The following is a 72,089-nucleotide window of genomic DNA, read 5'->3' as shown; positions in this document are numbered from 1 at the left end:
CTCCTGCTACTCTTAGATTCTTTACTTCAATGTTTGCACCCTCTTACAATTGGTTTCCGTCGAAGGTTGGGGAGCGATGCCCCCCTGCTCCCCTTTGGTTGCGCCATTGGTGACAGGTGTAGGGAGAGAAATGATACGATAATTCCGGATATCGGTGGTTTTTGATAAGATGATCTGCTTTTTTGTAGGAGCTTTATTTGTAATGGTAATGCAATGAAACTTTATTTGGAATGCTGAATGTAAACATTTCGACGTTTCATCGTCTGTTGCACAACTACATGCAAGGGATGTAGGTATAGAATTTAGTTCGGTTTAGCTGAAGTGGATGACATATTTTCAGATTTTCAGATGAACTCCATCGCTGGTCTCTTTTTGTTTCTTCCTCCCTGTTTTTCTCTTTCCTTAATCATTATTTCTCTTGGTCTCCCTCACTTTCTCTCCTTCCCTATAGAGCCATTCCGTGTGAAATCAGCCAATGAATCACATATTTTGATTCGTTAGAAATTTGGCATACTGAAAGGGCCACCTGAGGTAGGAAAATATGCAAAGTTGCAGATCCATATCTTTTGTATTTCCGGAATTAAAGTGTTGCAAACTGTGCGATTTTGACAATTTTTTCCATCTTGTTAACTTTAAATTGCAATATTTTTTGGCAATCAGGGCAACTATAGAAGTTATTCGGACGGCGTTGGAAAGGTCTTGAAGGGCTCTTTCACACGAGATATAACATGCCCACATCAATTTGTTGCAAATTTGGACATTTTTTGGGGAATACTAACGCATCGCACTGTACATATCTGAGACAAGTTTATTTGTCCTTTTTTAAATTTTTTTTTTATAAAATATTTATTAGTTGTGGACAAAATCCATGCACCAGTTAACAATTTATCAATTGGTATTATATACATGTATGCACATAATATTTACTCACAATTATTCCTTTCATAATAAATAGTTTCCAAATTTCATTACACTTTTACAGAATTATATTAGACTTATTAAGATATTTTGTAAGAATATAGATTACCGAGGATGAAGGTGAAGTCAGTAAACAAGGCAGTGTCAGTGGCGCTTGATGTCCACTCCTGTACAATTCCTGTAAAATGGTTCTCTGTAAGTTTCATAAAGTTTGCATTGAAATATAATGTGGTTTGGAGTTGCAGTATATTCATTGCACAAACAAACTGGTGAAGTCACTAAATTCTTCTTATAAAGGTGAGCTGCGGCGATAGTGTGATTTAACCTGCAGCGCATTATAGTTGTGAGGGAACTCCGGGAGAGTTGAATCTGTTTAAACCAACATTCCTTTGGAATTCTTTCTTGTATAGAATAGTAGGCCTTACCGCATTGAGTGCCAGTATTTGTCCACAAGCTTTGCCAGTCAGTAAATAGTATTTTTCTAGTGTGTGATTCCAAAACTACGGACGGAATCTTTATTGAAAGCGGCCGTTGGATTGTTTGATTCGCTGCATATTTTGCCAAAGTATCTGCTATATTGTTCCCTTCTATTAAAGAATGTCCAGGTGTCCAAATAAAGTTGATATCATATCCCAATCTCGTTAATTTCCGTGTGAGTATTCTTATGTTAACAATGTACCATTCCGTATGACATGACCATGATGCAAATTGTAAAGAATTTAGCACAGAGGCTGAATCGGTTGCAATTAGAACTGAATTTAACTTCTTCTTTTGTACATAAAGCAATGCCTGACGTATTGCAAAAGCTTCTGCAGTGTAAATGGACAGATACGATGACAAAGGAAAAAAATTGAATTCTGCAGAATTATCACAGTAAAATGCTGCTCCTGTTTTTCCAGACGTTGATTTTGAAGCATCTGTATATATGTGATATTCACATTGTAATTTTGAATGTATGTAGTCTTGATATATATTATTTGAAATTGTAGGGATTGTCTTCCTGAAAACTCTACTTGGGTAGGCAGGAAAATGAATCCTCATGGGAGATATCATATTAAAGTAGTCTGTCATGAAGCATGGTGCATTAGGTAAACGAATAATATTAGCTTGAAATTTATTAATGTCCTTATAAGCATAATATAGTATAGGTAATCTGGATTTATATTTTGCTGTACGTCTGTTGAGCATCAAAGAGTCTAACAATTGAAGTTTTGGTATGATCGGAGATGTCGTGCTGGCAATTTTCTTAAGTAAAAATTTGCTCGCAAGATATTTAACTCTAAGTTTGTATGGTGGATCTCCCACTTCTACGAAAGTTGCTTGTTTTGGAGTTCCTTTCCAAAGGCCATAAATCCTGGATAAACTGCTATATTGGATAGAAGATAGCGTGTTAAAAGCCCAACTTAAATTATCATTGTACATATAGGAACCATACTCTAGTCTTGAGTTTAGCATCTGTTTATGGATCTGATGTAATAATTTAGGATCAGCACCCCACTTTTTCTTAACTGTCAACATTTTTATTATGTTAAACACTTGAGATCCCTTACATTGTGCCAGTTCTACTTGTGACTTCCATTTAAGTTTTTCATCTAATATAAGTCCCAAAAATTTATGACTTCTTTGTTGACTAATAGTTTTTCCGTTTATATTTATTGATATGCATGAATGAGATCTCTTCTTATTAAAAAGTACCACCGAAGACTTATCTGGATTTACTTCAATTCCATTGATATCACACCATGATGATAATTCATTCAGAGATTTTTGAATTTTTTGAGACCCTTCTTGAATATTTTTACTACTAGTGTATATAACAATATCATCTGCATATTGTAATAGACGAGTGTGTTGAAGAATTTTTGAGCCTAAATCTGCCGTGTACATATTAAATAGCATGGGACTCAGCACTGCGCTTTGTGGTAGACCTTTATGTGTATAACGTGCGGTGGATAACTGTCCTCCATATCGAATGTACAACTTACGTGCCAATAATAATCCAAGAATACTTTTTATAAAATTACGTGGAACGTTCATTTTCTCCAATTTTTGTAACAGTATATTTGGAAGGACAGAATCATAGGCGCTACTTAGATCGAGAAAAACTACGATACAAAATTCCCGCCGTATGAAAGATTGCCATATATCTAAAATTAGTGTGGCTAATTCATCTACTGTTGCAGTTCCTTTCCTAAATCCCATCTGATGTTTCGGTAATTTCTGATTATATTCGACCCATCATGTGAGTCTGTTCAGTATTAAATGTTCATATAATTTAGCAAGGCATGATGACATTGCAATAGGTCTATAGTTCGTATGTATTCCTGATTGTTTACCTGGTTTTAATATGGGTATTAGCACCACTTCTTTCCACTGTGATGGAATTTCTCCACTATTCCATATTGAATTGTATGTATTTAGTAAAATTTCATATCCATTCAAAGGCCAGTGTTGAATACATTCGTATGTAATACCATCTAAACCCGGAGACGTTTTCTTTCGTTTATGAACAACATATTCTAATTCATCCATAGTGAATAGCGATTCTAACGTGGATGTTTCTGGATATTTCATAGAGTTTAACAATTGACAAAGATTAGTTTCAACCGTATCTGGTGTCAACTTGCGGTGAAATTCTTTTATCCAGGCTGAATTGATATCTCCTCCAAAATAATGACAAGTATTATTATTGGACATACTTCTTATTATTTTCCAAGTCACTGAAAAAGAAGAATCTTTAGTTAATGTAGAGCAAAATGACTTCCAAAAGTATGATTTTGATTTCTTTAGGAACCTCTGAGTTTTTGCTGCAATTTCTTTATATCTAATAAAATGCTTGATGGTAGGATTCTCCTTATAATTTATGTATGCTTTTTGTCGTTCGTTTACCCATTTCTGGCAATCCGTTGTCCACCACGGAGTCACTTTTCTTCTAGATCCAAAATTAGATACTGTTGCATTTATTTGTTCTTGTCGAATGAGAGACACCAATGTGTCATACGATACTTCTTGTTTCAACAATACATTCTTTATTGCATTGTTTACATTTCCAGAGAATTTCTGCCATTCAACCCTTCTTGATATATATTGACTATTGTTTTGTTCAGAGCGCATAGTAAACCACGTTATATTTTTATTATGTTGAAAGCTTATCATAATTGGCATGTGATTACTGTTGTAACACTTCTCTAATACACTCCAATGGATTTTTGAAGCTATATCATTTGAGGTAATAGTTATGTCTGGAGCACTCGGCTGTTCATTAGGTCTTGAGATTATTGTAGGTGTTCCGTCGTTGAGTAATACAGCTGAGGAATCTTGCAAGTAATTATACAAATCTTTACCTGATCGATCAGTTAGAGAACAGCCCCACATAGGGTGGTGTGCATTAATGTCCCCTGCCAGCACAAATGAAGTGTTTGGTGGAAGCTGCCCAACGATATTCTGCCACACTGTAACAGGGAGGTGCACTGTTGGAGGGCAGTAAATTGATACATAAGACGTATCAGCAATCCGAACACATGTAATCTGAATTTGACTGTTTATATTTTGAAACAAAATAATGTCATACTGTATATTTCTTTTAACACCTATAGCTGAACCACCGTATCCATCTAAATGATCATCTCTTATCCAATTGTAACCTTTAAACTTCAATGTTGAGTCAGTTTTCAACCACGTTTCTTGTATAAGAAGGACATCTGCAGAAAAATAAGATAAAATATGTTGTAAATTATGTCTATTAGGAATTAAACTTCGTATATTCCATTGTAATATTTTCAAGACTTTGTCTGGCATGCTGGTTGTTGAAATAAGTATTGCAAAATACTTGTAGCAATGCAAGTCCAGTCCTGGTTAACGTTCAATGTCGAAGTCCCTGCTAGGCTACATAATTGTTCTATAAATAATGAAAAATTATTTAGGAATTTTGTAGAATTTTGTTCTTGTGCCCGATTTGGCTGGATAGCTTGAGCCGCCTCTGCAAGAACAAATAATTTATTTTGTTGGCATGTTGTCGACAAATCCGGAGCATTGTCTTTTCGAGATCCTGACAAAGAATAATCAGGGTTTGTCATTCTCTTTTTATATTCATTTTGTCCAAATGGTTTCAATGTTTGAGAATATTTCTGGCGTTTTCCTTGAGAAGACTCAGTCTCTTCCAAATATTTTCCAGCTTTCCTTGAACTGTACAATGGCCTTTTATTAGATACACTGTATTGATCTTGTATTATATTATTATGATATGAGATGCTACTCGAATTGTTAGATATCGAAGCATATGTAAATGGCATTACTGTCTTTTCTATTTCCTGAACATGGCCAGTAGATATCTGTTCATATCCATACATATAGTTAATTTTTGGGACTTTCTTCATAGCTTCGTTAAACGTAACATTCTGAACTGTCATAATTTTGATTATTTCCTTTTGGCGTTGTTTTTCAGGACAGTTTTTGTCAATTGCAGTGTGCTCCTGATTACAATGGAAACACTTGATCTTATTTGTGCAAGAGGACGATTCGTGATTCTCACCACAGCGTTTGCATTTTAATTTACTTTTGCAATTAGCCCTGAAGTGCCCATAATAAAAACAATTAGTGCACTGTTTAATCAAGGGAATGTACCTATCAATATCAAACTTTTTGTAAAACAGTGTGACATATTGTGGTAAGGATTGCGAGTCGAATGTTACAATTACCGTTCGAGTTGGAACAGCAACGCGAGTACCCTCCTCGTACTTATACTTCACAATGCGTTTTACCTTTATTACTTTGGCTGTTGATGAATTTATATTTTGCAAAATTTCATCTTCACTTATTGACTGATGTACATCTTTCATAATTCCCATTCTTCGTACTCGGTGTGATGGAACAAAACCTTCCCAATTATTCTGTAACAGTAATGGATGCGTAAGGAAATCATTTGCATAATTAGATGTCGTAAATATAAGTCTAGCTAGATTTTTCCCAAGGCTATCTATCTCTTTCAAACCTCTAATATTTTCTTTGCTGACTATTTGGTCTAATTTTAAAATGTGAAGTTGACCAATGTTTCCTTTGCCATTTCCACCTGAGGCATCCTGATGTTTAGATTTCACAAATATTTCATACGGACCTAAATGATTACTTCTGTACTTCAATACCTGTTGCTCTTAAACTTTTTTGGAACTTGATTTACTAATTTGTTCGGTGTAATCTATATTATTACACTGAGAATTCAACTTATTAACTTCTTCTACAGAAGTTATGATTTCCACGTTGCTGGAAAGTTCCATGGCACTAATGTCCGTGTCCATGTTGGATTCAGCTGGTTTTGTACCAGCAAATTTGGCTTTACGGCCTTTAGATTTTTTCATGAATTAATGTTCACATTGTCGCACATATATTTAGAACGACACTAATATTCAAACAGTAAACTATAAAGTCTCAAATTCTAACTTAGAACACAAAATTATCTTTGCAACAAATCACTTACACAATCACATCTGTAACCACAGACTCAATCCGGTAACACCTTTATTTGTCCTTCGCTTATATATCTGGTGACTTACGCCGTTAACCAATGTGTTTTGAAATTCCAAAGACATAAAACCAAGACTTGCGGATTATGCACTTGTTTATTCGAACCAGAAAAAAGAGGGCACTAGTATCGCACAAATCTCCGCAGCATTCAAAACTTTGAGTGAGGGCAAAGGAGGTTAACATCCTTTGTATTTTCACAGAATAGGAAGAATAACGAGAAAGAATAAAGACTTCCACAGAACACAGAACACTACGTGGGTGTGGGACTATCACGAAAGCGTGAGAAATGCTAAATTAAGTCGTTGGCATCTGCTGAAACCTTCTATTTATAATAACCGTGAGAGTTCAGCAATGTGTTTCTTAACTTGAACATAATTTACTTCTGTTAGTACAAATCAACTGTACTTTTCCCACATTTAAAAACACTACCACATTCTAAAATGTAAGATTCTATGCAAGATAGTTGACCATGTATCGTTGCAAATTGTTTACATGTATGATTCCAGGGTGACACGCACCTTCTGCCTTTAGGGCTTTATGTAAGTCGGTTACAACCCTTTTATCAGACTTCTCAAAGGCTTCTAAGGGTTAATAGGACCAAGCCCTTGCGAGGTCTGTGGTGCAGGATTTATTTTTAATTATCACCTATGTAGGTTTGAAATGAAAGATCATTAAGATCTTTTACTCGAAGATTTATTTAAACTTCCGATGATATACAAATACTTTTCAAACAGACAATTCACCCGATACAACTCGTAGGCCTAAACCTATTAGTGGTACCTAGGTTCATAACCTTGTTCTTTTTGATGATGCAGGAGAACGCCTTATTCAGAGTTGGGTTTGTGGAATATCTGCCAAATGGAGCACAAGTACACCAGCCAATCCAAAGATTGAAGCAAGATATTACCCAACGTCCCCTGAACCACCAGCCTTTCGGCAACCAGGAGAATGTCCCGCAGGCTTACAAAAGTCTAGCTCTTTTATATCATAATTTTGTTTACAATTTACCATGGTTACTACATAGTTGTTTTATATTTCCATAGTTTCAGCATTTTTTTAATTTAAGTTAAACAATTCATTACCTACTGTAACATTAACAATAACATTTTTATGGCAAGAAATCTAACAATCTTTAGAGAAAATATTCAACACTAATTCTTAACAACATAGATTTTTATAACATAGACAGAATAGTTTAGTGCTTAAAAGGCATGTGTTGACAGGGGCGACACATAGCGTTCCCCCAGAAGAAAATTAAATTAAATATAAGTAAACGTTGTTTAATTTTGTTTTGTAACTTTTTCTCCTTTTTTGTATATTTTCATTTTTCTTTCTCTTCTTCTTCTTCATCATGATGTGAGGCGATGTTTCATTTGGGATCGTCTTCTTGGACTTCATTCTTCATCTGCACGTAGCTTCTGGAGAAAACAGGAAATGGTTTTACATCTTGTTCAACACACTCCTTGGTAAAACGTCTTGACGTCCATTAGCCAGGTCTTCCATCCATTTAGGTGTTCTTCTAGATTCTCCTCTTTTGGAATGGGAGATGGATTTTGTAAAGGAAATACAGTTTGTTTTGCACTTATCTCGCAGATGGAATTATTTACAAGTCCCTGTTTGTCAGAAAATAATTGGCAGTGTAGTTCCTCCTCATCTTCTTGATTCGGCAACACTGGAGCGAAAACCTTCTTTCTTATATCTTCCTCGGCGGCGGACCTATTGTCTGAATGCTATTCCCTTTCAGCCATCGATAGTTTAACACGAAGTCTTACCATTAATTGCTTCAAAACTATCTTCTTGGTCATCTGGAATCAAACTTTCTTCAACCACTGTCCTTTCACCGTTAAATATAATTTGTTGGCACCTGTATCCAAATTGACTCTATATCTCTTGAAGAAGGGATATCCAAATAACAAATCTGCCTCTAAATTCTTCACTACGTAGACTTGATCTTCAAAAGTGTCTCCTGCAATTTCAAAAAGAATGGTTAAGCATCCTACAATACGGGACCTCTCGTGTCCAACAAAATCCTTTAATCTTATTCCTGGACATCTTTGCAGTTTCAAGCCTGGTAATCTCTGTCGGAGCTTTACCCAAACATTATAATTCATGGCGGTGCATTCACTTCCTGTATCCAAAGTACATCTTATTTTTAATCCTAAAACTTCTATTAGAATTTCTGGCTTCTTGCTGCAATTCTCAGAATGTCCCCCAACAATGTATTACAAAGGTCACCGGTGCAGGTCCGTAGTGAGGGGTAGGCTAGGGGGCTGAAGCCTAGTGCGCCAAGCACAGAAAGGCCATTCAAAGCTTTTCTTTTAAGACAACAAAGTCAGACTATGCGACGGAGAAATTTACACTTGGCAGAGGTAAGGGCAGAAGGAAAACATACAAGATATTACTAGACCCTTGTTACCGTTGAAGATTTTCAAGCGATTTAGTGACCCCTAGATCCTTCCTTTGGAGGAGCTACCACTTGAAAACAGATGCCACCATTCAACTCCATTCTTTATTTTATTTAGATTTTACTTGGGATAATCGCTAAGCAGTTTTCCCATATCTATATATGTACTGTACATAAACTTACATTTTTTACTACATTATTATTAAAAGACACTACCAATACAAGTTTTTATCTACTAAATAGTCAAGCCACATTTTCTAAAAAGAGATAATATATATTCAAATGTAAGGTTAGGTTCACAAATCAAAGATTCCAAACACTGAGGAAGAGGAATTACACAGTTTATGAAAGTTTTATAGAATGTCTCTCTTTCTTGTGTGTATCTATTACACTCAAATATGATATGGTGTATATCTTCCTTGTTGCCACATGTACAGTTTGGGTTTTGTACAATCTGGATCTTTTGTAAATGACTTTTAGTGGTTGTATGTCCTGACCTAATACGATTTAGAAATACTATCACATTCCTTGTACCTTGAACTTTTGTAAACCAAGGCCTGATTCTATTGAAATTAACTACCCTCAGATAAAAGCTGCCTGTATTATGAAATTCACCTTTGCACCTCTCTTTGGAGAGAGAGAGAGAGAGAGAGAGAGAGAGAGGGAGAGAGAGAGAGAGAGAGAGAGAGAGAGAGAGGTATGGGGGTAACAGTTGAATTTGTGAAATGGCTGCAGCTTCTGAAATTCACATTCAACCTGATTGGCAAGGTTCTAGCAACTTCAAAATATTTTCTTGGCGACTAAAATTTATTCTGGTTAGTTTATAATATGTATTATTGTATATTAACATTTATAACCGTGGTAATAATACTTATTATTTATCTGCTATTCAACTTTTATAATTTGTCCGACCCCCCTGAAAAAATGTCTGGGCCCTACCCCCACATCCCCTACATGTGCCTTCATGAGACGGTGCTATATGCACTGGGAACTTTACCTTGCCCACGCAGTCTACAGCCCGCACCAGAAGTCATCACCGCCATGGGCGTTGCCATAGTTTTGCAAGGGGGGGGGGGGGTTAGACCTAACATACGTGAATAGTAAAGTGTTCCCCTGTGCTTAGCACCACGCCATGAAGGCGTATAGGGGGTGTGGGGGTAACGCCCCACACTTTCTTGATCCGGTCGTGAGTGGGGGTGATGTGATCAGCACCACGCCCCTGACCACCTTTACCCCCCAGGGTTTCCCCCAGGTACCCATGTTATTCGACGCTGGGTGGGCGCCGGGGCCGCTTCCATCGTTAGAAAAGTTCCCGGATTTGAACCGGCCGGGGATCGAACCCGGGACCTTTAGCATGGTAGTCAGACGCGTCACCGACTGAGCCACCGCGGTGAATAGTAGAAATAATAATATTTTTTTATTATTATTATTACTATTAATATATCATTGGGGAGACTTTTGTACTTGATCCACCAGCTGAGCCAATACGCAGCCCAACTGTTTTTTTATCATTTTTTTAAAAAATTAATAATTTTTCTACTTTGTTATTAAGTTTTACATACTTCGTTCAAGAGAGAGCTCTAAAAGTTAGGGGAAAATTTAGTCATGAAGTGTTTTTTGACCCCTCACATAGAACTCTAAATTCTGGATTTTGAAAACCGTGGAACCATTTATTCTTTGGGTTAAACGGCAGAATCTGAAAACATGATGTGGTTCCTGTATTTTTCAATTATTTCGATGTAATGGAATTTTTACGTTGGTTATTTTGTTCGAATACCAACGAACCGAACTTTAACGAAGCTTTCTGGTTTTTTTGTAAATTGTAACGAATGATTTTTTCAGTGGGAGGGGGGTTCGAGCACAGACGCTATGTTCGCGGTCAATTTTGTTAGTCGTGTGCAAGGAAATGTTGTGAAATAACGTGAGCTTCTGGTTCATCAACCGAATTTTGCATAATGTACCATCGTAAACAAGGTTCAAATCTCCATCCCGCCCGCTTGAATTCCGTATATTTACAAGAACCAGCCTCAATCATGGCTGCTCGTAGCCACCATGGCCGTAGGCAGGAAAACATTTCGGGGGCGGGGGGGGGGGGGGGTCATTCATAATTGTTCCCATGGGCGTCGCCAGAAATTTGAATAATAGAAATAATAACAATAATTGTACAATAATAATTAAAATTTCATAATAATAAAACAATTTTATTCCATAATAATAATAATAATTATTGGTAACACTTTACTATACCGGAGACGGATTTCTTCAAATTTACAGGAGAAAGTACTAACGCAAATCATTTTCTGAAGCGTTGTTGATGTTCGGGAATGTAGTTTTGATCCATTTTAATGCGAATGCATGTGGTTTTCTACGAAAATCTATTTCCGACAAGCTATTGCTGCTGCTACAACATGATGATGTGTCGAGGATGCGTCGTGAAGTTGTTGCCGGGTGTGGAAGATGCCGTGGAATTTGTAATTCCGATGTCCGTATATGCTAAATTGAACGAAAGAAGTGCTAATGGAACCTAACCTAACAGGCCTAACCTAACCTAGTAGGCATACCTCGTCCCCGTGATGGTTCGTGGGGCTATCGTATGTAAGAAATAGACATTATTTTCGTTAGAAATCCATTATTTCACCTAAAGAAATGTTCTGCAACGCAGAATAGTACGTTATCAATGTAAAAAATTGCGAAATAAATCATTGATAGGTGTCTCCGGTATAATAAAGTAGTACCTAATTATTATTATATTATTGTTATATCCTTGAGGAGGCTTACTCAATCCAGCAGATGAGTGAATATCCAGCACAAGTTTCTTTTTTTTTTTTTTTTTTTTTTTTCACGTTTCATACAGTGTGTACTGAAATGCACAATTATTATACTTCGTCATTAAACTTTAGATAGCTTCAAGAGAAAAGCTTTAAAAGTTAGATGGAAATTTTAGTCATAAAGTTTTTGTTGTTTGACTTTAAAATTAAATTTTTGGAATTTTGAAAAATGTGGAACCAGTTATTCTTTTTAAAAACTTAGCCTGGTGATGGATTGTAACCTCAATCGCGAACGTAATGCGCTACAAAACTGGAGATCCTAGGTTTGAACTCCTATCAAAGGGGATTTTCGACTTTATCGGACAGGGAATTTAAAAGCTGGAATGGGAATTTTGGGACAATCATAAGGGAATCTATATTCCTTGTGACGCGGGAGCAACACTGGAAAAATGACAGCAGAAGTGAAAATGGTGGGGTCGCGGGTGGGCTACGATTCTGAGAATAAATCCTGTTTCACTCAAGTTTCAGAATTCCAAATGTATGAAAATTCTAGCTCGACCGTTTCAACATTGTCTCCATGTATTTTTGTAATGCTTCGAAAAAAAATTGAAAATTTGTTATAGATTTTGGTTTTTGAACTTCCATTAATACAACATGTCAGAAGTTTCGGGGGGGTTTGAACCCTAGAAACCCCCCCTCTAAATACGGCCATGGTAGCCACAATACAACAGTTTGTGACGTATGTGGAACACACCTATATTATTGGAATACTTATGAGAATTGAATGCATACAATAGGCTAAGCACTTATTAAAATTTGAATATATATCATAGACATGTGCTCGATTATATTTATTAATTACTGTATTTAGAATTGCTACCAGCTTCTATCCCTTTCAACTTTCCCCCCTCCTTAGGTCTTGCCCTCAAATTCTCTTCTGTCTCGTCGGTGCTTCCTATCTTCCTGTCTCTTTCCCAATGAATGTATAAAAATATAAATAATGACTAAAAACCTGTGGTTTGTCCGACTTTTGAAACGAATTTAGAATAGCCTACAGCAGTTTCATGTTATGTTTCGTCTTATTATCGTAAACACCCTGTTTGGATGTAAGACTCGATGAGTTGTGTAAACATTTATAACATTTCAAAGTCGAGTTTCAGTTTGGGATTTTTGTATGAATGATGCAACCTTAACATGAAGTGTTTGGCAACACTGTAATCCATCAGCACTGAGTTGTGGGATCTTTTAATCTCCCCTTTTCAAGGACAGTGAGAAGCTCTTGTTTCTTTCTTGTCACGTCCATTTATTTCCTGAAAGAGCCACCAAGTTGTCTGTGGTCATGTTCTGCCGTAGTTTGTCTTTCACGAACCATAAAAAGGGGAAAATATGTTCCTCTCTTTCCAATTCGGTTGTTTTGCGTTGTTTTTCTACCTCTTGTTTGTGCATTGGGATAATATGCAAAATACATGCTTCCAAGCAGTGGCGGCGATTAGATGGCATTAGCCCTCCCCCCCCCCCTTTTTGCCACTTTTGTCCTGCACCATGCTAAACTTTATGGAGTAAGGTAAAGTAAACTGTCCTGCCCCCCATTTTTGGCACCTTGCCCTCCTCCTAGTTTTGGAACCCAATCTCCGCCACTGCTTCCAATCGATTTAAACTTGCAACAGTAGCGCCACTACTCCCAGGCCAGAGAATCAAATATGGCGGTGAATCAGTAGCTCTCAACTCTTCTCATATGTTTTTGTGAGGAATGTGTGAAGGGAGAACCGGAGTCCATTTCCACGGCATGCATTTCTACTCCTAGGTGAGTATGGAGCAGACATTCGGATTGTGAGGTCATGGCAAAATAGGGCAGAAGCAACTGTGAATCCCGTACATTCCATTCTTGTTGGAAAGTGTCGACAAATGCACTAGATATGCACATGCGTATTTGAGACAAATGTGTATTTGTAATACCGCCAAATTGAAGAATAACGTTATGGTAGACATCGATAATGATAATATCGGTAGCTATCTTCAATATTTCCATATGACATGTTATGTACGCTTCGATATTTTTAAAATATCGACTCGCTATCGAAATATTACACAGCCCTATGTGTCCATTGTGGAGTAGTCATCGTAAAGTGTTACGAAACCAGATGTTCGGACACTGTCTCATCGCCCATCTCATAAACTCATCATTCATCACCGCCGCGATGAAGCCAAGAGGTAGAACAGTGGCGTAAAGTATCCAAAATAGAGAGAGAGAGAGAGAGAGAGAGAGAGAGAGAGTAACTGAGCAAAAATCAAAAAGGAAGAGGATTAGAGACTTTCAATTGAGATCATAAAGAGAAAAATTTAATTTCTGGCGAGAAAGAGGAAGAACATGTTTTTAGGATCTCCGTCGCTTTTAGAATCTGTGGCATAGCATGCTTCAAACACATATTTTTAAAGTGGAAACGAACTCTTTTGTATTATTATAGTATAAACGTTACCCGAAATTATTATATTCAGTCAGAGGGCCAACAGGAGTGTATTCTCCATGTATTAGTTTTTCATTTTCAAATTCTGTGTGAAACTCGGTTCATCGTTACTGTAAGATAATTTGGTTCTGTCTTTCCCAGTGACAAATGCCATATGCTTATTAAGCACTTTATAGTTGATTGATACATAATTAAAGTAAAATTTTGATTTCATGTGGAAAACTAAACAACTTTTGAGAATAAATTATTGAAACGGAGCGTTAACAAGAAGGTAGTTGTAAAATTTTCCCGAGTTTGATAGATGCACATTATAAAGAAAAGGTAACCAAGTTTATAGTCTGTGTGGGTTACCATGACTACACGATTTTGTTATATGGAGTCGAACATGGACTAAAGGTGTATATAGTATATGAATACGTTGTTATTATTGTGATCTGTTATGTGTAAGTTTTACACAATTAAACCGGTGTTGTCATCGTTTGGTGTTGTACCTAATGACTTATTTCCTATGCAATAAGTCTAAACAACGGGGAGGAATTGAGTCTGTGGTTACAGATGTGATTGTGTAAGTGATTTGTTGCAAAGATAATTTTGTGTTCTAAGTTAGAATTTGAGACTTTATAGTTTACTGTTTGAATATTAGTGTCGTTCTAAATATATGTGCGACAATGTGAACATTAATTCATGAAAAAATCTAAAGGCCGTAAAGCCAAATTTGCTGGTACAAAACCAGCTGAATCCAACATGGACACGGACATTAGTGCCATGGAACTTTCCAGCAACGTGGAAATCATAACTTCGGTAGAAGAAGTTAATAAGTTGAATTCTCAGTGTAATAATATAGATTACACCCAACAAATTACTAAATCAAGTTCCAAAAAAGTTTATGAGCAACAGGTATTGAAGTACAGAAGTAATCATTTAGGTCCGTATGAAATATTTGTGAAATCTAAACATCAGGATGCCTCAGGTTTAAATGGCAAAGGAAACATTGGTCAACTTCACATTTTAAAATTAGGCCAAATAGTCAGCAAAGAAAATATTAGAGGTTTGAAAGAGATAGATAGCCTTGGGAAAAATCTAGCTAGACTTACATTTAAGACATATAATTATGCAAATGATTTCCTTTCGAATCCATTACTGTTACAGAATAATTGGGAAGGTTTTGTTCCATCACACCGAGTACGAAGAATGGGAATTATGAAAGATGTACATCAGTCAATAAGTGAAGATGAAATTTTGCAAAATATAAATTCATCAACAGCCAAAGTAATAAAGGTAAAACGCATTGTGAAGTATAAGTACGAGGAGGGTACTCGCGTTGCTGTTCCAACTCGAACGGTAATTGTAACATTCGACTCGCAATCCTTACCACAATATGTCACACTGTTTTACAAAAAGTTTGATATTGATAGGTACATTCCCTTGATTAAACAGTGCACTAATTGTTTTTATTATGGGCACTTCAGGGCTAATTGCAAAAGTAAATTAAAATGCAAACGCTGTGGTGAGAATCACGAATCGTCCTCTTGCACAAATAAGATCAAGTGTTTCCATTGTAATCAGGAGCACACTGCAATTGACAAAAACTGTCCTGAAAAACAACGCCAAAAGGAAATAATCAAAATTATGACAGTTCAGAATGTTACGTTTAACGAAGCTATGAAGAAAGTCCCAAAAATTAATTATATGTATGGATATGAACAGATATCTACTGGCCATGTTCAGGAAATAGAAAAGACAGTAATGTCATTTACATATGCTTCGATATCTAACAATTCGAGTAGCACCTCATATCATAATAATATAATACAAGATCAATACAGTGTATCTAATAAAAGGCCATTGTACAGTTCAAAGAAAGCTGGAAAATATTTGGAAGAGACCGAGTCTTCTCAAGGAAAACGCCAGAAATATTCTCAAACATTGAAACCATTTGGACAAAATGAATATAAAAAGAGAATGAAAAGCCCTGATTATTCTTTGTCAGGATCTCGAAAAGACAATGCTCCGGATTTGTCGACAACATGCCAACAAAATAATTTATTTGTTCTTGCAGAGGCGGCTCAAGCTATCCAGCCAAATCGGGCACAAGAACAAAATTCTACAAAATTCCTAAATAATTTTTCATTATTTATAGAACAATTATGTAGCCTAGCAGGGACTTCGACATTGAACGTTAACCAGGACTGGACTTGCATTGCTACAAGTATTTTGCAATACTTATTTCAACAACCAGCATGCCAGACAAAGTCTTGAAAATATTACAATGGAATATACGAAGTTTAATTCATAATAGACAAAATTTACAACATATTTTATCTTATTTTTCTGCAGATGTCCTTCTTATACAAGAAACGTGGTTGAAAACTGACTCAACATTGAAGTTTAAAGGTTACAATTGGATAAGAGATGATCGTTTAGATGGATACGGTGGTTCAGCTATAGGTGTTAAAAGAAATATACAGTATGATATTATTTTGTTTCAAAATATAAACAGTCAAATTCAGATTACAGGTGTTCGGATTGCTGATACGTCTTATGTATCAATTTACTGCCCTCCAACAGTGCACCTCCCTGTTACAGTGTGGCAGAATATCGTTGGGCAGCTTCCACCAAACACTTCATTTGTGCTGGCAGGGGACATTAATGCACACCACCCTATGTGGGGCTGTTCTCTAACTGATCGATCAGGTAAAGATTTGTATAATTACTTGCAAGATTCCTCAGCTGTATTACTCAACGACGGAACACCTACAATAATCTCAAGACCTAATGAACAGCCGAGTGCTCCAGACATAACTATTACCTCAAATGATATAGCTTCAAAAATCCATTGGAGTGTATTAGAGAAGTGTTACAACAGTAATCACATGCCAATTATGATAAGCTTTCAACATAATAAAAATATAACGTGGTTTACTATGCGCTCTGAACAAAACAATAGTCAATATATATCAAGAAGGGTTGAATGGCAGAAATTCTCCGGAAATGTAAACAATGCAATAAAGAATGAATTGTTGAAACAAGAAGTATCGTATGACACATTGGTGTATCTCATTCGACAAGAACAAATAAATGCAACAGTATCTAATTTTGGATCTAGAAGAAAAGTGACTCCGTGGTGGACAACGGATTGCCAGAAATGGGTAAACGAACGACAAAAAGCATACATAAATTATAAGGAGAATCCTACCATCAAGCATTTTATTAGATATAAAGAAATTGCAGCAAAAACTCAGAGGTTCCTAAAGAAATCAAAATCATACTTTTGGAAGTCATTTTGCTCTACATTAACTAAAGATTCTTCTTTTTCAGTGACTTGGAAAATAATAAGAAGTATGTCCAATAATAATACTTGTCATTATTTTGGAGGAGATATCAATTCAGCCTGGATAAAAGAATTTCACCGCAAGTTGACACCAGATACGGTTGAAACTAATCTTTGTCAATTGTTAAACTCTATGAAATATCCAGAAACATCCACGTTAGAATCGCTATTCACTATGGATGAATTAGAATATGTTGTTCATAAACGAAAGAAAACGTCTCCGGGTTTAGATGGTATTACATACGAATGTATTCAACACTGGCCTTTGAATGGATATGAAATTTTACTAAATACTTACAATTCAATATGGAATAGTGGAGAAATTCCATCACAGTGGAAAGAAGTGGTGATAATACCCATATTAAAACCAGGTAAACAATCAGGAATACATACGAACTATAGACCTATTGCAATGTCATCATGCCTTGCTAAATTATATGAACATTTAATACTCAACAGACTCACATGGTGGGTCGAATATAATCAGAAATTACCGAAACATCAGATGGGATTTAGGAAAGGAACTGGAACAGTAGATGTATTAGCGACACTAATTTTAGATATATGGCTATCTTTCATACGGCGAGAATTTTGTATCGTAGTTTTTCTCGATCTAAGTAGCGCCTATGATTCTGTCCTTCCAAATATACTGTTACAAAAATTGGAGAAAATGAACGTTCCACGTAATTTTATAAAAAGTATTCTTGGATTATTATTGGCACGTAAGTTGTACATTCGATATGGAAGACAGTTATCCACCGCACGTTATACACATAAAGGTCTACCACAAGGCGCAGTGCTGAGTCCCATGCTATTTAATATGTACACGGCAGATTTAGGCTCAAAAATTCTTCAACACACTCGTCTATTACAATATGCAGATGATATTGTTATATACACTAGTAGTAAAAATATTCAAGAAGGGGTTCAAAAAATTCAAAAATCTCTGGATGAATTATCATCATGGTGTGATATCAATGGAATTGAAGTAAATCCAGATAAGTCTTCGGTGGTACTTTTTAATAAGAAGAGATCTCATTCATGCATATCAATAAATATAAACGGAAAAACTATTAGTCAACAAAGAAGTCATAAATTTTTGGGACTTATATTAGATGAAAAACTTAAATGGAAGTCACAAGTAGAACTGGCACAATGTAAGGGATCTCAAGTGTTTAACATAATAAAAATGTTGACAGTTAAGAAAAAGTGGGGTGCTGATCCTAAATTATTACATCAGATCCATAAACAGATGCTAAACTCAAGACTAGAGTATGGTTCCTTTATGTACAATGATAATTTAAGTTGGGCTTTTAACACGCTATCTTCTATCCAATATAGCAGTTTATCCAGGATTTATGGCCTTTGGAAAGGAACTCCAAAACAAGCAACTTTCGTAGAAGTGGGAGATCCACCATACAAACGTAGAGTTAAATATCTTGCGAGCAAATTTTTACTTAAGAAAATTGCCAACACAACATCTCCGATCATACCAAAACTTCAATTGTTAGACTCTTTGATGCTCAACAGACGTACAGCAAAATATAAATCCAGATTACCTATACTATATTATGCTTATAAGGACATTAATAAATTTCAAGCTAATATTATTCGTTTACCTAATGCACCATGCTTCATGACAGACTACTTTAATATGATATCTCCCATGAGGATTCATTTTCCTGCCTACCCAAGCAGAGTTTTCAGGAAGACAATCCCTACAATTTCAAATAATATATATCAAGACTACATACATTCAAAATTACAATGTGAATATCACATATATACAGATGCTTCAAAATCAACGTCTGGAAAAACAGGAGCAGCATTTTACTGTGATAATTCTGCAGAATTCAAAATTTTTCCTTTGCCATCGTATCTGTCAATATACACTGCAGAAGCTTTTGCAATACGACAGGCATTGCTTTATGTACAAAAGAAGAAGTTAAATTCAGTTCTAATTGCAACCGATTCAGCCTCTGTGCTAAATTCTTTACAGTTTGCATCATGGTCATGTCATACGGAATGGTACATTGTTAACATAAGAATACTCACACTGAAATTAACGAGATTGGGATATGATATCAACTTTATTTGGACACCTGGACATTCTTTAATAGAAGGGAATAATATAGCAGATACTTTGGCAAAATATGCAGCGAATCAAACAATCCAACGGCCGCTTTCAATAAAGATTCCGTCCGTAGTTTTGGAATCACACGCTAGAAAAATACTATTTACTGACTGGCAAAACTTGTGGACAAATACTGGCACTCAATGCGGTAAGGCCTACTATTCTATACAAGAAAGAATTCCAAAAGAATGTTGGTTTAAACAGATTCAACTCTCCCGGAGTTCCCTCACAACTATAATGCGCTGCAGGTTAAATCACACTATCGCCGCAGCTCATCTGTACAAGAAGAATTTAGTGACTTCACCAGTTTGTTTGTGCAATGAATATACTGCAACTCCAAACCACATTATATTTCAATGCAAACTTTATGAAACTTACAGAGAATCATTTTTACAGGAATTGTACAGGAGTGGACATCAAGCGCCACTGACACTGCCTTGTTTACTGACTTCACCTTCATCCTCGGTAATCTATATTCTTACAAAATATCTTAATAAGTCTAATATAATTCTGTAAAAGTGTAATGAAATTTGGAAACTATTTATTATGAAAGGAATAATTGTGAGTAAATATTATGTGCATACATGTATATAATACCAATTGATAAATTGTTAACTGGTGCATGGATTTTGTCCACAACCAATAAATATTTTATATATATATAAACAACGGGGAGCGAGGCGTCATCAGAGTTAATTGTTAAAGTAACGCAATCTTCGAAAGCATTACCATTCTAAATCAGAAAATTACAAATTAGTTACATATGCCGCTTTTATAAAGTCTTATTGATATTAAGAATCGATTACGGTAGAGTTGAAATACTGTATACATTTACAAATTAATAAATCACATAAAAATTAATACTAACAATTCTGCACACGGCCTCTAACCATTGAACAACTAGGATATAGATTAACATTCATATAAAAAAGCTAATTTAACCTTGATTCTGCTATAATTTTCTCTCATTATTACCTGGAATATTTTCGTACTGTACAGTTCCCTTCAAATTGTCGATTTAGTTGATCTTCCAGAGTTCTTTAGTCGATCCATTCTTCCTATTATCTCCAAATTGCCTTCATTATCTCTTCTCTCGCAATGTATTTGCCAGAATGATTTATTACGCCATATTATTGCAGATGACATTCACCTAATTGCTGAGCTCTAATGTCAGTTCCCACCTTGAAAACGAAAGTTTGCCTTCCGAGTTTTCGTCAAGTTTATTTGCCTCGAGATCTCCCTTCAAGAAACGTGGAAATGGCAAGAAGAAAGAGAGGATATTAAGTCAAGAAGTCGAACCCAAATCGTTCAGTTTCCCTTTGATTCGTTTTTTTTAACTGTTCAAGGTTTTGCAGATTCGTTTGATGTAGAATAATTGAGCAATTCATCTCACTTCGAAAAGGAGTTAAATCATTCCCCCTGACTTAACTTCTTTTAGAAGATGAGCAAATCACAATTCTTCATTCCAATGTGTGGTTGTCAAACTTCGAAAAGAATGAAGAAAAATACTTTTGAAGGTCAACCGTTGAATTCGTGCCGTGATGTACAGGTGGACCCATCAAGTTATTAGGTAAAGGGATGATGACATCTCGCTTGGCCATATATGATTTTTGGTGGGTGGGCAAATGTGACACTGTTGCTCATTCCAAATCGAGTGTGTGTATGTGTATGTGTGTAGAATAAAACTTTCGTTTATGGCACACACACCATGTCAACAGCCGCGATTTAGTTTAACATTTATTATAATCTGAACAATGTTATTTTTTTTACTTATTGAAGCAATATTTGTAAAAATTAGAAATGCACTTAAGAAAAGGAAACACTAATTTTAGATGAAGCAAATTTCAAAAGATGGGGAAATGGGAAGACGTACAAGAAAAGGCTAGAATGCTTTGTATGCTATACCACAAGACAATGACCATAACAGAAGAAAAACAATTGAATGTTTCGAGGTTACACATACCTATGTGCATAAATATGTAAAATAATGTGTATATTAAATTAATGCACAATATGTTATTTTTATTATTATTAAGACAAGCTGTAGGAGAAATATTGAGTATTGAATTGATATACAAGGTTGTCAACTTGGCAGGTTAGAGCACCAAGAAATAGAGACCTACTTACTGTGTCATATACGCGAGTCTAATAAATAAAAAGCCGAAAAAGAGCAATAATTTTAATTCAAGTCCCAAATAAATATTACCTCATTGCTTTTTTGTTGCTGGATATACAAAGAGGTTAGATCTTTTTTTATTTTAATAGTGCTACATGTCTAACTTTAGCTTCCGCTATTAGTAATTCTTAGACGGGTTGGGTTTGTTACCGTCAATTTCATCATATCACTTATCCTCATCGTTTCGATTAGCTAAAAGTTGCAGAAAACCGACGGTAAATAAAAAATCAAATGATTTGTTAAGTGTGCACTCTTAAATTTTATTAATTTTTTTACAACTCATGTTTTGTATTGTGGTTTTGTTATTCAACGTCGCTTTTCGCAACAATGAGGATGTGTTATGATTATATGAAATTGATGAAAGGACATTCGAAAAAATCATCAGCTCAGCCCAGGCCAGGACTCCAACCCAGGAATTCCGGTGGCGAGATGGAATGGAAAGCCCTTAACGGGCCAGACCACCCAGCCAGCCTTTTGAATATGGTGAGGTAGTTCACCTGCTATTATCTTGCAAGTTAATCAACGTGTATGATGACTTATTAATGTTTACCCTGGTACACTTCCCGCCACCGAGCGGTCTGCGGGCTGTTGTTGCAATATATCATCGATGTGGTATTCTGCTCGGTTGTCTTTCACTCCTCTCCGCCATGAATGCCCCCCACTGAAGGAGAGCTCTTGCTGCAAGAGAACAAGACACGTGTTGTCTGCAACACTTCTGCCAATGGATGGAAGCCCCAAAGTCTTCCAGCAAGACGACGGACCTCCCAGTGGCGGGAACCCTACCAGGGTAAAACTTTTGGCCTTCAGTACAGTGGGATGCACAAATATTACCAAGCATATTGTCCATCAGCACGTCTGTTCTCTTTGCTTTACGCAAGGAGAGCTTCAAGAATGGAAACAAAAGGTCAAACAAGCTGCTGACAATCCCTGCATCAGCACATATGAAACATACTTGTGCATCCCACTGTACCAGTTATATGTTCTCGTTACATAGCTAGTGATCACGAGAATGTAATAGGTACTATGCAAATTATAAATCAAGCTGATTGTAGTTCGTACAACAATCTATTTATTGTACAAAAACGTATTTAACAGTGAGAGCAATGTACTGTACATATATATAATTTAATACAAAGATGAAAATACTCTTGATCCGCACAATGAGAGAAAATGGAAGGCATTATGATACATTGTACAAATGGCTATTTACATCAGGTTTGTGACCACTTGGATAACAAGGAAGAACTTATGATGATGATCTATAACATTTTACTATAATACTGAAGTGAAACAACAAATACAATGATGAAATCTCAAAAACAGAAGAAAACAAATCAGACCTTCACATACGCCAATTAAAAGATTCATTTTCGATTGATTTCCATGAATACAATTTTATACAATCTTTTTCTGTAGTTTAATGTAATAACAGAATTACCTGAAGAAACTTGAACACCTGGAAAGTAGTAAAGAAGTTCTTAAAGAACTAATTTCAAGGTGAGAAACATGAGTATCATAGATTTTTTTACAACCTTCTCTGTATTGTACGTACATTCAAGCGACAATGGCACATAATGAATAGTTGATCATAATGAATGAGACAACACAATTCTTTCTACAATAAATATTTATAACATTAAAAAAAAGTGGCTCCACCTTTATTGATCAGTAAAAAAATCACCCAACTGAGTACTTTAATCAGAGAATTTTCGAACTTCCAGTCTTGAAATATCAACTACAACTAGAATCTAGGACTATTTGTTACACGCATGGTACATAAATGCAATTTGTATCTTCATTAGAATGTAACTGAAAATTGCATTGTTTCAATTGCCTTTGGTAACTTAAAGACTAATAATGTTAGGAAATATAAGAAATGAAATAAAATAAACATGAATATATTTATTTGGTGAAGTTATTGCACCTACGTAAATTGGTAAACTGTAAACTGTTTTGTTCTGATTTCACGAAAAATCAGAGAATTCGTAGTCAATAGAAAAACATTTTGATTAGAGATTTTTTTAGACGTGGTTATATTTGATATAAAGCAGTTACAGGGCATAGGAAGAAAGGGGAGCTATCACAGCTATTTGAATCTTTTGTCTTATTTTTGTTTCAATAATAATTTCATGGTTTAATATAGCAAAAACATTTTGTTTTGATGTTTGATTTGTAACTTCCATACAAATTAAAAAAATATGGGAATGTCAAAATATTCTTCGAAGAAAACAAAAAAAAACGCCATTATCATCTGTGGTTACATATCTATATCCTCCATTGATGGTAACAGATCGTTTGAGTATTGGCACTTTCACAAGTAAAGTACTTGCAAACCACGGATCTACCACTTCGAGCATTTTTTTCTCCATCAGTGACGCCAGCGCCACTGACGGCATAGGAACGAACCCTAAATCAGGCCTTTACACGTTCATTGCAGCAACAGCTTATTCTTATCGAACTTGAGCAGTTAAATGATCATTGGTAGTAATGTAAACGACATTTTCTTTTTACAACTATACCAATGTTACAACGACATAGATTACATTCTGCCAATCTCTTGTAGCAGAACTTTCAATGTCGATATACACAGGGAGCTTTCCTTTAAAAAAAAACATGTTGGTGAAGATGTATTATGCAAAGCGTCCCAGACGAGCGTGATTATTCTGTGACGTTGTTAAAGATCTTCAATACGGCAAGTTGTCCCTCAAGTATGCTTGCTTTCTGTATTCGTGTCTGGTGCATTTCCCCCACCACGATCGCTTCGTGCAAACCTTCTCTGGCTTCAAGACGAAACAATTCGTTTGTACGATGTTGAAAAACAGTTTTCCCACGAGGTTGGCTGCCGCAGTTCCTGTCATCTTGAGGCAAGTTCTAAACCTGTAAAGGACAAAGAAAAAAGTCCTGTGAGAAAATCTGCTCGCATCCTATTCTAGCACATTGATACTTGAATATATATAAAAGTAGCACAAACTTTCACACATACCATTACAAAACTTCACATTATAAATGTCAAGTTGGCAAAGAAAGACTATGTGCAGCATTACAGAAATAAACACTGCAACTAAAGGTCAACATTGTTAATGTACAATTGGCAGCAAAGATATTTTGTTATTTTACTTCTACAGTCGAATGTAAAGATAATACCAGGCAAACTGTCCATCTTTGTGTTTATTTATTTTTAAACTATGCAAGGTTCAAGAATTGAAACAAAAAGTCAAGTAGCAGTTGACAACATATGCACCAGCGTCCGTAGAATTCCATTCCGTGAAGAAACGTAGGAAAAATAATGGGCAATTTGCCTGATACTAGATACCAGACACTTTAGAAGATAGTATTGTGAATCGTTTTGCAGTTTGCATTTCAAGTTCAGTTCATGCATGGAAGAAAATAATCGGAAGTAAACGCCCAGTTCTGAGAGAAAGATCCAAACATTTGCAAACTAACACGGGGTCTGTAGCTTAAAATAGGCTTTGACGAGGGTTTGAACTAGGAGACTTCTGCCTTTTCCAAATATGTTGACTTATGGGTATGGCAAAGTTTTACTAATGAAAGTCATTGACATGACCCTCATGTGAGTGAAATACTTTCTAACGGGCGAAAAAAACGAAAACAAACTAATGAAATGAAGTTTTCATATTATGTTGCTCTTAAGGCATGCACATAATTACAAATAAGTAGACTATGTACGATTATCTTTCCACATTTGAAATGTGGGTTGATATCGAACATTACGTAATTTTTTTCACATTTTTGCCCTACTTCATGAAGCTAACTTTCCTTTATCAAATGGATCTATTAAAAAGTATGATCTAAAGAAATATAATGAGTAATTGTTACATCACTGCTTTTAATTGATATTTTTGTCGGAGTACTGTCATTTTAATTGCTACTACTTAGAGATTTATTTGAACTAATCAGTTAATATTATTTTTTTCTATGAGCCTAATTCTTACGCAATCATTTCCTTTCCGGGTGTAGTTGTTTGGGGATAATAAGTATTAAGTTATTCAATTCCACATTTCTATGAATAATTCAGTTGTAACATGTTGCTAAGCATCCAAGTTCTATTTCATTCTGTTAGAGTCACATTGCAATAATATTATTCTTAGCTGCATTTGCATTCATAAAATGCCTTCATGTCCAATATTCCACAAACTCTATATTTATCTCCAGATCTAGTAGCCACTTGCAACGAAATGGGAATATCTTAAAGTATACGAAATCAAATTGTAACTGACAATTTCTTCGAAATTAATCAAAGAAGTTCATATTTTGAATTGCGTCTGTAGCATAACATTGATATAACATTATAAAGGTATCGGCAGTAGCGTGTATCGGGTTTGATTTCGTAATGCTTCAAGACTATATATCCAGTGAAAACATTTCTAGAAATCGAGAAAATTGTCCATTGCAATGTTAATTTAATTTGTTTTACGAAAAGGAAAGGGTCAAGAATTGATTGATTGATTTAGTTGGTGTTTTAAGTCCATTTTATGCACAGCAAGGCGAATTGGGACTGGACCTACAGTTTAAAGTGGGATCCAAACCAATATGTGCCTCCACCAGGTTTTGAACCCGGGACCCCTTAATTACAAGGCGACGACGCTACCACTGCGCCATCGGGAAGGCGGGTCAAGAATTGAAACAAAACACTAACGAAGCAGGTAACAACTTCAGATGTAATACACTTCCATTCCTAGACCACCTAGGATGTAAAAAACAAATTAAAATAGTGATGGAAAATTTACCTGGTATTATTTATGTACCCGGCTGTACCTTGGAACAGTCATACTATGATATCAATACTCTTACAAAATAGGAATTTTAAATTTCATAAGTGATAAGCACAACATATTTTTCCGAGCATTTTGAAGAGGGGGTAAGTTCGATACTCCTCCTCGAATATCGTTATAAAAATATCTATGGTGATCGCGATATTGCAAAGAGCAAAAAACAGTGCAAGATTTTTCTTTCTGAAACTTCAGAATTTTGTTCGACTCAACTCATTTCGACCTGAAAGAAACATATTATAGGCCAGAAGAAATCGTCAATGCACTGAACTGACCACTAGGTGGCAGTAATATCAGGATTTCACGTACTAGTTCATATTTGTTTCAACAGATGGCGCAGAGGTCATTTTCCATTCGCAGACGACGTCAATTTTTTCCCTACACCTGATTAGCCAACCACAATGGGTCTGCATATTGGTGTCAGTGTTAAGTAACACATCGACACAAACGTCTTGTTTTCAGGAAGCAATAAAAACTATATAATTGGGTTTGCTATCAGGCGCCAGACAATGACGAAAGAATAACCAATCTCAAACACTTGACCACGATATCAAGAAGCTCCACGACTTGCAAAATGATATCAGGCAGTGATAAATCCCAACTCACGTGTGCTGATTACTTTTCTTAACAAGAAAGCAAGCAAGCTCGTGTTAATTTTTGCAATGCTTGGAGTTGAACGTTAGCCTACAAACAAGTGTCTTCTATTAGCAGAAGTAATTTCTACTTGTGCAGTTTTAAGCATACGAACACGACTGCAAAATGCTTGAAAACATAACAATTGCTGTGCTGTTCGAGATTTCACTTGTACTTTAATTCGGCTGGACAGATTGCTGACTTAAAAAATAAGATTGTGCTTCTTTAACCTTAGGTTAGCGTCTTGGACAAGAAAATGCTTCCTTTCTTGTTTAGCGTAAGCACTTTTAAAAGTGCTGGCATACATGTCGGGACACAACATCCTGTTGGTGCATTTAAGCTGGTTCTATTCAATCCGAAGTATTAACAAAAAAGAAATATAAATTACAATTATTTTAAAGTTCTAGCGACGAAGCGAACTTTATGAAAAACCGGTTGCACTGATTTTTCTCGGAAAGAAAGCGAAAAATCTTATCAAGAAGCTTTCCAATAATCACAGCAAATCTTACAGCAGACCGGATGTTACTTATACATAGCAGGAGGTGATAAAAAGATGGTTGATGAACATTGAGAATCAAGAAAGCATTGAAGGGTATATACTTTACTGGAGATGTGAATAGAGAGTATTGCGTGCTCGACACCATGTTAGGTTATCCTGCCAGGGGTCTTTTCGCCTTCAAGTAAAACAAATATGAAAGAATATAATTTTCTGGTCTTGTAGTAGATATCTGTGGCAGCGTATCATCGAAAAACTTAGGGTAACAAAATTACATCGATCTCTAGAGCGGAAGCAGGAAAACCAGAGTCGTCACAGGCTTGTGTTATGAAAGAATTCACGATTATCTTCATTTCCAGATTGAACAGAAAAAAATATTTTTCATTTTTGGTTATTTCATGTACACATTTTTACACTAACCTTAGATGCTACCATAAAATGTCAGATATATGAAAAAAGGTCAGATAAGAAACAATACCCCATACATAGGAATTTCCGTCGTTGCCTTGTAATCAAGAGGTCCCGGGTTCGATACCCGGTGGAGGCACATAGTGGTTCGGATCCCACTTTAAACTGTAGGTCCAGTCCCGATTAGCCATACTGTGCAAAAAAAATGGGACTTCAAATACCAACTCAACTCAAACATAGGAATTTCACAATGTGGTTATTCTATGCGTAGTCTGGCGAGACTCCCGAAGAAACACGGACAGTGTGTACCAAAGTTTAAAAAAATCCGCTGCTTCCTTCGGCCACTCCACGTCAATTGGAGTGAAAGCGAAGAGAGGTTTCCGCCTCTGGAATAATTTCGCCCCGCTTCGCCTTCACTGGGCGTCCAGACATATATTTCTACATTACTTTTAAGAATTCGTGGCACGTTTTCTGTCCACAGCACAGAAAGGCTAATCGGGTTGTGAGGTGCGTGGTATGATTCGACTACAGTTTACAGTAGTTCCGAATTACTGAAATGTGCGTGGGTAATCGCGTACGGGAGCTCGTGATTATAATGCGACAGCGTTATCACTAAGCTATTGAGAAGGCTCTATTAGACGATCGAACTAGAAGACACACGCAGACTGTACATTAATAAATTTTACAGACTCCCTCTGACCACTTATTTTCTATTTGCTCTTGCACAAATGGCGGTGAGATCGCCTGGAATACCAGTTCCCAAAGCGGTTGACCCTCTGTCAAACTCAAAACCTTTGATCGAATAACACAATTACTACTACAAGTCAGCTCCATCGATGCTTCGGAACCCAAAGCATTAAGCTATCGGAAACAACGATTTGATGAAGGCCCGTGTGGACTTCCGGCGACATTTCGTCGATTCTCTTTTGTTACGAGACAAAGGACTAACGGATGAAGATATCGCGCGCATCAAATGGTCTGGATCTCCCTTTCTTGTATCACAAAAAGCGTCGAGGGGGGGACCGCGGCGGGTCGTTTTTGCCCGCCAGAATTCGGGAGGGAATGAGGTTGCGCCGGACTCTGGATTAATCATCAAGCGTTCCGTCTCTCCCTTGCACACAGTTCTTACGACTAATCATGTGATGGATCAGAGACGAGAGCGATTTGACTGCTTAATTTTTCATCTCGGGATTTTCTACGAGCGGATCGCACAGTCAAGTTCCTCTGCATAATCCGACTTAAAACCGTCTGAAGTTTTGTTGTGCTCGTCAGTGCCATCTGTAATTGGAGTTGCAAAGTTGATCTATCAACGTTTTAACTGCGTTGATGTCTTTGCGTGGTACATTGCCTAGTGACTGGGGCCCTGTTAATAATCTGATCCTGTACGAACTGTGAACCTTATTGGAACGTACGAATTCCGAATGGAAAAAAAAAATTATAACCACGTAAATCGTAGACATATGCAAAAACCATTTTTATATTTCAGCATTACAACCCGTGGTATTTTCTTGTATAAAAGGCTCTCAGTCACTCTTTCTGTTTCACGCATGTGTCTATAATTTATCAAAGTGTTATACGATATGCCTTGCGTATACCAAATTTTAAAAGTGAAAGATTCAATGCTCTTGTACAATATGAGGCTCACTGAACGAGAGAAATTCCATTACCCCCACACTGAGCATATTATACAGCTACGCGTCATCACAACTCAATGCACTACTTATAATTTGTTTCTTTCGCAGCTTTTAGCCAGTGGGGTGCCAAGGAATTTTGTAAAGGGGGGGAGTACCTTTCTTTCTAGCAGTCAGTTCTCTATTTTGCTGTCGACGTTTTTAAAGAAATTTTGACATTAAAACAATTAACATTTGGTTATTGACTGACCGTGTCCGATTTACAGTAAAATCTTATTTTGTCTAATAACGAGAGAAAGTTCAAAGATAGCAAATTATGTTAACATTTGGTGAAAAAAAACAATAACTGGTAATCAGTAATAATTGGTATAAAATACACTGTGAAGTTTCTACAAAGACACGAAATTCCCTGCAATTTCGACATTTTCAAAAACAAAGTACTGAATCTTCCACTTTCATAGAAATATTTTTCCTTATATGGCAACGCTGCCAGGAGATTTTTTAGAAAGTGAGTTAGTTCGTTTAGAGCACAAAGAAAAGCTTGTTTCTTCCTCCTCTCAGACACAAACACATTCCTACACCTAGAGTTACAGGAGTGCGATTTCCTCCCTTCTCATCACCGCATAAACTTTTCCCCCTCGTAGCTGTCAGTCAAGTTCTAGAGAATCCAGGGGTAGCACGGGGACTTGTTCTCTCGCTCTGTCAGTGGAAGAGGAGACACATGTTCTGACTTCTTGGCATGTACAGAGACCGTAGCACCATTCCGAGACCATCTTGAATACTTTGCTGCTATCTTGAGGTCTTGAATATCTGCGGAAACAGTACAGGAAATATTTCGGAAGATTTCTAGGACTCAAAACAGACCGCTCGTGGTAATTGGCGCTGTTATCGCTCGAGATAAACACAACTTTCCCTTGCAGGAATCGGCTGTTTGAGAATATCTCTCCTCACTGTCATGGTTTATCATATAGTGTGAAGTGCCAAGTTTCCATCTTAAGTTTACGAAGTGTAGAGAAGAATTTTCGAATTAGAACTACATCTAGAAATGGTAGTTGATGATATCCTGATGTAAAATGGATCCACTCTGCATTTTTTATTCAAATCAATACATTTTATGAGACATTGGAACATGGCATGTGACAGAAACACGGATTTAACTACTTTAATTTCAAAATTAGCCTCTTGATGACCGAACAGAAATTGTCTTCGCAATAAACTACTTGCTAAACTTACTTCACGACATTTGTTCTGCTATATGTTATGTCAATGTTTCTTATCAACATGAAAAATTATATATTGTTCACAGAGCTTACGTTTGGCAATAATAATTTGCATTTTATCTTTAGATTATTAATCAGGTGTATACGAATGGAACGGTTTTCTTAAATCCATAATCTGCGACATACACACCAAGCTATCAAAATCTATTTTAAATCTACGTACACAATATCTAAATTATTGTTTGTTCGATAGTCCGACTCAACAAATTTTATTAATTTAGTAATACAAAGTGTTAATGAGTACAGTAGCTACATAAAAAATCATGCATAGTGTAGCGAGAGAATCTCGATTAGATGTTGTTTGGTTCTATGTGTAATTGTTAGTATCGAGTATTTAATTTCGTACATTTCCTTATAAAGAGTATTGCACCCTCCCCCAGAATATTTGGTTTCAATCTACAATAATTCAGCGTATATTAATATATAATATTAATGAATCTCACAAGCAAAGAGCTCGTTAGATCAATTCATGATCTCGCCTTCATGATCTGAAGTTTCCGGATTCGAGTCGCAGTCACAAATAATGTGTTCCACTGGTATTTAATCTATTCATCAAATGATCATCCATCTCCATCGTCACGATTAACTTAAAGAAGTAGAAGATAACTCAAGAATACATTTATTATTTGAGATGGTTGTGTATGTCAAAAGGTACAGAGAATATACGGTTTAGTGTCATGTTTTTTTTTAAATTTCTTGCTGCTGGTGAAGGAAAGTGGTTAACTAACGAATTAACACATTGGCAGATTCGTTATACGATGGACAGCGTTTCAAATCAACGATGGAACGTGGCCAATGTATCACAATAACTCACCTAAAATCTGCACGGCTGGCAGTCAAAAGCAAACATTCGTTTGACGCCTAGGGAGGTCCCCAGCCCCCCTCCCAATGTCGCCACTAAATCTACTTTCTTCTTTCAATTTGGCCAATAGCATCCCCTCCCTTACGAGCACCAACCGCGAATTGGCAGAAATCCCTCATCAGATGGAGTTTCCGCGCTCCGTTAAACTCGATGCTCACTTGTTCGGAGTGGAAGTGAAAAGAATCGACTCACAGTTCAACAGACTGCGTCCGGATCAAAAGCGAAGAAAGACTGTCATGTAGACAATGCGTCTGGTGCTGGGACCATTTTCCTAACCTTGTTGACATAGAAGCCTTCTCGAAAGACTCCGACAGCAGAGAATGTGTTGGGAACTATTCTGTGTGTACGTTAATTTTCTTGTTACTCATGCTGCAAGAATTTTTATACAAAGCACATTTCCATTTTGGGCTTACGTCGCTTCTCTACCTCTTGGTTAGTCGAGACTGATGAAATAAAATAGGATAAAAACATTCAAACTTAACAAGGGATTCGAACCTAGGACTACAGGCTTTGTTAGAATAAACGCATGCTGTCTCAATGAGCCATCTTCACATTTGATATCTTAGAAAGTGATGAAACACTTAACTCTAAGTTTAGCATTGAAATGAATCCCGCAGAACGTTCACTAGTGCCAAAGCGGGCAAATATTAAAGTTGCCAGTTCATGTGCAGAAGACACATAATACAATTGATGTTAGGCTGAGGTTTTCACTCGCAAAAATATACATATTTATAAATGTTCTTGCAATGCAATTTATTTAGTTAAAATCAGAGGATATGTTGTGAATCAACGTATTTTTCAACTGAGGCTCACTATTTGTACAGTGGGATACATGAGTATTACCGTGCAAATTGTCCATCACCATGTTCGTGCACTTTATTTGACCCAATAAGAGCTTCAAGAATTAAAAGAAAACTCAAAACAGGCTGTTGACAACTTCTGCACCAGCATGCATAAAAATCCATCGCAGGATGTAAGAGAAAAGTTAATGAAAATAGTCATGGAAAATTTCCACAGCAATACTCATTGATCCCAATGTACTATGCTCCGATTTTATGTCTATTCATATTTAGAACCGGTACGGTCACTTTTTCTTCTTCAAATCGAGTTACACATTTTTTCAGCTCGAATGATCTCCTTCCTCAACGATAGCAAGATTTGGGTCACATGGTTCTGCCTGGTTGAGCAAAACCAAGCCGTAATTTGATAAACCAAAATGCAATGTTTAACGAAGCACATCCTGAAGAAAGAAAGTAATTCTATTTTGAGTTGGGAGATCGCTTGTGTGTATGTGATTTATTCATTACTAGATTGCAGATAGATGGTATGATGATCCTAAGATCTGATTCGCTGAAAATGTGATTCCCCTCTCTCCTTCGCATATTTTCTTACGTCTTGGTCGAAAAATACGAGCTTACGCAGGAGGGGAGGTCAACCGCCAGACCACACATGACAAAAGGAGTATTATAAAGATTACGCACAAAAATTCCTGCTGTTCTAGCATTTTTCTCCCGTCTCCTCCTAACTTTATCAATTCTGCTTCCAGCTGAGGAAGCAAAGCTACGAATGTGAGGAAAAGGAGCTCAAGAAACACGATGTAGGAATAGGAGGGGGCGAGAAGGTTACCCCCTCCTGTTTCCCAAGCACCCCCCGCGACACAATTATCTGATTGAGAAGTATCTTCACACTCCACTGGATCCATTCTCCGCCCAACTACCTATAATCGGGGTGCAGGTTCTGGACTGCTCTGCCGCAGCGCAAAAATGATGAATAGAGCTCTGATTGTCTGGCTGTGCCACGGTCTCTTTTGAGGGACTCGTCAGTTCTGTCCATCCTATTCCGGGGTTTATTAAATGGTGAAACTTTTTTTTCTCATCTTTCCCCTCGCTTCTCAAAGAAACCGCATCTTATGGCACCACATTCTAGCTTCATGATTCTGAAGTGTTGCTAACCACATCTACAAATGTTACTACTTTCTCACTTTTGGCATCAAAGAATCATGGGTAAGTAACATTTGAAGTTGTTAGGTTGTACAAATATGTGCAACTATTCTCGAACACTATCACCTTGGAACTATTAGAGAAAAATTATGTAGTAGTTCCAGGTTCTTGCTTTTTTAGAGGGAACGTTATTCTTTTAGCAACTAATATTACTTTCTCGCTCGCTCACTCTTTTGGAGTGTCGCTATTATCGGGATTCACCTTCATTCTTTCTCGTATGGTTGGGGGGGGGACTCTTTGGACTTAATTTTCATGAGGGGGAAAAGGTATTTATAATTCTTTTGCTGCCCATAATGACATTCAAAAAACTTTATCAGCAATGCCTATGCGAGCGCACAAAGACAAATAAAATCGAACTTCGTGAACTGTGAATCACTAATTGCATTTATATTGATGGTTACATATTCATGTGTCTATTAGCACATCTAACTTCAAGCAATATGTCACTTGAAATATTTGCGTATAACAGGTCTAGAAGTAGGTCCGCGCGGAAGAGGCATTTCCTAACAGACACTCAAAGTATATTTCAATGCAGGATTTTCGTTTCGACAAAGTTCAAGGTCTTTGCTCTTCAGAGATGACATGACTAACTGAAGATTTATCAAGATATTTCAACTTACGAGTACCCTCTGATACTTTCACCACCTTCTTTATTCCCTCGTCTTCACCTTGTGCGAAGGAAACAATTGACTTCGCGGGAAGAAAGAGGCTTACCCGACAACAGATGGAACATTCTAGAGGGAATTTGATGAACTGTAAAGAATAGGTTCCCCCATTCCAGAAGTGTAGAATTTACGACGGGTTCGGAATGCAAAGAATAATGCCCCACGACTACATCCATTCAGCGCTTTCAGACGATAGGTGTACGGACCCCTTATAATAACTTGCTTTGATGGCGGTAGAACTACAAAGATTCTACCCAGCGTTGCCAACCTCACGATAAGAGAAAGAGCTGTTTAATCTGTGAAATTATGCTAAATGCTGATAAATTGTGCTAGGATCTGCATAATAATAATAATAAATTATTACTATTATTGATAATTAGTAATAGTAATTTAATATAATTATTTTTTGGATGATTGTAATTTTAAGTTATGCATCTACTTTCCGAGATGAGTTCAAAATTGGACTACAGAAAGTTTGAGATGATTCGTCGACTACAAATCGGAAAATTTGTTTCACTTCACAACTTTCTACAGATTTCTTGCCATGAAATGTTCCTCGCGAGGTAAACTTGGAAGAATAAAGAAAAGATGAAGAGAAGATGGCGTTGGAAAGCATGTCTTTGGACCGGAAATAAGATCTGGATATAATTTTATTTTTAATTTCTCAAATTATCATCTTTTGACATGAATTTCTCCCTCCCAGAGAAGCAATTGAAAATTATGCTAGATTTAGCATCATTATGCTAGGGTTGGCATCACTGATTCTACCTGTCCAAGAATCCTCTTGTTTGTACTGCGGTCTCCTCCCACGGCTACAACTTAACTACCTGTTTCGAGAAACGGTTTATTTTCACTCAATACAAATGCCAGGTACAAGATCTATGTTCCTTCCACTTCCATTGTTCAAAGGTATCCGACGCAAGACCGTTCCTTGTCTGTTATACCTGTAGATATTTTTCGGACCGAAAAGTGTGTGGTCCGATACCTCAAAAAGCCTGCGGGGAAACATTAAACCATTGTTTTGTAGACGCTACTTTGAAAAATTCGTACCATTTCCCAACCAATAACGCTGTAACAATCATTTCTGGACAAATCTCCGCAATTTGGTTTGGGCCACACTCTCATGGTTTTAAGAACAAACAAAACAGGAGCGAAATACACTGACATTTTAGTACAAAGACTGTTCGAAGTGGAAAAAGTGCAGAGAAAGGGAAACTTCAGAAATTTATTTTTTCACCTAGCAAGAAAATGTAAGTTATATTTCCTAAAGATCGAAGACGATTTTTAAAAAAAAAAAAAATAATAAGATTTTCTACAGCTGCCGGAGTTCAATTCGTTTGACAAAGGTTGGACATGCTTATAATGCAATAATAATCTCATCTCAAAATCAGGTTCAAATTCTAAATTTTTACTGAACTATGACAGTGAATATTCTCAGAGGGAGAAATTTTATTTTCTCCGGTTGGGAACGAATAAAGAAATGTAACTTCGCAGGAGGGGAGGGGGACGATTTCCCTCGCGCTTCCCTCTTGAATTCGAATACTAAAAACAAGGGCATTCTTAGGGGCTACAGTTCCGGCGCATCCACTGGAGGGGAAAGTACTTTCCAATCAGCCACAAAATACAAAAAGTTATGCATGAAGTATGGTAAAAGTATAAAAACTGAAATTGTGTACAGGAGGTGAGGGGGCTCACGATGTTAGCACCAGGCATGTGTAACGAGTTTCCCCTCCTCCAATTGTAAGATAATTTTCCTCTCCTGTCTATGCTAATTCCTGTAGAACTGGCGCAGCGTCGAAAACAAAATTACACACAGTCGCAAGATAGAAATCTTGACTAATTACTACAAGTTCATTTCCACTAAAACCCCCTCCCAAAGACGTAAAGACAAGGTTATAATTTCCGAAGTTAAAATTACAAGGCAACCCCTATTAACTCTTCAACATTTCAATCTCTCTGCCTGGTGCAATGGTATTTTAATAAACGGTATGCAATTCGTCGTCCTTTCTGTGCGTTTTATAATTATTGGGCATTAGCGTTTCAGACAATGGAGATATTGTGTTTGCCTTTCTGGAAATGAGATAACAATTTATGGTTTCCACAATAGGCGAGGCAAGAATGGGAGGAGATTCTGAGACACAAGGAACTTCTGGCACGTGACCCGGAGGTCAGAGCCATCTCTTGTCACGTGATTGAGATGCTGTTCTCAAACCCTTTTATTAGCAACCGTGACGATGCGCTATGTCTTTTTCTTTCGTTTCGTTGTCTTCAGATCAAGAGGCCTGGTTGAAGCAAATTCTCGCGACAAATGGCTTCCTCGGAATGCGGCTATTTCGCCCGGTCTCCCTTTTTGGACAACAGTACAGCAACCTTGCGTTCTGACGTCACCGGGGAATGCTTTTAGTGTTAGGCTAAATGCCTAAGTTGTCAGGTTAGGCTAGCTAGGTTTAGTTATCTTAGCATAAATAATAAATTTTCAGTGTATTTATGTTAACAGAACCAAACCTAACAACGTAGGCATTCCTCGACTGACGTCAGAACGCAAGGTTGTTCTAGTTTTGTGCGATAAGGGAGACTCCCTATTCGTTCTTGTCTCGCGGTGCAAGGTGCAAGGGCAATTACATTTTAACAGAAATCTATTCCATTTTTTGGATTTCCGCTAATCCCTGGTAATTTTGGCCATATACACGGCGACCAAAACACGTTGCTTCACAGAAAACTTCCCGGCACACTTATGTAGACAACAGCATTCTAATATGAGACAAAGTTTTAAGAAAACTACTTCCCTGTGCTATCTTGTTTATCTACTGTTACGCCGTTTTCTAAAACTGCACGAAATTTTTTCTTTCGAAACTCAATGTCTTATCTGCCCTTTCTCTCGTGAGGTGCTGACTTGTAGCATCAAACATTTAATTCATATTTCTGGAGTGCAATACATAGACAACTATAATACATGATCATTAAACAAGAAAAATAAGGTGTTCGGGAAAAGGGACGTAAGTCACAAACTGCGATTTTCTGATACTTTCACTAAAGTCACAGTGAACCAACTAAAGAAAATATTATAAGTATAATTTTACATTGGGCATGTGTAAAGATTCTAAACATTATATACAACATGTATATAATGTCTGTAATGTTTGCTGTTAAAAGAATAAACATTCAAAACTGTCTGCAGTAAAATTGCATTTATGACTTATGTACTTTTTTGCCGAACAGCCTAGAAACAAAAATCTTGACAACGCAACATTATCATTAGAGCCTCTGATAGTATAGTATTTACTATATTTTGATAGTATTCTAGTATTCTGATAGTAGTGTTTACTGTGACTAATACACCTTGCTTAAACTAATACCGTCCCCCATAGTCAAGGCAAGTATAGTTCACCTAATAAGGCAGGGCAGAAATAGAGGCGTCACCTTAGATCATTCGAGAAATTAAAAAAACGAGGACAAGGTTATAAATCTCGAACAACTTCAGCGACCTAAGATTGAGATCCCATGAATTATCGACTTTATCAAGGATGGGTAATTGTTAAGTGTCTCAAAAGTTTCGCTCAGGATTTGAGAAAGGAAACTGAATTAGAAAGAAATTAGATAATTACTTTACAGAAGTGAACACATTACAACTTGCACAAAACGAACAGCAATTTTCCTTGTCAAAACAAGTTTACCTACTACACATCACTTCCCATTTTACACTTAATTCAGTCTTAATGTATAACACCACAAGCACAACCCTTGCGTATCATTTTATGATACGTATATTTATGATTTCTAATGCGTACTTTCTTAGTTACATGCCTGATTTATCTAATGAGATAAATTACCACAAATCATTTTACAGGGAAATTGCTGTGAGCAATTGCTTGGAACCTAACTTTTGGGTAAGGGGCGAATCGAAAAATTACTCTTTATTATTTTGCTCCTCTGTTCCCAAGAGGCTAACAAAATTACTCTTGTAAATTTTAATAAACACGAAAATTGGGGATTGGGGTTAGTGTCCCCGCCCCTACGACCGGCAAATTACGCCTATGGCTGTGAGTGCGGTTATAACAAACGATAGCCTGAACACAGAATGCAAAGGCAACAGTTCTAATTTTAGGTGAAGTATGATACACTGAATGCTGACACTTTATGTCGTTACAAATTTGTGTTCAATGTTTAACATGACAGATATTATGCATCATGCTGGAGAAAAACAACACGAAAAGGTCTGTAGTTGCAGCCATCTGGTGATATTTGCTGACAATTAAGTTACGTAAACGAAAGTCAGGGACAAGGCCACTTTGGCGAAAGTTATTAATAAAATTCAAAATAACAGTTGTTGCATAATAACTGTTAACACTTCTAAGTGACAAGTCACGACAGTTAATGATATACTTCTATCTGCATGGATTCATTGTTCTTTGCCGCTGATTAAGTGATCTTATTGTTTCTACAAAACTATTGGACCTTGGCAGAATAAAACTGAACTTTTTGATTGAAAGAAATGTTGCCAGAACATAACTTTGAAGGCTACTGAAAGAGCATTACGTAAACATAATTTGACCGAAGCATATTTCCTGCATTTATATTCACATCCAAATAAGGAAGGTAACATGTGATCAGGAAACGGCTAAGCTTGAAGTTTCGTAGTTGAACGTTATTATGTAATTGCATGTGTTTTGCGCAATTCTGTTAGGTATAAGAAATATATTTTCACATGCAATGACAGTTCGCAGAAAAGGCATTCGACAGTGGCAAGAAAAGATTCACCTTCCGTGCCGTGATAGTATACGTCGTTCGGAAAGTAAGTTCCATCATGCAATAAAATGAAAAATATAAATAGTAATATCATGATCTTTATAGGGGTGAGAATATATACATGGTACAACATTCACACATAATCGCCATAAGAATTCAAGCACGCATCACAGCGAGATACCAAGTTCGTTATACCCCTATCATAGAACGTTTCCGCCTGAATGGATAACCATTAGGAAACTGCAAGTTTCAGTTCTTCGTCAGTACCATAATGTTTTTGGGATTTTCGGAGAGCTGGTGAGGGACCCAACGGTTACACAATTCAAATTTCAAATTTACTGTTACAATTTCATACAGCACAGTTCTGGAGATTTGTGGAAACTCTAATGACAGCTCAGACAAAGTGAATCGTCTGTTCTCCCTAATCTGCTCTTCCACTAAACGAACCAAATTGGGATTCACAACAGACGGTCGACCACTTCGTTCTTCATCATGAACACTAACCCGTCCACCTCGAAACCGTCTCACCCATCTTCTTACTATTGAAGCACTCATTATTCCTTCTCCATACACCTCACAAATCTGACGGTGGATATCCGTAACTGGAACATTACGTGCATCCAGAAAACGGATCACGGACCGTACCTCACGCTTGGCGGGAGTTTGGATTGTCCGAAACATAACAACAACGCACTACGCACTACTTTCCTGACCAACTTGCCTCAGACTGGCGTCTGGACTTCATCAAGGTTGTGGCTACACAAGGCGCATGCGCATTCACACTGCCCTGCTTCCAACACCACGGTATTCATCAGTGGAACTTACTTTCCGAACGACGTATATATGCGAAAATAAACTGGAACTGGCTATGGATAGGAGCCGGAAGTGATGAGTTTCGATTATCAGCATTTAAAATCGATACCCATGATGTAGGTTGACATCTCTGTTCTTCATAACTAATAACCACTGAACGCTTCTAATAATGTTTTCGTGAAGCGGGAAATTTGAAGTAAAGTGGAACTATTGTGAGTTTTGTAGTTGTTTTGGGGAACAGAGGGGCATGTATATTAGTCAACTGACAAGCAATTGAAACAAAACAAGTGCGTAAGAGTGTTTAGCAGAAACCGACTGTGTTCCGTTCATTCTCTTGATACAGTCTTCACACAACTGTAATTCTTTAGCATGAACATTACTTATTTGAACAATAATATTTACTTCTATTTAGAATCTGTAAGGCACTTTGAACATTGTAACGTATAATATAAAATATGTTACTGCAACATAACTTTTCACAATATTTCTCGAGATTGAACGTGTGCCGCTCGGTGGATAATCCCGAAAGACAATATTCTTATTAAACACGAACCGACTCTCACATTAACCGATACAAAGTCAAGACGAGAAAGAACGTTGACACCAGTGGCGGCGATTAGGAGGGAAACTTCGCAACTTTTGCCCCCATACTATGCTAAACCTTATATACAAAGGAAAATATACTGTCTTTGCCCCCCCCCCCCTTGGTTTTGGAACCCAATCGCCGCCACTGGCTGACACGATTTTGCGCTGTCAAATAAAATGAATGCTGAATTTATACTGAACCAAATACCAATCAAACGAACACGAATCCTTATGCCATAAACAGAATGCATTTACATCAGCAACATACTCTCAAGACGCAGTGTGAGGTAAGGACAACATGAAATAACAATATATATAATTCTGTTATGACCTTGACGGTAAATACTACATGAATACCTGATGATTGTCATCTGGGTGTTGTAATTATTCAAGAATCTGTCGGGGTTGTCGGTACGCAATGGGGGGGAGGGGTAGAAAAACGAGGTCCTTGGGCACAGGGCTGAAAAAAACCGGTTTCCGTGTGTCAAGTAAATTCCTTCAGCTGGATGGAAAACTGCCCTCGATTCTCTGTCTCGCTCTGCCTGCCTGACGGCCTTACTAGAAATCACGCCACCTTCCGTCGGCCAATCAGAACACGTCCTTCGTTGCACACCTCCAGATGCCTTCCATTCCAACTTGCTTACCTGCAACACTTCTGGCTAAAGTCGATGTAATGCCCACAGGCATAACAGGCCTATTTAATTTTGCTCAACGTTCCCTCTCCCCGCCATGCGATGTTGAGGCTGTAAATAGCCACACATGCAGTGTTGCCAGGTTATTCCGCTGTCAATGAAAATGTGTGTGCTTCACTTACGAAGCATTGCTTAATGCATTTATCACTTTTTCATTTGAGGACACGAATTGTGAAGCACAAAACTTTATAACAGGCTAAATGCTATGTTCTCATGTCCACAACAGCACCAACAAGGCGTAATTGAAAGTGAGGCATTATTTGCTTTACATTGGCAATATGTTGCAAAGTTAGTATTTTTTTCTTAATCCTTCGCGGCCGAGGGCTCACAACGTCGTCTCCGAAGGTTGCGGGTTCGAGTGTGAGTTTTCGTTTCAAGTCATCTTCATGCAGTGCTGGAAGTGAAAGTTGCTAGGTAAGGATATGCTTTGCGAAACTTTTGCTGCCTGGGGGATACCATCACCCCGCACCCGCTTACTTCCAACACTGACTTTATTTATGCACAGATAGGCTAATCGGGACAGGACTTGGAGATTGAAGTGACATTCGAACCACTGTGTGCCTCCACCGAGTACCTAAACAGGGACCTCTTGATCACAAGACGATACGAGTCTTGAGTTAAGCTTGGATGTATCATTGCGAGTGGCACTTCAACAATTTCATTGTCATCATCGCTGCTAGCCAATAGTGAAAGAAATGCCACGTAATTTGAACAAAATGTAGCAAAGAAAAAGTCTATACAAAAATTATTGAACAAACATAACTCGCCAAAAAAAGTTTTGTAAAACAAAACAATTTTACTATGGATTCCCAACACTTCGCGGGTTCGATATCCAATGAAGAGACAGATTGGTTCGTGAAGTGGACTTAAATAAAAAATCAACTCAAAAGTGCACAAAGTTTACAAGAGTAGTCGGCAACACTGACTACAGCGAACATAACCACACAAATAATGAACGATCATCTTCAGCAAAGACACAGAATCAACACAACAGCTACCCGTAATGCACATAGAAAGTAGGCGATATGTTAACCATGACACACAGAAACCTTCTAAGCGGATTCTGTTAGTCAACACTATGCTTTCCCGCAAGTTGTTTGGAGTATGTGGAAAATGGCAAAATTAATATTATCAAAGTTTGTAGATATGTAGAAACTATACTACTAAAAATAAACTATTGATTGATTGATTTGTTGTTTTAAGCCCACTTTATGCACAGTAAGGCTAATCGGGACTGGACCTACAGTTTAAAGTGGGATCCGAACCACTTGTGCCTCCACCGGGTATCGAACCTGGGAGTCCTAAAAACAAACGAGTAACATGCCGTAGAGAAATGTTCCGCAACGAAACATTTTTTCTGTAGTCTATACTAACCTGAGGTCACTCTAGTACTATTACAAGAAACAATACAATAAAAGTGTTAATTTTATTTATCAAAGCCTTAAACAATATTACTTACGCCGCTAATAGTGGACATTTTTTTTGCGTATACTTCAAATCTTATAAAGATAAAATTTCACAATGAGTAGTCAAGTAATAGGTGATTTAAGCTGCTAAACATGTCACAATGGACATGCGCGGCACTTTGCTAGCGGTTCGAAATTTCGCGGTCTTGGTAAAAAAAAAAAAAAAAAAAAAAAAAAAAAAAAAAAAAAAAAAAAAAAAAGAATCTACGCCCATTAACCTTTATGTGAGGTATCCTGCGAAAAAGATGATAAACGAAAAAAAACTAGTGACGTAGCCACCACGTAGCTTACCCTTGTCGGTGACGTCACGAAACTACTTTCACATCATACGATAGAACCCAGCCAATAGGAGTCCGTGCGCGTCGTTTAACGGAAAACTGCCGAGTGAAGTTGTTAAAATTGCTGACTCCTCACGTGTGAAAATACCTTGAAGATTTCAAGTGAACCGCATGTAAATTGTTAACACGCTTCGGCGATTATTTCTTTTTATAGTTCTGCCAACTCTGCAAATTTGTCCTTTATTTGGCATTTTTTACTGAAAACATTTTTACATATTCGACAAGTTTCGTGAGAAATTCTGAGAGAAATACATGGGTACATCGTGACATTTTTCCGGAGTTGAAAGTACGAACTAAAAAGAGCAGATTTGGTAAATATTATTTCAGTTCCGGTTGATATTAACTTTACACCAATGTGGATCAAGATTTCTCTCAGCGTGCTTAATATGACGCTTTAGAAGTTTCGAATAATTATGCAATTGTGAATGTTATATTCCTTTCATTTTCTGTAAGTCCATAAGTTCTAATACGTATATAATTTCTTAAATGTAATTGTGAAGAAAATGCAAATCCACCACAGACTAAGTGGAAGACCGAGAACGTAACCTTCCACCATCAATGAACTTGAAACCACCAAATACGACAAATACTCTCCTGTACAGTGGGATCCATGAGTTTACCGTGCAAATTGTCCACGACTATTTTCATTAATTTTTCTCTTTCATCCTATGTGTTTTATGGGTCAAATAAAGTGCAAGAACACGGTGATGGACAATTTGCACGGTAATACTCATGGATCCCACTGTACAGAATCAACGAAGTTAGTAATAAGGTGTGTTTTATACACGTATATTGATACACCTGTAGATTGAAGTGTATCTTCTGCAAATATGCTGTGTAAAGAAACAAACTGCCGGAGTTTGAGGTGAGTGTACCTGTGTACATGAAGTATATTTGCTTAATTTCTCACAATTCTTAATAGTTTCGAAATACTAGAACGTGCTACATACACTAGGTTCAATAACCGACCGACTGTTTTACCCAATTCACATTGCCGATGTGTTGAAATCACGTTTGATGTATGTTTTGACTGGGGAAAATGGAGCGATAAACGATAAACCACGCTGTATAAAGTAGGCAGGAACAGAAGCTTGCTGAGAAGAAAGTGTAAATCAAGTTGGAAAATCTTGGCCAACAGCTCACATGTTTTACTTTTTTTCTACACTACATTCCTTGCGTCTTGTCTCGTCCAATGTGGCCAGAACGAAGCTTAAAAAAAATTGCCTTCTTTATCGCACGTGCCCTTTACAGCTATGAAACTGCCCTTGTTAATTGTTGATCTTGTCAAACGACTCGTGCGCAAAACGAAGTGAATGATTTCACTAGTGAGTGACGGTGATGTTACCTGACTGAGGCAATGAAAACTCAATGTCTAGATGTTAAGGTAGCATTTCAAGCTTAATGTAATGGATTTTTTTATAGTCTACTCGAGAAATATACAGCTCGTTGTCCATTCCGAATGAGAGTTCATTTCGAGATTATCAAAATGCATACACATACCTTGACCGTAATAGTACTATTTATTTCGTTCTCTTGTAAATAGTTATTCTTAGTAACGATGGTGATATATTGGGCTGCGATCTTTGTGAACGTTGTCCACATTTTTAAGTGTTGTGCTCCGTAGTGGAGATGGGTCCAGCATTTAAAATAGAACAATGGACTCGTGAAAGGATGGGCAAATGCAGCACTCACTCTAAAAGAGAAATTTAATCCCATCCCTTTAATAAATTTATGGCCACAAGATTGTATTATTCTAAATCTGTATAAAATTGACAATAAAAAACCTGTCGCTTTTAAATATCTTCAATTTTGTCTTTCTTTCAGTGTATATTTAGAAATTAAGAGTGCTTTTTCTTCAAATTTGTTGATTGCAAGGCATCATCTGTATACACTCGCCAGTTCGGAAACCATCCTCTGCGGGCAAGGGGGTATATATATTTATAACGAGTGGTTCTTTAAATATTCAATTAATTCATTCTAATTATTTCTGCTAACTGATATTATAAACACGATACCAGTTTCAGATATACATATACGTAAAGATTCCGCAATTCTTCTCATTCTAAATAGTAGCAGAATTTGTAAGACACGCACAGTATGTATGACATAAGCAAAATTCATTTACATAGATTAGTGCCTATTATACAAGATTTGATTACGACGAGACTAATTTCGTTCCAAAATCAACGACTTTCTTCAAAGATATGTTGCCCCCACTCTAAAAAAGAAAAACGAGAAGACAAGATTGTCGAGCGATTGAACATTATGATTTCCTCAATTTGCAGGTCCTCGCCTTTGAGTTCTGAAATTAAAAAGGTTCAAGGAACCTACGAACTTAATTTTCTCGGCACATGATGGCTGGAAGCTAATACAATGTTGCGACATGGGCACTGGACACTGTCGGCTACTTTCTCCATGCGTTTCCTTTCCAATTCCTCTTTTAAAAGTCTTTAGAAACGTGGGCAGCAAACTCGGACACACATTAGGGACAAACATGCCAAAAAATTGAAGTAAAAGTTGGCATTTGTCCAGTTTCAAGAACGGTAATGCAGAACAAGACAGAAAATCTTGCACTTGCACGCAGCTTTGAGGCCTTTTATTGTCACTGTGGTGTCTGAATCATGGTGCAATTATCAAGGACCTCTTGACAGGACGTTCAACTTTCTGCAAGTTTCTTCCACTCCCTACACGTTCCATCCCCGCTCCCCCTCTCATCTTGGTTACAAAATGAGGAATTTAGCTGGATTACAGTGAGCAACGCTGGTTTCTACCAGTGTTGCAAAGACAAACAATATCTTTACTCTGAAAACCACATTACTTCCTTTTATGTACACTTCTTGTTGAATTCAGTAAAATTATCCAACCGCTCTCGTAAGCAGTGTTGCAAATACTATAAAACTGCATACGTTTAAGATTCTGGACACATTTTTCTTCTACAGTCCCATAGTATATGTCAAATAACGAACAGTTTTTTCAAAATAGTTGCAATTCTACAACTTTGTTGGGAATGCAAGATGTAACGATGTATTTGTATGCAGGAGAGACCAACCACACATCGAATTCTCAAAGGGCGGAAAGGTCATTGTACAGAAGAAACTTAAAATATTGCAGATGGTCTGGCAGTCGTGACAGAACAAAGGAACTGCCTGTTCCATAAGCCAAGAGTTCCGAAAAGACGTAGTATCACGTATCGAAGCGGATTTTTTTGTAAAACCCGTGGATGATTTCAAGTTCTCGGCCTCTAGTTGTGACGCTCAGTACAATATTTCGTGCTTTGACTTTAAACTTTACAGACTATGATTATTTGCGAATTGTAAAGACAAGTGAGAACATGGATGTCCGCAGGATTTTTTTTCCAGGGAGGGGCAAGGAAGGTATTTTTTCCAGGGGAGGGCAAACAAGGCACATTTTCTCCAAAAATAGTGTTGTTCCCCAAAAAAAACATTTCTTAAATTCAAATTTATGATGTTCATGCAATAATTAACACATATTATCGTGGCTAAAATGAAATTATGTGTGAAATACATAATTTTTGGTTGACTTCCATTTTCCAGGGGCTGGGGGGCACGGCCCCCCCTTTCCCCCTCTTCCGGACGCCCATGAGTGAGAATCCCAAGATATAAACTTCTCTACACGCATCATGTAATCCAGATGCACACTGTCGCAATTCTAGTGTGGTAGAACAAGTATTCAATGCTAATTGTGTATTTTTTCATTTTAGTTCGGTTCCTAGTTTGAAGAAGACCCTGATATAGTGTTCAAACGTTACGTGTAAAGTGTTTTTTTCCCTACATATAAGACTACCTTGGTAAGATATTTAGTGTTCTTATACTACAGAAACAAGGCTTAATCGTGTTATTATAACTAGTAAGGATTTATGCAATAATCTATAGCCATGTGAACTGGTGGCTGGAGCGTAAAAACAACCACTTCTAAGGTTTTTGTGAAACATCCAATCATACATGATTTAGGCTCATATAGCGGCCAATCAACGCACTTCTACAGACGTGGGCGAACCGTGATCTAAAAACCTTGGTAACGTGCTGGTAATCTAAGATATTCCGCCACATTTTCACTTGTTGAACGGAACATGATATTGGTTTTATTTTAACGTAAAATGTAGCAAAATCAAAACTGCAAAAAACACCAGGATTAACCGAAGAAAACCCTGAAGACCCGTGTAAGGGAAGAAAGAGAGAGGGGAAAATTTCAAAAGAATATTCATTTCTAGCCTGTCGTAACATAGTTATGGTGGAAGCGGTTTCCATGGTAACCGAAAAGGGAAAAAAGTGATACGATAACGCTACTAGGGTGGAAGAGAGATAAGACCGTTTTGACACCTTCCGGTTGAACAACTGTCGTTTACAACCTCGTGATAAATCCGAAAGAATATGCTTTCCTTTTTTGCCCAGATATGGAAGACTATGAAGAACCGTGGTGACAGTTTCAAGACCACTGGAACATCAGCTTCCCTTGAAAACAGCGAGAAATGGATGGTTTGGAAAGAAATGAAGCTTGCGAATGTCAATTGATTCCTATTGGGAAGGTGAAGTCTTGCAACGCTTTGTATAAATTAAAGCCACGTTTGTTTAATCATATTTAATTGTATTCTCACTAAATGAACCTTCCTCATTGAGATGAAATATATATATACGTGATATTTATTCGCAGTAAACAAATTTAGGCTCTGTCAATTAGTTTTTCGTCATATCAGAAGAATGCTTCCCTCTTTCGCAATAATTTATCATTCGTTGCTCTTTATCTTGCGATTAGATTTTCATATTGAATTGAAGAAGATATCCCTACTTACACAGGTATATACATTATTGAATTCTCCGCTAGAGGCCCTTACCGTTCTTCGCAAAACTATTCCGAAAACAAGGAGAGAAATGCAATTCTTATAGGATGAACCCTTTTTTAAAGCAGAAACAACAAACGCTATAGGGAATGTTTCAAAACACGAACAGGTTAAGAACGTACTGCATAACATTTCCAAGATAACCTACACACTTTTGAGTAAATAATTATGAACGCATTACTATTTCCAAAGGGACTTGGCAAAATAAATAACAGCTATACTTTTGTTTCTTTATCGCGAACACCACTACTATCATGCATGTTTATCAATTCAACGAGGCCATATATTCCTTTGGATAAAGCATATTACACTTCGAAAAAGACGAATGCCTAGAATAAAAACTTTGGACATGAAAGACGATGAAATTTGTGTCTTATCTGAATGCTACATCCAAGTGCCAGTCATTGAAAATTACAACTGCTGACATCTGTGTAATTACAAAATATAGAAAGAGGGGTAATATACGCGTATATATTTTTTTTATTTATTTACTCGGATGTGTTTTCTCGAAACTATAGTTTGTTTTGTACATTATGCAAAGAAGAGACGAACGTAGAGACTGAAGAAAACTGCCGGTATTGAGAACTTATTCCAAATACGCTGCAATTCTTGCAACTTACACCTATGCTGACAAATAACTTTGCATCATGTATTGCTTCTAGAGTTTTAGCTTGGTTGTCTGCTAAAAGGGATATTAATTACATGACTTTTAGGGTGTAGTATAAAGTTAATGCACTTGCAGAGTTCATTCATTACACGACTGATATTGACGTCACGGGAGAAGAAATTGCACTATTCCCCTTGTACACAACGAACATTACTGCCATAAGATCTAAACAGAACTGCTTTGTTGCATCAAGTCGATTCAACACATTGTTTTTCATATTGTTGGATTGAGAACATGCAATAAAACTACCATTCGCCACTTACCTTTCGTCGCAGGAGCAATGCATGATGGTACTGATCCTCCAATTGAAAAGTCCGTACTTTTCGTCGAAGGCCGGTATGAAGAACCTGCAGCCGGTGTCGTGCACCCGGCAGCATTTATCGGCCCCTCCGAAGCCTCCAAGTTGAGAGTACTTGTTTGCTGTGTGCCCCTTACCGCACCATTTCGTTCCGGGGACTCGAAAAACGTCCATCAAGTCTCGCTTCTTTCTGCAAGGGCAATCGTACATTGTGACCTTTTCTGATCTACACCCTTATCTTTCTACAACCTACCTGCTGACCTGAAATTAAAGACTGCTGCAAGCACCAACTCTGATAGTCACACATTATTTTGTAACGAGCTTTCCGATTGGCTTTCACTAATGTCTGAGTACTGAAGAATGTCCACTGAAGCTACACAAGGTACGGATAATCTAACTCTACATTTATCAGCCTAGCGTATATCGTAGCGAGATAAAATTAACACCATAATTCTGGGTTTCAACTACACATGAGTATGTCAGCGAGGATTTGTAATCTAGAGGAAACCAACGGTTGAGTTGCTGTTTTAAGTCCACTTTAAGTACAGAAAGGCTAATCGGGACTGGATCTGCAGTGTAAAGTAAGATCCGAATCACTACGTGCCTCCACTGATTATCGAAACCGGGATCCCTTGATTACAAGTCGACGACGACGTTACCACTACGCCATAGGGGAGGCCCAGGAAAGCAACAGTGTGCAGGCATGTCCACAGAACAATTTTCATGCACCATGCCCCAAAGGCCTGTGTGTATTTTTGTTAGTTGGGTTTACTTATCTGTTAATCAATGCTGATCTAAAAATATATATATATAAGAATAAATGTCCGAGGTTCAATTCTGTTTAGAATATATGGCCTTGCTTATAGTTACGCTAATAAGATGGTAGGTAAGAAGGTTTACTCTACTTCAAAATGCCATTTTGAAAACAACTAACCAAACTGTAATTCTGAAGCTATATATTGCATTTCGTTCAAATTAAATGCATATCTAATATTATAGCATTTTGTTCAGATCTATACAAAGTGTTTTTCTTAGCATTCTTATTCTTGAAACGATTATACAAACCATATTTCTATCTAACTAGTCACAAATTATGTAATCAATCATTATCGTAGTGGACTTGTAAATAATTTATGTAAAAGAAAGAAAATGTCAGTTTTGCATTAACGATTGTCTACCAGGTCAACATATTCTTAATCTGCATTATTAAATACCTCTCCTACACTATTCCGAATAGCTATTTCACACTACTTTCACATTCCTTCAGTACTCTTTGAAGAGAAACTTCTTTCCAGGAAGCCATCATGAATTGGTATTTGCAGCAATCTTTACATTTAATGGACGGAAGAGGAAACTTGCTCAATGCCAAACTAAATCATGAAATACTTCTTTCCGTAATTACCTTTGATCGCAACCACAATGGCTGATTGTGAAAGGGCGGTAGTTGAAGAGATGATATTTTGTTGAGAGCCCTTGGATGATATGCGAACATGAATCATGCTGACGACAGCAACGATCGGTAAGAGTATATGCCCCTAACTGGTGGTACTTTCCTGCTGTAGTCATGTGGCCGCACCATTTGGTGCCAGGTGCTGAAAATGCTCGTATAATACTCCTTTTAGACCTGAAACCAAAGAAGAGAATTCGAAAAACAAGTGTAAACAAAGGAAACCGCGTGGCCATTCTTTTAGCCACGCAGAAAGAAACATGGCGATTAGTGCGCCAATAGTGTTCCGTTTCTGGAAAGAAGACAGAGAAACAGAAGAGAGAACAAGACAGAATGTGTCTAGAAGATAGAAGATGAAGAGAGAACATTATAGGTATGCGAAGAAAGTAGTTCTAACATTTATTAGTACGTAACATAGAGCAAACTTTCAGATTTTTGTGCACACTCCACTAATACAATAGTTTTTCCTAGGTTGTTATAGCAATTCGTCCACTGAGAATGCAAATGTCCTATCTCTAATTGTTAGAGATAGGACATTTGCATTCTCAGTGGACGAATTGGCTCACAAGTCGCAAGCGTCACTACCCAGCATAAACAGAAAGCGTAAAAAGATGATAAATTTGTCCTCAAGTCTATATATGGGACCACATATATTAGAGTACCTCATAAATTTGAACGAAACGATAGTTTTCTAATTCTGTTCACTAATTAACGTTTTCCAATAATCAATTAGTTTAAGTAAATGTGGTAATTTATTATTTTTTAAACTGATAAACTGTTACACTATTATACTACAGAAACTAAACCATCTCACATTAATTGCGTTCGTTGATATTCAGGACGAAATCACGTGTAAAAAATTCACCTTGGCTGATTTCAAGAACAACTTCTTGCTAACTAAGGAATACACTCGCCAAAGACATTAAAAAATTAGACATTTCAAGAGCAACTCTAAGGCTTATATCAACTTTCCCTTAGCCCCTTGCCTTCTCGTGAATGTTAGCAATTTCCCTGTGAACGAAATTATGCTATGGACATCCTGGTTATTGTTTCGAATGGCAAATGATTTTGTCTTTCACTCTTGTAACAGTGAAAAGGAAATATATATTTATTGCCGAGTAGGCAATATTGGTTTTGCTTCATCGAGTAATGGGAATAGAAACCTCACTGCAATCTCTGTGCGATACGGTAATCGGACAAAGCCAAGATAAGCAGACTTCACGATTAAAAAAAATGCCTGCTGTGGATACATTGCCAGAAAAAAATGCAAGCCTCAGAAACTAAAGGCTGGGATTTTGGTATCTACCGTCATCAAAGACGAAAGCCGTCAGTTTAAAAGAAGATTGCCATCAAGGGCTGGCCTTCATGGGTGGAGTTTCAATGCCAGCAGGCCACGTTTTTTCCAACCTCGTTTAAATTAACAAGATGCACCCATCTAGGTCATCTTAGTTTCTAGCCAACTCAAGTTCTTTATGGCACTGCCGACGAAGATTGTTCCTCTCCTTTCATTTCATTTCTAAATTACTACTTTCGATTCAGGACTAAACCAAAGAATGCATATCTGCCAAGTATACTACGGGACAACTAAATATATCTGCTTTTTGTTGAAAACTATCTAATCAGTTTTTTTTACATGATTTAGTACATAATATGAAAAACTGCATTTTTCTTTCTTATTTGTTTGTATGTTATTTGGGCAACTCTTAATTGCTAGGACTAAAATGAACCTGCTAAATATATCTTGAAAGAGGACGAACATTTTCAACCCAACGTCAAATGAATTTATTTTCATTGTTGCATTGAACTTCTTCTTTTTTTAATAATTAATTGTACAAATTGCCTCAACCTACAAATCGTCGACAAATAACAGTGAACATATGCATTCTCATAACCGGGGTGAGGCGGGGGTCAATTCCAATGTTTTGAGTACCTAAACATTCCCCCCAGAAAGGACCATATTTCTTGTATTTGCAAAACATAATCTAATTCACAGGGAAGTTGCACTACATTATTTCTGAATGTATTTATGTTCGAAATTAGCAGTCGCAAAATGAGACTGAAATTTTTAGTTTGGTGCCTAACTGAATCTATTAGGGTGCTATTTTTGGCGACTATGAAGTTCGTGTTGTTACAAACACGACAGAAAATGTGCATGATATCTTGAACTTACAGGAGCATGGATTATTTGAATCACGACTAAAAACCATAAAGAATGTCTTCTGTTGACCATAAAGCTTAACAAATTTAGTTTCGAATCCTGCTTTAAACTCATTTCTAAACTTAAAGTGTTGAAATAAAAGTTAAGTATAACCGAAACTTACAATGATAAGAGTGCACATAAAAATCAGATTGCTTAGTAGGCTATGGCTTGAAGAATAATGAATAAAGACAGATTGAAGACGAGTTAAGAGTTGTTGAAAAGAGGCTAGAACGTCACTGATAGTACCAGAAGAACCCCAGACACACAGTTCATGCACAGAACACAGGAAAGAAACAGAAGTTTGAAAGTATTGCAAAGTAGAGTCAAGAACGTATGTCCTTCCCCTGTAGATGTGAGGAAAAAGCTAGTATCTTGCAAACGGCACACTCGTATGCACGTATGGAACAAACACAGCGAATGTGCCCAGTGCGTCTTGTAGCTACTGAAAATGCCACTCAAAAGTTCGTTGTCTGATGTGTTTTTCACCACGAAGTTTTCCAAGTTTCCTCGAGCTTCCATAAAGTAATTTCAGGTTAGCAATCCTAATACAATATTATAGTGTAATTACAACAAGTTAGAGGTAAATTAGACTTTACCATCGCATTAGATGTTCATGGACTTATGAAAATCTAAATATACGTTTTTATTGTTATTTTGCATTGATAAGTTTAAATCAAAATTCGTCTACACGTGTGTTCAAAATTGGCTTGGAATTAATTTCGGTTATGTGTTAAATGACGTATTTCATGCAGTAAAAAAAGAAAGACAATTCCGCGTAAAAAAGTAAAATATCCTTGATCCAGTACCTAGATATCTCGTAAGCTTGTAGCAAGCTGATGATAACTTGCTTATAGCTTGTCAAAGTAAGTTTGATATGGCAAGCTGGATGCAAGTTCGATGTAAGTGTTACTTGGCAAGTGAGTGTTGGCAAGAACATTTGCTTTGCAGAAAGGCTACTACCGAAAGTTTACAGCTAGTTGTGACAAGCTTGATGCAAACTTGGAGCAAGCTCACAGCTTGTCATGACAAGCTTGCTTCAGGCTTACAGCCAAGTTTTCTGTGCTATCTGAGTAGCTTGAAGACAAAATTCTCATACAGTTTTTCTGGTAAGTCGATGGAAATTTTCACATTAGTAGTCTTGTTCAATACCTCTAACTTGTCGATCTGTTAAATGTGACTAAACTACGTTACTTTTGAACATAACATTTAAAATGAAAAAGAGCTGCAGAAATTCGGCTAGTCTGAAACAGGTTCCAGCCTTTCAGGAAGCAAATTCCTCGGATAAAAATAAAACAACGGATTTCCAGCGAAAGGCGAATTGCCAGAAACGCTCATCAAAGTGTGGTGGTCTCTAAACACTGGAAAGCCATTACAACTGATCTGAACAAATATTGAAGCTTTAAAACAGGTGATCGTCCTTTGTGTGAAAAGAAATTAACACATGCTACTAAACTGTTTGCAAGGAATGGGCACAGACTACAAACCAGATGCAAACAGAACAACACATTCGTTACAATCTAAACTGCCATTGTGTAACTAAGCGTTAACTGTGATCCCTGTTTCCAGACAACTTCAAAGCACAATTTCTGCAGCTTCTGTGATAAATATTTTTAAAACGGGCTGCATCAGTGATTATACCGTTGTACGTTATAACAAATACTGTTTCAATATTTAGCTTACGAAAGAACAATAGGTTTTAAGAGCATTAACTAACGTTAAACATTAACAAAAAAACTTAAAAGGAAAAATACAAAGAATCTACATGTGTATGTGATTTATTTTAAAGCTACGACATGCAGTGGAGAAATAATTTCGTGTCCTGTTTTGTGATTTAGCAAACAGAAAGGAGGATTGTATACAACACAAATGAACAACACTAAAAATACACTACATCACAAGTACAAACAGGATTTAAAAACGTGTATACTCTGAACGCAAAAACTAACACTGTAATACTTAAATGAGTAAAACGAAGAAGTGTTTAATGTTGTAATGTAACATATAATGAGTAATATTGTACATCATAGGTAATAACAATTATATCTTGCATTCCTTATAAAATTGAGAAATTCAAATACACTTAACCATGCACTTTTCCTGATATTGAATTACTATGAAGAATTCATTATGAGCAAAAAGTCAGAATATTAGAACATATTGTATTGTAACAGTACTTTAGTGATGATTTTCATTCAAGACTAATCGAGAAGTAAATACAATAAGTAATAAACAATTAAGAATTACATGCATGCTGAAATCATTTTAAAGTTCGTAGGTTGTTACAGGTTTACCAGAAACAATTTTTGTCAGGCTCCAATTAAGTAGACTTTCTAGTGTTTGTACATAACTTAACCAGTACAACATTATGCTGGTAGAGTCGAGTAATTTGAAAAATGAAATAAGTTTTTGTTACTTTCTTCTAAGTTAGCATGTACAAGTTAAGTTTAAATATTATGGTATTTAAACTGCTGAAGACTATTCAATGAATAATAGGAATGCATGTGTGTCCAACTTACCTTTCGATCTGATCTTTGGCATGTTGCTTTTGTTCCTCAGTTCCATGTTCTTTCTCTCTGACTAGTTTCTTAAGTTTTCGGTGGTTCTGCTTGCACAGCTGCTTCAGGGATGGATAATCCAGCCACTGTTGTACATCTGGAGGAAGTGGACTATCGTCCAGTATCTGGAACGTCACGTTACGGAACTCTGGAATGGCGGTTTCATCGTAAATATCCTTTGAGACATCAATGTCCTCCTCATTGTCGAGTTCATCATCGACATCAACATCGTCTGTTCCTTTGGCACGTTCCACGTCATCTTTGAATGTTTCCAGGAAATCCCGGACAATGCGTTTCTGTCTGATGTACTCACAGTCTTGCAGTTCATTATCGCCTGCATATATCAACTGAATAAAATGTCTTCCATCTGTCACTTGACGTAAAATGAGATTCTTCCTGAAAAACAGAAAATTTGGGTTTTAGTCACTTGCACAAGTATGAGCTACACAAAGTAGTAAATTATTTTCTTTCGTTATTTTATTGGATCACACCGCGTATTTTTGCGATTTCTAGCCAAAGTTGCTAAGTTCAGGTACAGTGGGATGCACTAGTATTGCTTGGCAAATTGCCCACGGCTATTTTCATTCTTTTCCTCTTGCATTGTGTGTTTTTAAGTAATACAATTCCATGTATGCTGTTCCAGAGGTTGGCAAAGGCTTACTTACCATTTTGTTTCAATTGTTGAAGCTCTCTAGGAAAATAAAAGTGCATGAATTTGGTGATGGACAATTTTCTTGGCAATATTTACGCTTCTCACTGTACTACTACACATGTTCCAACACGCTGATTAATATCTATCCCTTTCTTCAAAGCACTATTGACTTGTTATTGAATGCTGTTGTAAATTATCTCTCTACATTTAAATCAATGTCACAAAAAATGTAGAGAGAAAATTGAATAACGCTTCATCACAGAGTTGACTTAGACAAAGCCGTGCATAGCTAAATAAGATTCTAATATAGTGGCGACAACTATTCGGAATGAAAAGCTTGGTTAATATCACATTATTAGAAGAAAACTAATAAGTACGATTAGCCAGCGCGGATTGGCGGATTGAATTCCTGGGTTTCGAAGATGGGCATGAACTAAGTATATCAAGTTCCATGTTCTTTGGTACGTGACTCGTACAAATCTACATTAGGGATGGACGATATCGGAAATGTGATATTGGGATATATCGTCACAGGCGATACGATATTTTTCCGTATCATGATATCGGCGATATATCGTCTCCACGATATTTCGCCAAATATCGTTACGATATATCGCTGACACGATATATATCGCTTAAATATCGTGACAATATATCGCCGACACCATATATATAGCCAATATATCGTGACGATATATCGTCTAGTTGATATCGCCTGGACGATATTTTTTTCAATATCGCGATACATCTTCTGGACAATATATCGGCCAACACTAATCTACACTCGCTAAGACATTTCGTATTTGTATTTCGAACGTATGTAAAAGTACTTAACGTTTGCCGGCGTTACAATAAACACTGTTTACATTCTAAATTATGCGAATTAAAATTAATTCTACATTAAAAAAAAATCAAACAAAACGTTCTTTTAAAGGAAATAAGTTAACTCATACAGCAAACTTCTATTTTCACGGAAATATTGACCAAAAATCACGATTACAAGAAGTCAATTTTTCTTGCCACGGTTTGCAAACAAAGCTCGTATGCAGATGACTTTGGCAAAGGGAATTCGTTGTGAAACTGTACCTTTCCTTAGCGTCTTCGTTGGGGTCCGTTTTCCTCCGATCTGCTTTTGTTACCTTTCGCAGTGAAGTCTCTTGAGATGCTCTGTATGTTATAGCTGATTGCCCCCACTTAGAAGGAATAATTCATTGGCCAGCACTGAAAATGAGTGACGTGTTTGTCGGCTAATTATCCGCCGGACGGACACATTTTAACAAGCTCCCGCCACAACCCATCCCTTCGAGGGAGACGTCGGAGCTTTAGGCTTAATTACACCGGGGGAGACATGACGAAGTCATAAGGCTAAGTGTAGTTTAACCCTGTTACCGGTGACATACAATGTAGCAGGCAGTATTGCCAACTAATATTCGTAATTTTTCTCTAAAAATCGTCTCTTTATAATAAACAACATCAATTTTTAAGCTGAAGGAACATATTCGAACTGCATTTTCATAGCATGGTAATAATCATGGATTCCTATCAGAATTCAGTTAATTACTAGTACTACCTGGCTGCAACAATACTCAATATAAAAATTGCCGTTTTTTTAAGTGGTACATAATATAAATGTACATATGTATACGTTGGCCAAGATTCATACAGTAAAATCGTGGTCATTGAGTTTATACACTTAATAATTTAAAGGATAACAGATCTTTATTTTCTCATAATAAAGCTAAGTCATTTTAATGCATAAGATCTTTTGCCTGTGGTTCCGCTTACATGATACGCTTTGCTATTCCTCACAGCATTATTTGGTTTCCTTTCTCCTGCACTTTTTGCTAAGGCACTTTGACATTTCTGGTAATTGTTATTTTTTACAGTTTTCGACTGTCAAATAAAATTTATTAATTGTCAAAGTTCGTTCAACGTATCCTCTGGCATTTTCACTATATGTTCTTTATAAAATTTAACTTTTATATTTTTTTGGAGGTACTATCATTGCTTTCATTGTACACATTTGTTTATTGTTTTAAGTTCTTTATTTGGTGCACATTTCTAGGAATTTTTCTATTCTTTTCCAAACAGGAAAACACGAACTTTAAAGGAAGAGGATTCGTTACTTCGATAAATCAGAAACTTGTTACAGTCACTTTTACTGTTTACATTTTTTTTAGTTCGACTTCTAATTAATGTCAAGTTGTTAGTTATAATGGTTATTCGCGTGGAACATAAATTAATCATATGGATTACATGGTAAACCTGGGTAAATACGTGAATTCTAGAAATCTGATTACCAGTTACATTCCAAGGGGATAGGGGAAATACAAGGAAGTTTGCAACCCTGACCCTCCAGCTATGGACAATCTTTGTTCCTTCCAATTTATTTTTTTTCTGTGGATATTGTCTAGTATTTTCTTGCCGCTTCTGGTGGAATTGTGCAAAGCCTTGACGCGTGCAAGGGTCAATCCCTAGTGAAGTTCAAATCCTTCGAGAGAAAGGCAAAAAAGCACCGACACAACACTTTGACTACTTTGCTAGCAACCCTGATCCACCCGATGATGATTCACGATCATAGAATTAATCGCCACCAGCACGCCAGTGGGGGATTCCGGAAACTCTCCACATCGTTTCGAAAGATAATTTAAACCCCTTTGCAGGTTTTAACTACTTTGCAAGATAAACGTTGGCTCTCTGAGGATTGCATAATGGGATCTTTTCAGTAAGTAGAGAGTTTTGCATCGAGGTTTACGCAACTTAAAATCCGATTTCAATTACAGACAGGAAGCAACGTTCAAATAATTATGTCAATAATAAAGTAAGTCAATAAGTGTTGGACAATTAGCTGGATTTTCGAACTCGTTGAAGTAAACAGTCAGTGTGTAAAAGTTGTGGTAGCAGTTGTAAGATTACACTAAGCATACAGCATACATTTATTCCAGACTCCTTTACCAATTTATTTGAGGCTTCAAATGTATCAACGAATGTAAAAACCTATGATTAGAAAGAAAAGCTACATAAACCTACATCTGAACGGAATAACATCCTTACATGCTATACAACCAATTTTCATCGTAGTGTAATTTGGGTTGCCTATCTTTCAGGCTGGAGATTTATCCTTTTTCATTTAAACCTTAGCCAAACAAGTAAGTAGCATTGTAAAATGTTACAACAGATTAAACTGTAATGTTTGAGGCGTGGAAACGTGAAGATTTTCACAATTTTTAGATCCTTTTTGTCAGTTCTTCCATGCTAACTGCGCCCTACAGAAGCTTGCAACGCACAAAAACTGGGGGCAACCGTCCAACGCCCCCATAATCGCCGCTACTGATCATACAGTATATCCGCGCAGAGAGTTAGCCTGCTTTCAGCTAGGTTGGTATTCTGGCATTCCCTTTTCTCCCATCCACAGACTTCTTGCCAGTCTCTCTGCCCCCTCCCGCCGAAAGTTCGATTCTGAAGTGCTCTTTATGGCTTTGAATAAAGGTGAACAATGAGCGAACAAAGGCAAAGGAAGAACAGGGTACCTGCACCACGAGATCCAATCTTCCTAAAAGAAAGGTTTAGACCCAGGAAGAGTGTTCGTACGTCATGAAGCTTTCTTCTTCTTCTTTTATTTTTAACGCTTATAAATTAACAGTCAAAATCTAGGCTTACTATTACAATGAAAAGCTAACGAATCTGGTTCAGGCATGTTTACAAAATTTCCTACGTCGTGTTTTCAATTGACATATTTTTTCGTCATTTGCTTTCGTAATGCACGGAACTGCTTTTGAAAATGACAATAATATAATTTATTTGTACGTACAGAACCTGTATTAATAATAAAAAAACTCGAATTTACTTATCAAGAAAATAAAGTTTGCATAGTGGAACAGTCAGGTAGGTGATTTGTTAAATGTATAAAGTATTTTCCCCCTTAACATCATAGTATATTTGATTAGAAGGCAGAATATAACCATACTGTTTCTAAAACATTCTCAATATTTTTATACGGGGAAATCAAACTATTATTTTTCCAATTGAAAGTTCTAGACATTCATCCATCTACAGAAGCCGGTGCCAAATTTCAAATTCAAAATCTATCACATTATACATGGACCACGATATACATTTAGATGATGTTATAGATAGATAAAATGGTTTTGTTTTCTGCCGCTATGTCGCTACTTACCGTTCAATGGTCCCGTAGTGAATAAGATTTGATATTTTCTGCTAAAGTTAGGTTTTCATGAGAATATTAACTTGGTAAGTTGTGCTCTGGGCAAATCCTTCTACAGAAAAAGTCTGTCGAATTGTACTGTAGTGTAGACCATCACAAAATAAATATAATAGGCCGCTTATGGTTATACTAAGAAATGTAGATTTGGTGACGTGAAAGCAGGTTTACTTGTTAAGGAATGTTGTTTCAGGCAGTCTTTACCTTTCTTAGCCGTACATGTTTTCAGTATGTTTTATGGTCAACATCAGCTCCATTTGAAAACCCCGACGCATAAGGCAACTTTCCATAAAAAGGAACCATAAAAATGGCTGTACCACAGTATTCTTTGTAGGCCTTGTTCTTGCTGGATATTGAGTGAATGTTTATTCTACAATCTCACGTCCCACGTCACACGATAGCGTTTCAAATTAGGTATTGCGTCGACTATCTCATTCGGTTAACACATATAGGGATGTGAATTTATCATCGAAGAGAATGTTGTTTGTACGACCATGCACATTCTTACAGCGGTAGAACTGTGCACTTAACAAAAGTGAGGTAGCCATGTATGTGTGGGATCTTTGGAGCGAAGTCATATATTTGGCTTTTTAGAACCATTGCCCAACTAATGTACAGTCACCGGCAATAAAAATGGCACACCTAGATCCTGAAATACTCGCTTTCCTGCAAGGCATTGTGTGTTGCCTAACTCTAGCGCAATAACTGGATTATAAATGCAAATTTTCAGTCATCTTCTACCACCGCCGTACAGTTAGGCAACACACAACTTAATGAATGAAAGCCAGTATTTCAGAATCTATGTGTCCTATTTTTTATTGCCAGTGACTGTACGTGTTCAAATAATAGCTGAAGAGTCTCAAAAACTAAATATTATAGCTTCACGGCTATTTATTATATAAACCTATTGTTACTTACTTACATACAAGGTGTCTCAAAGTAATAACGCAAACTGACACAGGTGAAAGTACACGATAATAGAAGCAAGAAAGTCTCATTAAACATGGGCCGTTTTCAAGATATTCACGAATGTGTGACTACAAGCCGCCACTGACTTCATTGTTTGTAAAAGTCACCCTAGTTGGTAAAGGGTACAAGCCGTCACGACTTCAGTGTTTGTAAACGTCGTCCTAGTTGGTAAAATACCAATAATACAGTATGAAAAATCAGATCTCATTGCTTGTTCTACTTACTTTAACAAGAAATACAGCACTACTTTAGTATGTTCTATGTTACAATTACTGTATACTCGTACCAGTTAAAGGAGGTGTTCAAAGTGTCGTACTTGCATCTCGATGAAATACTGTACGCGATTCCGCATTGAGTTTCGAATTCTTTCGAACACCCCCGGATCATTTTGGAATTGGTCACAAGCATGTACAATTCTCTGCTCCAGTTCTTCAACCGTGTCAACGGGAGTGTTGTACACCACACATTCGCACACATTATTAGCATTTTACCAACTAGGACGACGTTTACAAACAATGAAGTCAGTGGCGGCTTGTAGTCACACATTTGCGATTATCTCGAAAACGGCTCGTTTGCAGACCCATGTTTACTGAGACTTTCTTGCTTCTATTATCGTGTACTTTCACCTATGTCAGTTTGCGATATTATTTATGAGATACACTGTATATTTCAAAAGCGCTCAACTAAAATGAACCAGTCGCATCACGTTTTTCAGTACTGAAATTTGGTTTCTAAAATGGTCAATAACAAATATGTCAACATTGTTAATATTTTGCGTTCTTCTTATTACAGTCAACTTAGTGGTAAACTACAAATAGTCCAGAATGCTGCGTGGGTCCTGCAACGTTACGTTCAATAAGCATGTGCCATAAATAAAATAACCCACAACTAGGCCATAAGTGATGACATTACTAGTCTGAACAGCGAGTGTGAACAATCAAGCGTATGAATGCATCAAAGTACGATACGCAAATATAAAATGGGGACCTTGCCCAACAAGAAAAGAATGTAACCTGACTTAAGATGAATTTTATCTAAGAAGACAACCGTGTATTCCCACGCTCCCATTTTTTGTATATTGCCACACAGCGTGCCGCGATCTATGCCTAAGACGTTCCATAAAATCCTGACTATAAAACTGCATTTAACTCTCCCCCCGACTGTTAAATTGGGAAAGGGGCACGAGAAGTGTCCATTTATAGTACTACAAAACTCAAGGGTTCCATTGAGATAACGTTCCTTCAACCCTGACCGATCTTCAGTGCGAGGATGTTACGGCGATTTCCATGCGAAGGGGAGGTGAACGTAACATCCCCTCATGTCACTTCAAGTTAACTTAGCAAGACGTTACAAACAGTGACAAGCGAAAGACTTAATCGTCTGTGTTATGTCGCTTTTTCATCTTGTGAATAACTTTATGGATTTTTTTTGTACCCCATGTTGGAGGGTTGAAAGAGTAACGTTAACGATGCTAGTTATTTCGTATCGCCTTCAAGTGATTCACCACTTTCCCCCATGTGGAAGTCAACCCAACACAATCGTGGTTTCGTTTTTGCAGTCCTTCCTCGGCTGCAAATCTCGAGGTTAGGTATTCCTGAAACATGGTAAGACTTCCTAAAAATGCCACTTCACGCCACAGCAAAAACTAAAGAACTTTTAAAGTGCCTTATGAGAAAAAAATAAAAATTGGGATATGCTGAGCAAAGTAATTAAATGTGGAAAAGGTATATGAGAGAAAAATAAATAGGGGTAAGATATTCATGATTAGATTAGAATGACAGAAATAGGGACGAAGATTGGAACTCCTTCACGAGGGCAAATTCTGGTCAAATGGATCCGGAATTAGACAGACGAAAACTGTCAGAACACATATCTCTAATGTACTTCTTTCCCCCATAAACTGTAACAAGGCTTATTTTCCAAAATAAAAAATACTGATACAATGCACGCATACTGTCTATATTTTACCAAGTCAATGCACACACAGACACAGGCGCGCGCGTGCTTTCAGATGTTTTGGCAGTGGAAAATGAACGCTCAGCAAACAGAGAAGGAAACCCCAGTAATTTCTGAATGATCTCTTCAACTTCTCATCGATCCTGTTATCATTAAAAGTCCTGCTCTTCAAATTCTATGCCAACGAAGCCACACAATAAACCTCAAGATAGACAATGGAAAACTCTATTTCATCCCCCAACTTGACTCCCAAAACCACGCTGTTGCAAAGCATTTAACGAAAGCTTGAAAAGTACGTAAGTTATGTAACGCCAAGCTCTAAAACTGCAGATTTAGAAGGTTATCAAACTCAAAAGAAAAAAAAAGTTTGAACATGTTTCCTTATCTACGTGGGGTGTTTCAGGCTTCTTTTTTTCGGTTGCGTCATATTTCAGCTACACGAAAACGTTTTGATAAGGATAAAACAAAACTGTGCAAAACCGCAGTCGCGAGACTCCAAGTCAAATCGTGCTTTTGTTGTAATCTGTGGACTCTGAAATGGAAATACTGATGGCTTACTTTCAAACCATTACATGATGTTATTCAATAAATGATAGCATATAGATGTAATTCAATAGACAACAAACTTGATTGGAAGATTTTCCAACTTACATCAGTTCAGAAAAAAACAATATCCGTGGTTTCATATCATTTCGTTACACACACACTAGTGCAAGACTGGAAATTATAACTGCATGGTTTTCATTTGCTGAGGCATATATATCTACTGATTCAAAGATGGCGAAAGTGGGAATTACGAATCAATAAACATACTAACAGAAACCACAAATTAGACCGGAAGGAAACTAGCGAAAATTAGTTTTTTTGGTTTTTGTAATCTAAAATTTGACCAATTATAAAAGCATGCGTTTTCCAGTTTGTTCTTGTTATTTGTGATTATTGCTGATACTGGTGCAGAAATAATTATGGGTATCGAAACCGGAGGGGGGATTTATTGGTTGTAGTGTTTTATATTTACATATAGTAATAATGGACCTGTAGGAAGATTCTTTTATATTGCTTAAACTTGAATTTCCCTTACTAACGTCCTCTCCCACGAAATTGAAAATTAGAACTTTTGCAAGGTACATTCTGTTTTAATGAAGATTAAGTGTCCTATGTCAAAATAACTGTAGATAGTATTAGTTAGAAACTGCATTTAATACATAATTCTGTTCGAGATAAGGAACAAAAATTTCACCAGATTTTCGGTATGAAAAACAGTCGAACCCAAGGGAAAATGAATGAAGATGGTATGGTGTATAATTTGTTCTATCTACCCATCCCACTGTTGGTACTATTATCAGTTTTTGCATTGTTTAAGGGTAAATTGAGAGCCAAAAATGAAGTTGTGCTGATTAAATCCCTGTTGAAACACATTGAATCAGCATTCACTGGCGACATCTGCCAAAAAGGTGCAACATTGGAAAGAATACCAAAGAATACGTGTAGGTCTAGGTCTTTCTAACCATGAAACTGACTCATCGCATGAATGAATGGGCGATAGGTGGAGGAAAACTGATAAAGAAGGCGAAACGGAAATGACACCTACCGACTAGCGGTGGTATAACTGATCTTCCCACAACGTAGGAACAATTCGTTTACCTCAGCTGGCCCCCACGCTTGGATTCTCGCCATGCAGCTTTCCCTGAACTTATCTCGGCTACGTCACCTGTAAATGCCCTCGCGTTCATTGGCTGCCGGGTGCTCAGGTAATCTCAAAACATAGTGGTCTGATGTGTGACGTAATGGTTGTGAGTATAGTGGCGTGATGTCTAGGTGGCGGGGAGAGGAAAGGTACCGCCACGAAGGAATTCGAAAATTGCCGTATTTGCAGCACGTGCAATCGCCAACTAGGCACATTGTGTCGCAGCCAAACGGAAGCTGGCAGGAAGTGTGTTAGATTTCAAGGACAATTGAAGCTTTTTCTTCACGTTCGTTACAGATTTCACCATTCTGCGTGTCTATTGTAGCTAAACGCTACTACATGTTCGCACTTAGAAGACATAAGCTTCAGAACCAATAAATTAAAGAAAATAATACTATATAGCGTGGTAGTGGTAGACTATCGCAGTTTAATCAAGGAAGCACATTGCATAACTTTTCGTACCTCTCTTTATACTCTATACGTCCATTCGCTAACCTATCACAGTATAAAGAGAACTAAAACGATTTGAAAATAAATACGTTTTTTAACATAGAAAAAACTGAAAGAACTAATGAGCATTGAATTCTTCAAATCTTAGTACGGGCTAAATTTTATCCCACGATTTGTTCTTCTATGCTAATTTTCATTCCAAATACAAAATAAACGAGTTCAATAACTAAATTGAAGTTCTAAAGTTCATACAGCTTAGTGGCTAACCATGTCTAATTGTAATCAAGGAGCGCGGGATTCGATTTCCGGCAGAGGCACATTGAATAATATTTCGGATTCCCTATAAACAGTAGTTTGCCCTAATTGAAATGAACTTAACTCTTTATTCAAAAAAATAAAATTAAATGAATATAATAGCCTAAAAGTTAGTGCATAAAAACAATTCTGAAAAATTAAGCAGTTTTTTTAGGAAAGGTGGGGCCACGAACAAAATTTCACAAATCAAACTACAGTATATCGGGTTTAATACCCACGAATGGTCGACGGTTTTGGTAGAATATATCTGAAATAACAGGGTCCTGTCCATTGTCATATTTAATTGCAGAAGACGCACATTTTCTTTCTTTTTAAGCTCTTTGGGTGAATCCCAACGATGAGAATGGATGAAAACAACACCCATCATTTAACGGTGATTCGAACCTAACACACACTCTTCGCGGCTTGTGTTTGTTGACAAGTAAAATGGTAGGTAACATTTCAATGAAACAAGAAGTTAATAATGTTAATCCAAATTTCGAAATAAGAGGTGTATGATCAATTGTATTTTAATGTATTTTATGTATTTATCATGCATATTTTAATGTACTTTTTAATGATTTAGTACTTCTCTTTTACATCTACATTTTTATCATTAAATCTTATATTATAAATTTGTAACATACATATCTTTACATGTGTACATACTGCTGTACTAAGGCTCGTCAGCTGTTGTTCAGAAGGATAATATGAGAATAAACGAATAAATAAATAAAAATGAGTGGATTAATTCGGTGACAATCGTACACTACGGGACTGAGGTTCTGTACTATACAATGAGGCTACTTTTAAGCCTTGTTTCAACTCTAGGTGAATCGCAACTATCACATTCGGAAAGATATGGATTAGTCAATATGACAAGCAGAAACATCCAAATTTTCCACCAAGACAGATCATGGTGGCGTGCGATTTCCACGCATATCAGATTCATCAAAATGTCATCTATTTGCACTATGATATTTATGATTACAAAATTGAAAACTACGATAATGTAGAATACAATCAAGTCTGTTGCAGCTCTTCAAACCTAAAAGTAGTTTGAAATAGTGTATATATTTTACGTCACGTAGTTTCATTGCCCATTTTTGGTTAATCGCAACGATGAGGATAAAATAGTAACAGGAATCGAACCTGAAACTTTTCACCAATTTCAATTGGCATCACTGTCAAACTTTTCGAAATGCGCCCCCCCCCCCCCCACAGAAAATTGACCAAACCTTCCCTCTCCCACACTTGCACACACAAAACCGAACGATTAATGATATGTCACAGTATAAAGAGAGAAAGTAACGTATTTCATTAGCATTACTACAAAACCAATTCGTCTTTCGAAGTGAACCAGATTCACGCACTGTCAGCATTGAAAAAAAAAATCAAATGCATTTCCCGTTCTAAACAAGCCGAAACATGTTTGAAAATCAAGTTGAAACAGGTAAAAGACGTGCCTAGAGAAATCCTAAGCCTGAATTTCTCTACCACGTGGTTTTTACAACTTCCTACTCACCTCTCTCCGCTGTCCGACGTCGTGGCGACAGACGTCTCCTTCGCTGTGATGCCGTTGTAGTGAATCCTCCTTTCCCCTTCGCCGTCGTACAGATTGTCTGTCGCTATGAAATTCCTAATCTTCGGCTGTTCTTGGACAGGAGGTTCCTGTATTTCCCGAGACACGGCTGCTGTGCGGCACACGGAACACGTTAGGCATGCCAAAACTACGGCGGTGATAGTTAGCGAACTGACCATTCTATTCGCAGACCAACTGTGAATAAAACACGTCTACCCCCGTTCAAGAAACGTTACGAAACTTCTCCCCTTTTGCACGGCAAAGAATTGTCACGCGTTCAACTCGCTTCACACAGATGGGTTTCACTTCGTCTTGTACGTAAAGCGCCGCGCGGCCAAATGAGCAGTTAGGCTTATTTTCAGCGTTCACAAAAACCTTCGGGGCACTTGGACAGTCCGCGCGTTCTGGAAAGACTTGTAACCGGATTCTTATTGGCTGGAATCCACACGGTCCTTCTGTTTTCTTTCGGCGCACTGATCGTCTTTTTTTTCTTTCCCCTTGCACTTGAACTTTTTTTTATTTGGTGGGAAGTTATGTTTCGCACGCTTGTGGTGATCGACGCACTGTAAGTAAATGATTTCAGTGACGAGTTCAAGAAGTACATTTATAGGACAATCTCTTTCTAAGCTCCGCCTGCCTCCCCTCTATATTTACGATGTATTCCCCCCGCCGTCGGTAAACTTATTCCGACGCGTCGTCATCAAAACAGAACCACGCATGCGCGAAAAAGTGGTGTGAGCATCGCAAGAGATGTGGTTGGTTCTTAATGGGTTTTTTACTACGATCTTCCCTTTCCCCCCGCGCATCTTGTCTCTTATTCACCATTTAAGCCTTGGGAAGTCTTGACTACCGTGTAATAAACGCCGCACTACGAAATTGTTTTCTTAAGAAAAAAAAACTTTCCGTTAGGCATATTATTTCCCTTCCCCGCGGCGCGGCGCCTAAACCATTGACAAGCAAGCACCACTTTTGCATTGCAGAATACGCGCAAGAGAATGCATGTTTGTGCAATATCAACAGGTGAGTATGCTAATTGGCCGTCAAGAGAGTGACCAAATGTCTCGTGATGTGTTTCCCAGCAATGTTACGTCGCAACTCAAATATGAATTATCATTTTCTTGATTTATCATCAATCCATGACGCTCCATCACCGGAATGACTAATCGTATTGACAGTAGTGATGTGCATCTTCACTCGTGCAAGAAAGAGGGCGAATTTTCGGGGGGGAGGGGCAGAGACCCCAACTCTGCATAGCGGCGCCAACATTTGTAAAAGTAATCGATGGGCTCGAGTTTGAGTTCTGAAAGTTCTAAATTTAAATAATGAAATTATAAAAAAACTCAAATTAAATAATGGAAAATACTTATTTCCGTCGAAATTGGGATCATTTGTTACTAACCAGGAAATCTACTTTTCGTCAACTGGATTTAACATCCTTTTTTGATATTCAATAAATATTCAATTCTTTGTTTATTTGACATTAATTTCCTTGCCAGGGCAGGATTTTTTTTTTTTTTGCCCAACTTAACTTTGCGGAAGCTAGATAATAAATACCTGCTGTTATGTCCCTATCCTTATGCTGTCTTTTTACCTATTCATGTAATAAACATATATTAACTTGAATATTTTATTTAATATTATTGTTAATTAAATTATTTTAATTAATTGAATATACTTATTAATAAAAATAACAGTTATTATTATTATTATTATTTTGAGACACTTGGTTCGGACCCCCCACCCAGAAATATATTTCTAGATACGTGCCTGATACAGATAGGTTAATTTGTACTGGACCTACAGTTCAAAGTGAAATCCAAACCATCTCTAGCGAGTATCGAACCTGGGACTCCTTGAGTACAAAGCGATAAATAATATAGAACACTGACAAGTATCAAATTGCAGATCTAACTAATTATTATGAACAGTAATTCAGATGTGAGAATTCTACAAGTGTATAATCATGAAACAGTTTGTTTTGTTAAACGCGGAGGCTTAATTTCTAAAATAACAATACGAGGCAAATTATTGGGTGAGCTCGAGCCCCACATGCCCATTTACGTTGGCGTCACTGCCCCTGTATAAGTAATAGTCGTTTTGTGCTTTGGAATGTAATCCGTGCTAATCAATAACACCATAAGACTATTGATTGATTTCGTTTATTTTACTTCGCTTTTCTGTTAATCGCGAAGATGAGGATGAGTGATGATTAGACCTCGGATTTCAGGTTTTTAACCTATTTTTTCCTTTACAGGTATGTAAGAAATAATAAGTTATGTCAGCGTTTGGTTAAAAAAACGCAACTACTGATGAAGTTTTATAGTGCCTAAAAAAACTACTTTGCTTTTTAGAACCTATTTTAGTTTTATTCACCTAAATGAAGCCTTTTTTTAGGTTTTTTATATATTTTTAAAGGTTTTACAGGATTTGTATGTCACACAGAGTATGTCACATTTGCTTTGTTTGGTCACGAGAAAATTCAATGACGAACGTGTTTTGGAACGTACTCTCTGTCGATTTCCCTTCATCCAAGTCCATGGTGATTTTTCAAAGCTCTAAACAAAGCAAAATGTCTGGTGCCACTGTTACCTGTAGAATCCAAAGTGGTCTGATCTGTGTGGTCTTGCTCACTTTCGTGGCACTTCGGTCCTTTGTGGCATTCACGCCTTGCAAACTAAGTTTTCAGCGTTGAAGTTTGCACCACTGACTATGTTTTCGTTGAAAGATTATTTTCAGCATATAAGATGATCCTCACAGACAAAATTGAGGAGTTTCACTGTGGATAACATGAAAAAAGATTTTTGCCTCACTATACGGCGAAGAGTGGATTTTAATAGCAAATTTCCAATGGTAAGTTCTGCCATCGCCGTAAGGTTAGGCAACACACATAACGTTATGCAAGATAGTGCGTATTTCAGGATATAGGTGTCCCATTTTCATTGCCGGTGACTATACCTAATCAGCATTTTTCAGGAATTTTGAACTATTTTAAGTTTTTTTGAACCTACTTCAAGATATTTCGAGCCTAACAAGATTTTAGGACCTATTTTAGCATTTTTAGAACCTATTTTAAGTTTTTTATATCCTATGTTAGGATTTTAGAGCCGATTTTAGGATTTTTAGATCCTATTTTTGGAACCTAAAAAGCATACTTTTTAGAACCTAAAAATCTAGTGATACTATGAAGTTGGTGAAGGGACACTCACGCTACAAAGAACATCCATGCCAAGGCAGGGATTCGAACCCAGTACCCCTGCCGTCGCAGGGTCGTGTTCTAGCCTTTACGTCACGGAAGTCGGCACAACACAATGGTGTAATGGTATGGTTACATTGGACCCGGTTTTAGAATGGTGAACCCCTCAGAACACAGCAGAGCAAATAACAACATGTAAATAGTGTAGACGATGACATCGAATCGAATCCGAGATACTCTGACGTGCATGGCCATCGATTCGGCTGTAATTTCCACAGCGACCACCGATTCGAACTAAATCATTTCTTTTTCTTTTTTCGGTCTAATGCCGGAAGTGTAGTGCAGCGAGCTACACTTTTTTTTCTTTATTTTTTTTGACACACTGGGCGAAAAGGGGATCATGATCCCTCCAGCCCCCTTTTGGCACGGCACTGCATTAGAGGCACACCCATAAACACCTATCACAATCGAGAGCCAGGAAACTGTGACTTAAAGTTATAGGGGGAATTGCAAAGCATTGACTACAATTTTTCGTTAATAAAAATACGCAATATTAACATTTTTTTTCAAAATTTCACTCTCTGCAATATTTATTGTCAATAAAGATTTTTTTTCCATCAGTAACACATTGTCAGCTATTTTGCTACATTCAGCACATCAAACTCTACCAACTCACGGACGATTTTCCTGAAGCAAAGTGAGCACTCCATCGCTAGAATGTCCGTCAGTCGAAATCGGCAGGAGACACGGCCAAAACCGGATCCAGCGTGTCCTGTGACCATAGGGTCATTGACAACATGGGCCACGCATGAAGGAATACTCAACAATATTTTAAGTATTTGCTATTGTTTGTTCATTGTGCTATTTACGTTAGAATTTATAATTAATCTTGTTATCTTTTCAAATAATTCAAAATTAAGCATTTCCACAAATTCGAAGCATATATTCCTTCTTCTTCCTTGGAAAGTGATGTTTGCCCCGGAAAAAGTTTTCTTTGCCCCTCTCTGGAAAAAAGTCTCATTAGTTCATATAAAAATGTACAACAGAAGTTCGCTCAATTCCAACAGCAAATCAAATCTATTTTCTAGCTCACATCAGGGCTGATTAACTTAAATTGGATTATGATGTACTTTCTTATGGAAACAGTAGTAGCGTGATCCATGCAACACTCTGACTTCACCTAAATATGTAAAAATGTTACATTTCTTTAAAACCTTAAATTGGTGTTGGTAAATAAAGAGTACACGGTAGTTATTCATTGTAAAATGAACCATTTGAAATATATATATGCTGTTATTGCTTATCATGACATCTATATGAAAAATCTATGAACTAACCTCCGAATATTTTTTTTAATATCAAAAATATGTTAGGGGGGCAGTCACATTAAACACGAAAACATATATATATAATTGATATTATTATTATTATTATTATTATTATTATTATTATTACATTCATGTATGGTGTGTGTCCTTTATTCAGAGTGGACGTTTACTGCCTAAATTTAGTTCTCAAGAAAGACGATGAATTATCTTATAGGAAATGGGGAACATATTTTAGACCATTTTCTACCTGTCTTCCAATACTGAAATAGGCCAATAGAAACAACGCAACTTGCGGCAGTTACCACGAATAATAATAAAAAAAGAATTAATGCCTTTATTAAAAGGAATCATATGGAGATAAACTCGTAATCAAGAACTAAATTTAGGCGTAAACGTCCCTGAATAAAGGACAATCACAAAACAGTGTTTTCGGGCGTTTTAATGTGACTGCCCCCCTTCCGCCCCCTTCAGTCACTATTCCCTAGCGCCGTCACTGATATAAATATTCAAGTTATAAGATAATAATATAAATGACGAAAAAATGTTTGGAAGAGTTTAATTTTCTTCCAAATAAACATGACGTTGTAAGAAATTAATTTTCTTAAGTATT

General features: G+C 37.0%; 1 protein-coding gene across 2 annotated transcripts; it reads right to left on the bottom strand.

Annotated features, from left to right (window-relative positions):
• Nucleotides 1-22,768: 22,768 nt before the first annotated feature.
• Nucleotides 22,769-67,557, bottom strand: GIIIspla2 (Phospholipase A2 group III). Of its 2 annotated transcripts, none has more exons than XM_083124188.1 (4): nucleotides 66,902-67,557; nucleotides 55,108-55,542; nucleotides 50,347-50,568; nucleotides 22,769-24,593 (listed from the first exon to the last, which is right to left on the bottom strand). In XM_083124188.1, the coding sequence occupies exons 1-4, from the start codon at nucleotides 67,135-67,137 to the stop codon at nucleotides 24,401-24,403; spliced, it is 1,086 nt and encodes a 361-aa protein (XP_082980314.1). In that variant the 5' UTR covers nucleotides 67,138-67,557; the 3' UTR covers nucleotides 22,769-24,400. The 2 variants fall into 2 exon arrangements, with proteins under 2 accessions (XP_082980314.1, XP_082980313.1); XM_083124187.1 differs by lacking the exon at nucleotides 50,347-50,568 and adding an exon at nucleotides 48,910-49,134 and having other exon boundaries at nucleotides 66,902-67,553.
• Nucleotides 67,558-72,089: the final 4,532 nt, after the last annotated feature.

Source organism: Lepisma saccharinum, chromosome 6 (assembly GCF_977018435.1).
Source record: "Lepisma saccharinum chromosome 6, izLepSacc3.1, whole genome shotgun sequence".
Lineage (NCBI taxonomy): Eukaryota > Metazoa > Arthropoda > Insecta > Zygentoma > Lepismatidae > Lepisma > Lepisma saccharinum.
The sequence above is the reverse complement of the archived record's forward strand: the minus strand, read 5'-3'. Positions and strand labels throughout refer to the sequence as shown.

Excerpts from the sequence above, each read along its gene's own strand:
- GIIIspla2 (XM_083124187.1), bottom strand. The coding sequence starts at position 67,137 with ATGGTCAGTTCGCTAACTATCACCGCCGTAGTTTTGGCATGCCTAACG. Across the intron at positions 55,543-66,901 it reads ACGTCGGACAGCGGAGAGAG|GAAGAATCTCATTTTACGTC; the intron begins GTGAGTAGGAAG and ends TCTGTTTTTCAG. Across the intron at positions 24,594-48,909 it reads CATTGCTCCTGCGACGAAAG|GTTTAGAACTTGCCTCAAGA; the intron begins GTAAGTGGCGAA and ends TGTCCTTTACAG.